Here is a 72,089-nt window from a genome sequence, read left to right as displayed (position 1 = left end):
TACACAAACAAAATGGTTTGGTTGAAAGAAAAAAAAAATAGAACTCTTGTTGATATGTCAATGCTATGCTTATAAATGCAAAGCTACCTTTTGATCATTGGGGTAAAGCGTTACTCACAGCTTGTTATATTCATAACAGAATACCATCTAGGAAATTGGTTTCTTCTCCATATGAATTATGGAAGAGTAGAAAACCAAATTTGGAACACCTCAAAGTGTGGGGGTGTTTAGCATTCTATCGAGTTCCTGATCCAAAAAGAACGAAATTGGGACCAAGGGCCTTAAGGAGTATATTTGTAGGATATACATAAAGGTCAAAAGCATATCGTTTATTGGACTTAGAGTCTAAAGTTATAGTTGAATCTAAAGATGTTGAATTTATTGAAGATAAATTCATTCAAGATTCCATAATACTATCAAATGATTTCAAACATAATTTTATTGACAAGTGTATTTATTTAAAATTCACTAAGTAATATGGGGTGCTTATATGTCTTTATGTTGATGATGTGCTAATATTTGGCACCAATATGAAAGGTATAGCAGAAACTAAGAAATGTCTTACTTCAAAGTTTAAGAAGAAACATCGTAATTAAGTAGATACTATCTTGGGAATCAAAGTTAAGAGACATAGTGGGGGGTTTTGCTCTAAGTCAATCACATTACATTGGAAAAGTGCTTGAAAAGTTTAAGCATCTTAAGATTAAAGAAGCAAATACTCCTTTTGATTCCAGTATGAAATTAACAATAAATTCAGAAAGAGCAGTTGCTCAACTTGACTATGCAAGTGCTATTGGAAGTCTTATGTATGCCATGCATTGTACTAAACCAGATATAGCATTTGCAGTAAGCAAACTTTCAAGGTATACTTCTAATCCAAGTATAGATCATTGGAAAGCAATTGAATGAGTACTTGGATATCTAAAGTGGACTTCTAGACTTGGACTGTTTCATTCGAAATTGCTAGCTGTTCTAGAAGGTTATATTGATGCTAGTTGGATCACAAGTGCAGGTGATAACAAGTCCACTAGTGGATGGATTTTTACTTTAGGTGGAAGTGTTGTTTCATGGGCTTCAAAGAAGCAAACTTGTATTTCACATTCTACTATAGAGCCAGAATTCATAGCATTGGCAGCAGATGACAAAGAAGTAGAATGGCTATGAAATATGTTGTTAAATATAGAATTGTGGCCACAACCAATATCAGCCATTTCTTTGCATTGCGACAGTCAAGCTACGTTGGCTAGAGCTTATAGCAATATTTATAATGGTAAGTCTAGACATATTAGTATGAGATGTGAATATGTCAAACAACTAATTAAAGATGGAATTATTACCATTACATATGTAAGGACAAGCAACAATTTAGCAGATCCATTTACCAAAGGCTTGACAAGAGAAATGGTAATGGCAACCACTTTAGCTATGGGGCTTAAACCTTTTGAAGAATGTCACTAGTAATAGAAACCCAACCTTACTTTAACAAAACTACTAATAAGGTTTAATGGATAATAACAAGTTACTAATGATTTAATAAACACTAAAATTTTATGTCGCGCAGAATGTTCAATGCAGAGTGTTACAAGTGAAGAGGAGGTTGAGTTAAATACTCTTAATGAAGTTTTAATGGTGTCTGGATAACAAGGACACATACGTTAACTTCACCTATATGAGCATAGAGAGTGGTGTCGCTCCTAACAAGATTTTGGGTTTAATTCTTGTAAATGTTCATGAAACCAGGACGTAGCACATGGCCATAAAATGTGCTTCAAGATATCAGAACCTTTCATTTAAACTAGACAAAGTCATATATGTGGTGGTTCTGACACAAAGAAGTTATGGTTTAAGCAACAACCACCATTATCTTCGTCAAAACTTTGGAAAGCTTACATTAATTGAAGGTTTAGTTCGAAAGACACCTTCTTGTATTCATGAACTTGTCAAAACTGACTATTGCTTAATTTTTAGTATTACAACCTAGTGGGGGATTATTATACTTTGAGAGTTCAAAGTAAATAGGTTGTAATAGTTAATAAGGGAAGTCCCACATCGAATGTGGAGAGATAATTTTGTAGGTATATTAATAAGATACTCATTTGGACTATTGTCTTAGTACAAGATAAAGAGAGAGGATCCCATGTGCTCCAAGTGCTAGAGCATTGGAGTGCACAAGCGCGTGTGTGCATGGCGTAGGTAGTGACACAATGTGGCGCTTTAGAGGCGCACTTGGCACTTGGACACGTGGCACGTGCGATGCGATTGATCTACTAATGACAACATGTGCCAAGATACACTAAATAATAATTATCATTTTCAGTTTTTCAATTTTATTTTGAATCGAACAGGTATGTTCATTTAGATTGAACATACATGTTTTTTCAAGTTGTATCTCCTCTATTTCTATAAAATGCCTAAGATCCATTGCATTTTGGTATCTCTTCTTTTTCTTCCCTTTTTCTTTGCTTCAGTCAGTTACAGTTTATTGTATTAGTTCTATAGAAAACCTCCAGAATTGCTATTTGTAGATTTTGGCTTTGTTGTATCCTGGAGCCAATTTGGTAGGAACCTTTTAGCAAACTCTAACGAGTGGGTGCAAATTTCGCCTTAAAGAAAACGATTCATCGTGCCTTAAAGCCGTTATTTTCCATTCTTTATTTTTTCTTAACACAACACTATCTCTCATTTCTCTCTCTCTCTTCCTCTCGCCGCTACAAACGCCGCAGTAGATCGCGCACCGTGTGCGACGTAATCGAGTCACCACCTCACCAGACTCCCTAGTCCTCTATAGGCTGGATCGACTCAGTCGATTCTGAGCTCGCTTCTAGGGTTTTCAACCTCTTCTCTCCAAATGGTGTATTGATGTCATCGATTTCAGCTATCAATCGTCTTTCCTTGATGAAGTACGTGTTTACGATCAAGTGATTGCCTGAGTGGGTTAGGTTTTTGCTTTAGAATGAGTGAGACTCCCATCGTCACCACGCTGGAGCTACAGATCTAGATCTCTTCATCAGCATCATCGATATATATATAGATATACATGTTTGTTTGATGTCTCTCTTTCTCTCTCTCTCTAGATCTAAGTCTTGTAGTAGTAGTTGTTGTTGTTGTTATTATTGATATTGATGATGATGAAACTTTGCAATAGAGTAGTTCGTTCCTTTTTTCTTTTTCTTCTTCTTCTTATGGATATAGTGAAAAATATCAGATAAAAAAAAAAAGATCTGATTTTAATTTGATTTAATTTTCTTCTACTTTCTTCTTATGGAGAGAGTGCGAAAGATTAGATCTTTTTCAATAGATCAGATCTGTTGCAACAGACAACAAATGCTATTTTAACAGATAAAAAAATTAGAACATAAAAAACATTTGAATAGATAGTAAAAATTCAGGAGTTCAGGTGGTAAATTTCAATAGATAACCAAATTTTAAAAAGATAAGTGGAAAAAATTTGAATAGATTAAAAAAAATTAAACAAATAAATATAAATTTGAACAAACAACCAACAAAAAGTCAATGGATAAAAAAAATGTTAATAGATAAATTAAGGGTTAAAGTTGAAAATAAATGTCTTCAAAGACTTCTCATCAAACTATTTTAGAAAGGGTAAACCTTTCACCAACAAAAAATAAAAAAGAAAATCACTGGACCTAATGCCTTAGACAATTGCTAGAGTAAATTATTCACCAATTTTTTTTAATAAATTTGCAAAAATTATATTAAAATTTTAAATTTTTTAATTTTTTTTTTCCACTTTTTATTGACCGCTTTTAAGGCTGGCATGTTATATGAAATTTTATTTTTTATATAATGTATTTTATTACATTGATAATAAAAATGAGTGACGAGATTCATTCAATTAATATGTATATAAAAATTATTATCATAATATGTTATTTAAAAAATTATTTATAATTGGTGATAATACAAATGATAATCTCATCATTCATTAATATAGAACTCATATGAGACTTAGGACCATAACACTTAGTTTGTTTCAACAGAAAAATTTTTAACCCTAAAATATTTTTTACAATTTCTTTTTGTTTTTTATATATTATTGAAACTAATATAGTAATAGTTGTTTGATTCGGTAGAAAGCACTTCAAATAATTTGAAGGTGAAACTTTAATTTCACTTTCCCTTCCTTAGAGCTAGCAATCACAACACCATTATCTCTTCTCTTCTAATCCTCTTCCCAATTAACCATCTTTGGACTCAACTTGCCCACTCACAAGTGTTGAGATTAATTTTTTACCCAGACAAGTTAATTTAACTTGTGGCACTAGTTATGACATGTTTTTTATTAGGAATATGCAGGTATTGAATTATACTAAAAAAATTTCCTTACCACAAACATAAAATTATTGGAAATTACATTTTACCACTCTTGTTAGGCCCAAAAACACATATGGTCGATGTGGAGGTGGGAAGATTATTGAAAGGGAAAATTAAGGATTTATTTTCTTTTCTCATTTCTTTTTTGAAAAAAAAAAAAGAACAAAAAAAAAAAAGAAAGATGAAGAAGAAGGATATTTTGGACATTTGGACATGACACCATCCCAAAGTTTTGAATTTTTTTTCTTAATTTAATATTTAATTAAGAATATTTTTAAATTATATAGACTTTCATCACCTATGGATTTTAAAATATATATATATATATATATATTAATGGTAAAATAAGCCTTAATTATTCACTCTTAAAGTTAGAATCCTACGTTTGTCTCTAATGGGGCACTGATTTGGAAGTCTTATTTGAAAATTTCAAAACTCATCTAATCCCAAAACAAAATACTTGTACCAATTAGTCCTACATATTTTTAATTGTTACCCAAAAATCTTATTATTATTATTATTTTAATTTAAAGACGTTGTCACATCCTACTAGCGTTGGACCATTGCTGGACTTCCGTCTAATAATCACCGAAATGTTCAACAATGCTGGAAAGTCACCCAAAAGTTTTCGAAAGTCGTCGAAATGTCCAAAACGTCGTTGGACATTTAAAACATCGTCGGAGACTCACCAAAATGTCTAGAACACCACCAGAAAAAAAAAAGAAATTAAGAAATTAAAACGAAAACATAGCAAAATTTAAGCACATTCTCTCCAACATCACAAAATACGAAAAATAACTCTTTATCATACATAGCACATAATTTTCAGTTCACAAAATTATGAAAATTTAGAGTTGGAATTTATTGCTTATCAAATTGCATAAATTTGCAGTTTCAAAACTGCAAAAATTAATAGTTTGCTCGTTTGCAATTTATCAAAACACAAATTCACATGCAAATCTCAGATTAGTAGTTTCTAAGGGTTTATAATTTTTCAATTTATCAATATTTGCTATTTTGTTTTTATTTTTTTATTGTTTTAATAACGAGAAAAAAAAGGCTAGAGTCATAGAAGAAAGTAGAAAGGTATCTTCAAAATTATAAAATTTTACAATTTTACCACCTGTAACTAAAATTCAAAAAAAAATTAAAAATTTTGAAAATTTTCTTCATTAAAACAAGGAAAGAGAAGTGTGTAGCAGAGCAAAAAAAAAAATTCGGAAAGGTCAAAGGAAAGAGACAGACATAGAGAGAAGCAACCATTTTTTGGGTTAGATCTGGCCAAATTTGATGTAGATCTACTTAGATCTACTCAAAATCTAAATATTTTGGTGAGTCTTGTCTTGTGTTGGCCAAGTCTTAGTAGATCTATGTCGGGAACATCGTTGGAAATTCATCTCATTCACCGTCGGTGAGGACGAAGCAAAAAGTCGATGGTCGGTAGTTGCCGGTGAACCCCAAGTGATGGTGGTCATTGGTTACCGGTTGCCAGTGAGCGTATATCAGAAAGAGAATGATAAAAAAGGAAGACTCCTTAAGACTTTTGGATCTATGTAAAAAGTTGTGGGACTAAGTAGAACACACGTTCTCCTCACAGTAGTTACAAGTAATTGCCCATCTTTGATTGCAAGGGGGTTTACGGTCACATATTTGATCTTAAGGAGTTTCATATTTTTGGGCCTGATAAGAGAGAAGGGATACAATGATAATTTCTCTTAAAATTGTTCTCACAAGGCCTAATTGATCGTGCACATTATAGCATAGGATTGAGATTATTAATCCACATTTCAGTGTATAGTTGTGACTCTTGTTACTCGAATTAGATCCAAATAGACTTTCTCTTTGACAAAATTAACCTATATTTTTTAATCTTACAACTAAAAATGCAAAACAAATGTAGAAAATATGAAATTATTTATTCTACTAATCCAATTAGATAACCAATTCTACAATAATTTTATAGATTGCTAATTCTCTCACTCTTAATCCTATTAACCAAAGAAGCTAGAATTAAAAGTGAACATTGGGTTGGTATTTCTTAAGAGCATCTCCAATGTTGTATCTTTTTCTCTCTTTTTTTTTCAACAAATTTGAGTAAAAAATTGAGTAAAAACTCCATCTGATATCACGCGCTCCAACGGACTGTCATCAAATCACTGGTTGAACGGGAGGACGTCCAATCGGTTAACCAGCCAATGTAATTTTCACTCAAATCTGAAATATGTTATAGGCAATTTTTCACAGAAGTGGTCATCTGAGGAACATCCGGCCTATTGTCCGGTGGTGTTATACTACCTGCAACTCCAACAGCTCTGAATAATTAATTGGTAAAAACCACAGCCATCTTTAATTTAAGGAAAACTGTAGCATATCTTGGATTTGATATTGGTTTGATGAAACAATTGGAGCAATAAAAAGTTACTTTTTTCATCAAATTTAAATTTAATGAAGGAAAAAGTGTCGTATTGAAGATGGTCTAAGAGATGTATTTTAAGTGAACAAGTGCAAGTTGAAGGAGAAATTATTAACTAGTTCACTGCATCACATCATCATGATTCATGTTAATGTAGTGTGCCAAACAAAAATTTAAAGAAAGTGATAGCTATTGGCAAAATTTTTAAAATCTCTCCATATATTATGACTTTTTTCTTCATTAGGTTGATGTGGTATGTATGCCAAACAAAAATTGAAAGAAAGTGACAGTTATTGACAAATTTCTCCATCAGTCCCGTTACAGAGCCCGATTTATTCATGCCCGAATTTGGCTCGAAACCCAAAGCGACGTCATTTTGGGTTTCAATTTTTTTTTTTCTTTCTCGCTGGAAGAAGAGAAGAAGAAGAAGAAGAGGAAGCAAAACCAGAAGAAGAAGAAGAATTTGAATTTTTTTTTTTTTGTCTTTTCTTCTTCATCCCCCTGCCTTCTTCCTTCCCTTCTCTCCTGCCTTCTTCTTTCCCTTCCCTTCTTCCTTCCGTTTTGAACTTTCAATTGAGAGAGTTATTGAATCAAAATCAAAAACAAAAAATCAAAAAAAAAATCAACAAACCCAGTAAAACCAGAGAGAGAGAGATCAAACCAAAATCCAAAGTCAAATATTAAACCAAAATTAAACTCAAATCCAAATCATCAACACATCCAGATCCACTAGAAAAAAAAATACAGAAAACAGAGAAAGTGGCGATCGGCGACGATCACCACCATCAGTTCCACGGCTTCCCTCCACTGATCGAAGGTTCCTCTATCTCTCTGTCTCTCTCTCTCTTTCTCTCTCTCTCTCTTTTCTCTCCTCTCCTTTCTCTCTCTCGCCTCGCCTCGCCTCGCCCCTGTAACAGAAGAAGGAAGAAAAAGAAAAAACAAGCAAGAAAAGGAAGAAAAAAAAAATTTAAACCCAAAATAACGTCGTTTCAAGCCAAATTCAAACCCCTGATTTCAGGCCCTCAAATAATTTTCTTTCTCCATATCTTATGACTTTTTTCTTCCATGTATCATATGTCGGGCACATTTTTTTTTTTTTTTTTGGGAGGGGACTATAATAACTTCTGAAGTTGTTGACCTTGGGCCTAGTTGTCATGGACCCACCAATACAGTCCATATAGACTGGCTAAGGCAGTACTACATAGGAGAAGTTACGAATCAATACCGACCTGACTTATTTATTATTACAAAAAAAAAAAAAAAAAATTAAATATAATTTAAATATTTACACTTTTCATATCATATTTTAAAATCAAATAACACGTAAATAATTAAAAATAAAATCAAAACTCACAAACAAAAATCAAAATATCTCAATCATTCATTTTAATTTTTTTTTTTTCAATATCATCACTAATACCAAATGATCATTTCACTAATACAAAATGTATATCTAAAAAGTTTCAAAAGTTTTTCATTATCAAAAGCCAAATACATAAATAAAATAAAAAAATAAGGAATTACATTGATCTCCTTTAAAATTTAGAAAAAAATATAACAAGTCCCATAATTTTGATATAATTACACCAATCTCTCTTTTAATAAAGTTAAATAGTCCAAAACTAATGTAGATGGTATAAAAACGCAAAGATACACAAGGTAAAATATATATTTCAATATTTATTTTTTTATTCATCCAACTATCGAATTTATGAAAAAAATGAGGCCAAATTTTATATGAATTAAGAAGGGAATCCAATGTGATTATGATAAAATTAGGAGTGCAACTCAGACAAGCTCAACTCAAGCAACGCGTGCCCAACCTAAGTTGTTTTAGGACTTGAGCAATAATATTTTGTAATCTAGACAGGCTTGGACAAATTTTGAAGCCTGAATTGTAATTTGGGTTGGGCCTGAATAGAGGTTGTGTGTAAACCGAGCAACCCAAATCCTAGTTGCATTTTATATATTATAAAAATTATATAGTATATGTATAAGCGTGGGCTTTGTGGAGTATAAATGGAATTTTGCTTCAGAGGTTATAAATGGAATTTTGCTTTGTGGAGTAGGCAACCAAGTAGGGCTGCCCCCTTTGCTTTCACTTTGTCTTCTTTTGGACAAAGAGACCACCCCCTCTTCCTCATTGCTGTCATTTCCCTTTCTCTCTCTCTCTCATGTATCCTTTTGTAAATTTGTAATTTTTTTCTTCTTTTTTTTCCCAGAGAGAGTGTTGAGTTGGGTTCCATACTATATCCCTCAGTTTCTCTCTCTAAAACTCTTGATAAAGTTGTCTTCTATGCTTGTTTTGTTGGATTTGTAGGTAGAAACTATAAAAAAAAATCATTTTTATAGAAGTAATGGTTTACTTGCAGAAAGTTTGGACAAATTTTTGTGTAGGCATGATTTAATTTTTTAATGGATTGTTTAGAAATTTCCTTCTTTTATGATTTAATTCTATTTGGATGTTGTGAAGATGAATTAATTATTATTTTTTTATTTAGTACATGATTGTTATTGAATCACTCATGATCTGAATTTTTTTTTTTTTTTTTGTTATTTATCTATTCAATTGGGAAATTTGAGCAATTCAACTAACCCGAGTTCAGATTATGTAGTTTGCTCCAGGCTTGGGTAGCCAAGCTCAGGTTGATGGTCAGGCGTGGGCGGGCTTGAGCACTTTCAAACACAATTCGGGTCAAGCCTAGGCAACCCTCCAACCCTAACTAATATGCCCGAGTTACACCCCTAGATATTATTGGAACAATCTTCTATGTAAAATAAATAATGTGAAACCAAATCAAACAAATAAAATAAATTACTTACAAAATTTATTTTACCGAAATAAATAAGTAATAAAAACGATCAAATTGAGTGTATAACACTCTATCCTTAAAACAAATTCGCCCGCTTCGGTACTTACGAATAAATGGCATTTATCTCCGAAGATACAATGATCTTCACAGATTGTAGTAGCACTCCAAACAATCTGTACGGCAAACCAAACATGTGTTCTATACTCTCAGAATTTTTTCCTAAAAACTAGTATGAAGAACAATGCACACATAGAGCAAAACCGGGAAGAGAAAAAACAAATTTCTGGATGTTGGAAATGCTGGAAATGGTCTGCTTTTATAGGCAGATTGGTGACCATTCAGATCTATCCGAACATGTATGAAATTCAAATGAACTGATCTGTTTTGAAATGAATAGATGCAGAAACTGTTTTGAACAGATAACTGCTGGCAGTTTAAATCTATTAAAAACAGTTTAATATGTTGGGAATTTTGGACTGGAAGAGGTACAAAGTTGGATATAAAATTTGAATTCAAATTTGGCATAAATTTTGAATTAATTTCGTTCAGAAAAAATAAATTTTTTTCACAATAATTTTTAGAAAAATTCAAATAAGTTTTGTTCAAAAAAATAATATTAGAATTGACCCAACCCACAACTCACATCCGACACAGCGGCAGTGCGCGCATGTTGGTGGTGGTTTGAGCCAAAGGTCACTTCGACCATAACTTTTCCCTTCTACAAACTTGGGTGTCCCTTAAAATTTAACCGAAGTGTTGCCACCTAAAATTTTTATACACACAAGTTCTCTTCAAATTTCAATGTGGGACGAACATTTCAAGGAAACCCACTATTGACTCTTTAATTGTTCATTGCATGAACCCGAAAACGACGTCAACTTCCAATTCACTCATAAATAATTTTGACGAACTGTCTTTACCATCCAATTCACTCATAAATAGTTTTGACGAACTGTTTTCACCGTGTGACTTGCCATGCGACAAGAAACACGTCACCTCTTTGAACCCACCCCAAAAGACGTGTGATCCCCACTCAAATTTGAGCTCAAAGTTCGCCTAAAATAAGTCTATAAAAACTATAATTCCAACAGATAAAACTAGTGAGACTTACTGCCTTTTCTTCTCTTCAAATGCCAGGGGAGGTTAGTACAATTTACCCTAAAAAAAATTCCACCCAAAAATGAAAAAATCATATAAAAATAATGAGTTTTATTTTTTCATTTTTTCAACATAGTAGGCTTTGAAAAAATTTCAGTAGATGTATTAAATTATCACATTTGGTTTGCTGGGTCTCGTGAATTCTAACTTTCTAAGCTGAAACATGAGCAGCCAGACCAGGAAATTAAGAGTTGAACACACAAATTTGACTAAATATCTGGAGATTTTTCACTTTATTAGGTATTAGGCTACATAGCTAATATCTATGAGTCACACAAGCCCTGTAAATTTCTTATGAGTAACAATACACTGTAATCGTCTTCCTTCTAGCTTGAGTTACTCTCATCAAGCACTGGCAAACACTCGAGCAATATCTCAGCCGCATGGTCCAGTTCCTGCCCAGAAACAACCAATGGCGGCACAAGCCTAACGACATTTCCTTTCCCTGCAGTCAATATAAGAAGACCTGAATCACGACATGCATCCACGAGCGGTGAGGCAGACACATTGAGCTCTATTCCGATAATAAGGCCCATTCCTCGTACCTCTCTCACATGCAAGTTTCCTCCCAGCTTCTGCATTAAAATTTCCTTGAAATACTTGCCTTTCTTGGAGACACTAGCTAGGAATCCTGGGTTTGAGATTTTATCAAGAACAGCTATGCCAGCGTTGCAAATGAGGGGCCCACCGGCAAAAGTACTTCCATGATCTCCGAAATTTATGGCAGCGGCAACCTTCTCGCTTACTAATGCTGCTCCAATGGGTAGACCTCCGGCAAGAGGTTTAGCAAGAGTCATTATATCTGGGAATACACCGTAGGATTCATGTGCCCACAGATAACCAGTTCGGCCCAATCCACATTGAACCTAAGAAAATAAGACAGATTAAAAGCACATCAATACAAAATACGGATAATATGAATAAGAGAATTTATTAAACGAAAATAATAAAACCAATGCTTTTCAATGACTATCTGTTAATTAAAGATGTCATTTATTTCATTCAGATCTCATGATATTCCCTAGGAATTAGTCAATCAATGGACTAAAATTATCATCATAGCCACAAGAAATAGTAGAATAACATAGCAGATCCAGTATTCTTCCTCTTTTATTCTCTCTCACATTGGGATACTAATGTTACTAAACCAAACCATACTAACCCTTAAGTCCCATCAAATGTGGCCGGCAACATAAATACAAATAATCTGCTATGACTTTGATACATCTGCATAAATATTCAACAGGTTCTGAGATATGAACCAGACATGCCTGCTACCATATTCAACAACAGAAGGGTGAACACAATGCTATATCAAACTGAGGAAGTCCATTATTTCCCATGTCATACAGAGTTTAAACTGAGCAAAACACTCTATGCTATATCAAAACCTCAAGTTTTCTGTGTCCTCAGCTTTGACTGCCCAGCTTGGGCTTTTAATAAATCGCTTCCTCGAAAGAAAAAAAAAGGTGGTTACCAATTAACTACTGAAATACAGTTCAACAAATTTTCCTTCCTATAATCCTGTACAAGGGCAATACAGCAAATCTCATTACTTGTCCTCGAAGAAACCTACCTGCCTTGAGTTTATCAAAAAATTATAATATTAGTGAATTAGGCGATCAAGTCCATTATTTTTGTAATCTGTAAGTCATTGTGTGTTGATCACATGATAAAACAACTTGAACACACAAACTGATATGTATATAACAAACTTATCTCCAAAAGAAAACTCCATACCTCGTCAAAAACCAGGAGAGAGCCAGCATCATCACAAGCTTTACGAAGGGCTTGTAAGAACTCCTTGGTGGCACTGTATATGCCACCCTCACCTTGGATAGGTTCCACAAATACTGCAGCAATCTTGCCACACCGAATCAGTTCTTCTGCGGCTTGAATATTGCCATACTCTAAGAAAGTGACTCCAGGCATGACAGGTTCAAAAGGAGTTCTGTAATGCTCTTTGCTAGTCAAAGCAAGAGCACCCATGGTTCTCCCATGGAAGCTATTGCTAAATGAGATGAACTCTGTTGGTGGATATTTCATGTCAGGATGCGAAAACTTTTGGAACTTTCTTGCAAATTTAATAGCAGCTTCATTTGCTTCGGTTCCGCTGTTCGAGAAAAAGACGCGATCGGCAAAAGAACAAGCAATTAGACGTTTTGCGAGCTCCACCTACAGAAATAAACCATTTGCTTCTCTATGATGGATATACCAAAAGTAGGAGCACTAACCAGGAAACCAAGAAAGCTATGTTTATAGAGAAGACAATGTTTATAGGGAGTACGAAATTTCTCTGAATATAAAATCGCTTGAGCTAAATTTGAATAACCTTTCTTGATTAAAATTAAGCATCTCCAATCCTTCCCCTTTTCTTTCATCAAATTTAATTTGATGAAAAAGTGCTCATAAATCATCTCCCCTTTCATCAAATGTTCATCAAATCAAGGGAGTCATTTTAAAAATAAAAATAAAAATCAAATTGAAAACTCATCATATCCTTATCAAATTTGAATTTGATGAAAATTTAAAAAGATGGAGCATTGGAGATGATAGTTTTTTCATCAAATTTGATGAAAAGGGAAATTTGGGATAGGAGGGGAATTTCAAATAGATTTTGATGAAGATTTGATGGAAGGATCGAAGATGCTCTAATTGCTTGAAAGATATAAAGTTTCAACTGAAAAGAAAGAAAACTCAATGGATTGAAGAAATAATTTGTGTTTTCGTTTTCTGTTTTCACTTTCAGGAAACACAGACTTGTTCGGCGAAATGTTTTCTGAAAATAGTTTTTGGGAAATTTTTCCGAAAACAAGCCACTTTTTAGAAAGAAAAAAAAAAACAAAAACAAAACAAAACAAAAAGGTAAGTTTTTGAATAGTTAAAAATTGTTTTTGCACAAAAATGAATATGACATGAAAATGTATTTTTTTCAAAATTTCAAAAATATATATATATATATATATGAAAACAGAATCAAATCACAATCAGTTCTTCCTCTTCAACAACAGAGCATTGTAAACCTTAAACTTCATTCAACATCTCCAATCCAAACATATATCCAACACTCATCAACACAATCAAACGACATTAAAAATTAAAAATAAAAACATTTAAGAGAAAATTTTCACCTGAGGAATGGAATAGAAGACATTGCTGACATGAGTGAGCAAATTGGCTTGCTCTGTAACAGCTCTAACCCAATCAGGATCTCCATGCCCTAGCGCATTCACAGCAATCCCTGACGTCATATCCAAATACTCTTTCCCTTCTGGATCATACACTTTACAACCCTTCCCCATCGATATCACTACCGGAGCTCTCACGTATGTCCCCACCAAAACCCTAGCCTCCGCCTCCATCACCGCCTTGCTCTCCGCCGCCGCCGCTGCCGTAGAATCTGGTGCTCGAAAGTCCACAGTAGCACAAGCGATCACTCTTCCGCCATTTTGGAGCTTGATCGAACGGCGAAGATTAGTCACAGCATGAGAAATCGAAGGCTTGAGGAAGAGATGAATTGAGCTCATGGTTATGAAATTGATACTTGAATTGGATTATGTGAGGATTGGTGGCTTAAATAGATGAAAAATTGGGGAAGAAAGATTGGACTTTTAGGAAGTGAAAATTTGAGAGGTAAAAATGGAAAGTTTGAGAAGATTATTGCAAATGTGAAGAGAATGATGGTATTGAAGAAGTTTGACGTAAGTTGTTACGTATATTCTTGAATGAGAGTGGTCTCCATGAAACTTCTCTCTTTCGTCTTTGGAGCCTTTGGAGCTTGCTTTTTTTTTTGGAACAAAAATGCTAGAGGTCTCAAAAATTCTATCTAAAGTTTTACTAAATATCTTACATGGGTGTGGGACCCATATGGACCCACATTATGTGAATCCTTTTACCAAATATCTCACATGGGTGTGGGACCCATATGGACCCACATTATGTGAGTCTCGCACCCATGTGAGACATTTGATAAAATTTTTAGTAGAATATTTGGGATCTCTAGCATTACTCTTTTTTGAATTTTGTTGTTTTTGGTTTTTTTTTTAGTAAATTTATTGTTATTTATTGTTGGATTAATTACACTAAGACCCTGAACTATTAGTTTATATCAATTTACTCCCTCCATTTATGAACTTATATATTTTAACTCTATTAATTATAAAAATACATCAATTTTACTCCATCATCTCCAACAAAAGTGTATTTGTGTAATGTAACAATATGTCCTGGGAGACTGCTCAAGCAGTCAATCGATCGCTTGAGCGGAGATGCGGAGCTCTCAGTATCTTGCCTGTTTGTAGGCGAAACTGCTCGAGCGGTAGCGTGGTCGCTCGAATGTACAAATGAGATTTCTAGTATTTTCACTGTATCTCTGTAAAACTTCTAGGGCCATGTGTTTACCACTCGAGTGATGGAAAGTTCACTTGAGTGATAGAAAGTTCGCTCGAGCAATCTCTTTGTATTTTTACACTTTGGTCAAGCGATTGAACGTTTGCTCGAGCAGTATGTTCGAGCCAGTATGCTTAAAAGTCGATCCAAACATCTTTTCTCTTACTTTTTCTATATCTTATCTCCCTCTCTCACCCATTTTTGAAATCCTAGTGTCTAAACACTTGATTTCTACTATATTCACCTTAGATCTTCAAAGGAGGTTGAAGAACAAGTCTAGATCTAAAGTTCTACCGATTGTTTTATCATCTTTTGAAGTTTGGAATTGGGTATTCACCACGTGCCTTCAATCTTGATGTAGGAGTACTTTTAACTTCTTATATCTTGATTTGTGATGTCTATGTGGTGTTTTCATTATAGTTATATAGATATTTAAAAGTATGAGACTTGATGTGTTATCTAGTGGATTTTGGCTAAAAAATGAAGGTCATTCCTTGTAAGTTTCTTGAAGGATTTGTGTTTGGTGTTAATGATTATGTTATATGTGATGAGAATTGACCTTTAAATGCTTTAAAAGGAAAAAATCTCAATTTTCTTAAAACCCTAGTCTTCAAAATTGTTCAACAAGGGGATTTTGGTTTATTTGGCCTTCTAATCATGAAATTAGAGGTATTGACTTGATTATTATGTTGAAACATGAAATGTTGGGAACCTCTTACTAAATCTTGAGACGATGATGGGTATGACTTGAAGAATTACCTTAATTAGAAATGTTTAAATTGTTGGATTGTTGTGAATTAAAATCACCCTAAAGGGAATTGAGATTTTTGAACTCATACACCATATGTATTCATTAATTATTATGACTTGGAATTGTCAATATTTGGAACATATTGGAAGGGGTTAAATAGCGTACAAGTCTAGATTGCGAGTTGGGTCTTGGTTTGAGTTGTGTTATGTATTTTGGTACCTACGTTGGGAGTCAATGTGTCCAATTGCCCTATTTAGTGCATATCATCGAACTAATGTGGGAAAAGTTTTAGGGTGTCCACGAGCATGCCGTTTTTAGAGTTGGTGAATGTTAAAAACATGATTTTGGGTGTCCACGAGCCTGCCGTTTCTGAAGTCGATAAATGTAGAGGAATGAAGTATTGAGTGCCCAACGTCCCGCCATTTCTTGAGTCAGCAAATATAGGGTTGTATTTTCTATATACTTATATTTATGTATTTCGATACTTACAGTTTATGGCTCTCGTATCTGGGCATCATAGCATATTTATACCGATGATTGTGAAAAGGAATAAGTTCTTCATGAACAATGTTTAATCTGATCTCCAAAGTTTTACAAAGGAACGGGTATGGTTTTTCTCATCCATTGCATAGCATGATCAAATATGCATCTCAATTAATTATATAATTTGTTAATAGTATTTCCTACTGGGCATTTATGTTAGGGAAAATATGTGATTCCCCACAAGTAAATCAATCAATGGGAATAAAAACTTAATGCGGAAAAATTAAATAAAAGGCAACACAAGAATTTTACGTGGTTCCCTCAATGTGAGGTACGTTGAAGTGCATCCGATCAGACAATAGTGGTGAATACATTGGGCCATTTGATGAGTATTGTCGCAACCAAGGTATTCGGCATCAAAAAACAGTTAAGAAGACTCCTCAACAAAATGGAGTTACCGAGGATGAACCGCACCATTGTGGAAAGAACACGGTGTTTGCTTTCACAAGCTAAATTGCCAAGATCCTTTTGGGGTAAGGCATTGAAGACAGCGGTTGATGTGATCAATTTGTCTCCTTCCTATCCTTTGAATAGTGATGTCCCAAAAAGAGTTTGGACCGATAAAGATGTATCTTATGAGCACTTGAGAGTGTTTGGTTGCCGAGCTTTTGTTCACATTCCAAAGGATGAGAGGTCCAAGCTTGATAGTAAGTCAAGACAATGTATTTTTCTTGGCTATGGGCGTGATGAATTTGGGTATAGATTGTGGGGTCCGGTCGACAAGAAAATCATTCGAAGCCGTGATGTTGTGTTTCTTGAAAACCAAACAATTGAAGACTTTGGCAAAGGTGATCAACCGGAGCCAAAAACTAGTGATCTCATTGATATGGATCCATCTCCTTCATCTTCGGTGGATGATGAAAATGGAGGAGATATGCAGCCACCCATTGAAGATGTAGAGTTGGATGCTGTTCCTCAATTTCTGGCTCAACTTCATTAGGATTAGCATCATCCTCTACATCTTCAATGGGTGGCTGCATATCTCCTCCATTTTCATCATCCACCAAAGATGAAGAAGATGGATCCATATCAATGAGATCACTAGTTTTTGGCTCCGGTTGATCACCTTTGCCAAAGTCTTCAATTGTTTGGTCTTCAAGAAACACAACATCACGGCTTCGAATGATTTTCTTGTCGACCGGATCCCACAATCTATACCCAAATTCATCACGCTCATAGCCAAGAAAAATACATTATCTTGACTTACTATCAAGCTTGGACCTCTCATCCTTTGGAATGTGAACAAAAACTCGGCAACCAAACACTCTCAAGTGCTCATAAGATACATCTTTACCGGTCCAAACTCTTTCTGGAACATCACCATTCAAAGGATAGGAAGGAGACAAATTGATCACGTCAACCGCTGTCTTCAATGCCTCACCCCAAAAGGATCTTGGCAATTTAGCTTGTGAAAGCAAACACCGTGCTCTTTCCACAATGGTGCGGTTCATCCTCTCAGCAACTCCATTTTGTTGAGGAGTCTTCTTAACTGTCTTTTGATGCCGAATACCTTGGCTGCGACAATACTCATCAAATGGCCCAATGTATTCACCACCATTGTCTGATCGGATGCACTTCAATTTCTATCATGTTTCTCTTTCAACCATGACCTGAAAATGCTTAAATACTTTTAGAACTTGATCTTTAGTTTTTAGTAGAAAAGCCCAAACTTTCCTTGAATAATCATCAATGAAAGTAACAAAATAAAGTGCACCACTATGTGTTCTAACTTTTAAAGGACCACAAACATCTGAATGAATCAACTCCAAAACATTTTCTTTTCTAAAAGCAACATTTTTATGAAAAGAAACTCTATGTTGTTTACCCGCCAAACAATGAACACAAGTTTTGAGATGTGTACCTTTCAAACCGGGTAGAAGGTCTTTCTTGAACAAAACTTGCAGCCCCTTTTCACTCATATGGCCAAGCCGCTTGTGACACAATTCAGTAGAAATATCATCTTGAAGTGCATTGACAACATCTTTACAAATTTTTCCTTGCATCGAATAAAGTGTATGAGTCTTCTTACACTTAGCCACCACCAAGGAACCCTTTGTGAGCTTCTATATTCCATCACCAAATTTGTTGTTGTAGCCTTCATCATCTAGCTTCCCGATAGAGATCAAATTGAGGCGAATGTCGGGAACATGCCTCACATCTTTAAGCAACAACTTGCAGCCCAAATTTGTTTCCAAGCAAACATCACCCATGCCAATAATCTTGGACAAACCTTCATTACTCATTCGAACAAAACCATAATCTCCTTCGGTGTAGGTAGTGAAGAAATCAACTCGATAAGTCACATGAAAAGAAGCACCGGAATCAATCACCCAATTGCTCTCTTGGCCCATAAAATTGATACAATCATATTCACAAACGACCATGAGATCACCATTGGTAGTAACTGCCGTTGTATCTTCTTGCTTCTTGTCCACACTTTTGTCACGTCTTTTCTCCTTATTCTTGAGCTTTCGGCATTCCCGCTTCATGTGCCCTTTCTCATGGCAATAATGGCACTCAATGTTTTTCTTTGAAGAAAAACCATCTTTCGATTTGTCACGGCTTTGATCACGACCATGAGGAGTCTTACTCCTCCCCCTTGTTTTGCTTCGGCCTCTCACAACGAATGCTTCAGAATGAGAGGAACCTGCTGATTTTCTTCTAGTTTCTTCATTCAACAGGCTACTAAGGACTTGGCCCATTGTGACAACTCCATCGGGCGCCGAATTACTGACGGTCACAACCAAAGTCTCCCAACTTTCGGGTAAAGAACTAAGTAGCATCAAAGCCTGCAACTCATCATCAAAAATAATTTTCATAGAAGCAAGTTGGTTAACAATACTCTTTATTTCATTCAAATGTTCTGGAATGGGGCTGCCCTCTTTATATTTTAAATTAACCAACTTACGAAACAGAAAGACTTTATTTGTGGCTGATTTTCTATCATAAAGACTCTCTAATTTTTTACATAAATCATGTGCCGAAATTTCAGTAACAACATGATGAAACACACTGTCATCAATCCATTGACGGATAACACCAACGGCTTTTTGATTAAGCCTATTCCATTCATCATCTTTCATACCCTCGAGTTTGCCACTATCACCCTCAATGGGTCCATACAAATCTTTACAAAATAATAGGTCCTCCATTTTAGTTTTCCAAGTTACCCAATTACTTCTATTGAAGCTAGACATACGACCCACATTCCTCTCCATTGATTTACACAAATAAATAAACTCAAATAGACCATAAGCTCTGATATCAGTTGTTAGGGAAAATATGTGATTCCCCACAAGTAAATCAATCAATGGGAATAAAAACTTAATGCGGAAAAATTAAATCAAAGGCAACACAAGAATTTTACGTGGTTCCCTCAATGTGAGGTACGTCCACGGAATCGAAATCTGATTCCACTATCAACCAAATAAGTTCCAAACGATTACAAACGAGACACTAATGGTCTCACAAAATCACCCTTAGGTGAATTCCAAATAATCACAAATAAACAAGAGGAAAAACCTCACCAAATAGATGAATCAAAATCTTCAGAACCAAAGTTGAAGAAGACCCAAAATAACGAACCAAACTATCTTCAAAACAGAGCAGCCGAACAAGCACACTGATGGTGCTTCCAAGAACCAAAAACCAAAGCACCGAAAATTTGATTCCACCAAATTAATGTTTAATTGCTCTATAGCAACGACACACTGTTCCACCGAACCAGTTGCAGCTACTGCACCTTTTTTTATTTTTTTTTGGAACACCCACAAAACAATATATATATATATATATATATATATATTGTTAAATCTTGGATTTGTTTCATCAGAATCTAGTTGTTACCAAATTGGATTGAGTTTCCACAAATTAGATATAGTATATAAAAATATATTATAACTCATACCAAACCAAATTAAACTCTTCTTTTAACAAACCAATTGGGTCTCCAATTTCAATAAAGAGGTATACCCAACAATTTTCCCCCTACCGACTTAGGTGGAGAAATCAACCATACCCGCCAAAGTTCGACACTTTAAATATTTGTCCCTCGACAAAGTTTTTGTCAACATATCTGAAATATTATCATCTGTGTGAACCTTTTCGAGTTGCAACAATTTCGAATCTAACACATCACGAATCCAGTGGTATCTTACATCAATGTGTTTCGATCTCGAATGAAAGTAGAATTTTTACTCAAATGAATAGCACTTTGACTATCACAATAAAGCACATACTTTTCTTGTTTCAAACCCAACTCTTGCAAAAATTTCTTCAACCATAACTCTTCTTTGCAAGCTTCCGTAACAACAATAAATTCAGCTTCGGTAGTTGAGAGAGCAACACATTTTTGTAATTTAGATTGCCATGCCACAGCTCCCCCTGCAAAAGTAATCAAATATCCCGAAGTAGATTTCCTAGAATCAATATCACCGGCCATGTCAGAATCAGTGAACCCATCAAGCATCGGCTTACCATCCCCAAAACACAAACACACCTTCGAAGTCCCTTGAAGATACCTTAGAATCCATTTTACCGCTGCCCAATGTTCTTTACCCGGATTAGAGAGAAACCGACTCACCACACCAACGGCGTGAGCAATATATGGCCTTGTACAAACCATGGCGTACATCAAAGAATCAACTGCTGAAGCATAAGGAACTTTCAACATCTCTTCTTTGTCTTTCTCACTTGTAGGACATTGATTCGAACTAAGTTTGAAGTGACCCGCAAGTGGACAACCAACCGGCTTCGCTTTATCCATATTGAACCTCTCAGGAACTTTCTCAATGTAGCTTTCTTGAGACAATCAAATTAGCCCCTCTTTGCGATCACGAACAATTTTCATACCAAGAATTTGCTTTGCCGGTCCCAAATTTTTCGTAGCAAAAGACTTGCTCAACTCCAATTTCAATCTGTTTATCATGGTAGAATCTTGACCCACAATTAACATGTCATCAACATAAAGCAAAAGAATAATAAATTTGCCATCCGGGAAATTTTTCACAAACACACAATGGTCCGACGTGGTTTTAGAAAAACCATTATTCATCATGAAAGAGTCAAATTTTTTGTACCATTGCCTCGGGGCTTGCTTGAGACCATACAAACTTTTTTTCAATTTGCAAACAAATTTCTCTTTCCCTTTCTCTACAAAACCTTCCGGTTGCTCTATGTAAATTTCTTCTTCAAGATCACCATGAAGAAATGCGGTCTTCACATCAAGTTGCTCAACTTCAAGGTTCATACTTGCAGCCATGCCAAGTACAACCCGAATAGAAGACATCTTTACAACCGGCGAGAAAATTTCATCAAAATCAATATCTTTCTTTTGCCCAAAGCCTTTCACAACAAGACGTGCTTTGTACCTCAGATTCTTGCCATCATTCTTCAATTTGAAGACCCACTTATTTTTCAAAATTTTCCTCTCCTTAGGCAACTTCACTAAATCATAGGTGTGATTTTCAAGTAAGGAGTTCATCTCCTCTTCCATGGCCTTTTTCCAATCACCTTTCTTTGCATGCTCAATTGCTTCTTGGTAGCTCTCAGGCTCCCTTTGATCGGAAATCAACACAAACTCATTGGGAGGATACTTTCTTCAAGGTTGTCGGTCCATTGTAGATTTTCTCAACTCAAGTTGTGATGGCGGTTCTTGAGTTGGATGCTGTTCCTCAATTTCTGGCTCAATTTCATTAGGATTAGCATCATCCTCTACAATTTACTCACCCCAAAACTAACAACCTTTCAAGGAATGATGTTGACGCGTTACCGAAGTGACTAACATAGAGAAGTAATTGTGGATGAGAGTACCGAAGCTTCTTTTGTGCTAAGTGGTGAAGCCATGGGCTACTTTTGTGCGGAGTTATAACTCTATCTTTTGTGTACTCAAGGAAAATCCTTGAAAGATGTAAGCCCTTAAGACATTTTGTTTATATTCTCTCTTATGCTTTGAATTATATGTTTGGGATGTTGGTTTGAGGCTATTTTAGCCACAAAAAGACAAAATAGGCTAAAAAGCCAATAAGGCAAAATGTCATATTCAAACTATAATCATTTCATTTTTTCTCTCACAAAAGTCAAAAAAGCCGAAAAGCTCATCCCAAACAAAGCTTTTTAGCCCCAAGCTAAAATACCCAAAAAACCAAAAAGTCAAGAAGCCTACCCATATCCCAAACGAAGGCTGATTCATTCGATATTGTGTTTTAAACAATGATGTAACCATATTAATAGTTCAAGAGAGAAGAGCAGACTTTGATATACATAACAGATTATTTGAAGTTTTACATTGTCCTTATTTGTTATGATATTCCTAAATTAGCATCATGAATTGCGATGATCAGGGCGTTACATATAATTTTTATAGTTGAGAGAATAAAATATTCATTAATAGTTGAAGGATTTTTGTGTAATTAGCTTTTATTATTATTTTGTTAAAATTTTATAAACATTTTGTTAAGAATTTGTTATTCCAAATTTTCATAAGATGTTTGCGCTCTTCTTAAGTTGGATGATCGGTCGAACAACTATTCAGATGACCTGTGTCACTTTTGTCAATTGAGGTTATCACTTTTGCCAATCGTGATTGTCAATTTTGTCAATTGACATCCTCCCGAATGGTCGATCGAACGACCAGCATGTACAAATTCGAGCAAGGCTAAATTCGGTGAATGTAAAATTGCTAAAAAAGAAAAAGCACATGTATGTTTTCTAAATTTTTGGGTTAATAGGCCTAAACTTTAATCTTTTGAAGCCGAAAAATATTCATGTGTTCAAAATGACACATACTTTCTATCTTTTTAAATATTAATTATTTTTATTCATGTCATCTATTTGTCTAATGTCATCTATCTAACTACTTCAACATCACCATCTCGTCATTGGTCACCGCCGACCATTGTCAATCAATCGTAGGTGACTTTTTCACCCCTGTCCTCGTCACACCCAAAAAAAAAAAAAATTATCATTAAATCTAATTACATATGTTCCCATACAAAGGAATTTTTTACTAATAAACTCTTGAAAAAAAGCGTGTGAAAATGGGAACTCATTTTCAATTAGAGTTTTCTAGATAGTACTAAAAGGGGATTGTGTTTTCTAGATAGTACTGATTCGGCTTGTTTGGTTGTGTTTTTTTAAAAATATTTTTCAAAAAATTTTATTTTTTTGTTTTTATATTTTTTTGTTTTTACTGAATTTTTTTAATATTTTAAGCAATTTTTTTACTTTTTAGACATACCTAACATAGATATACCTAAAAAGTAAAAAATTTGTAAAAAAAAACCTTTTAAAAATTCACTAAATACCAAAAATACAAAAAAAAAAATACGAGAATTCAGTACATTTTTTATATTTTTATGTATTTATTAAAATTTTAAAATATTTTTTCACAATTTTTTTACTTTTTAGATACATTTAAGTAAGGTGCATCTAAAAAAATATAAAAAAATGTTTAAAATTTTAAAAATTTAAAAATATTCACTAAAAACAAAAAAATAAGAAAACCAAAAAACTGAGTTTTCAAAAAACTTAATTCAAAAAACTCAAACCAAACACACTGAATGGCATTAATTCCAAGATATAATTTTTTTTTTTTTTTGGAAGTTAAAACTTTTATTTTTAATGAGTCAGGCAATATACTTATAATTTTAAGCCTCGTTTGGGAAGCGACCCGTTTAGTCAAACAGTTACTAAAAAAATCAAAAAACCAACAACCCATACAAAAAGTCAAAGATTCTCTTTTCTCTCTACTTTTTACATATCTTTTCGTAAAAAGTCAAAAAGTCATCCCAAACATACTAGTTTTTTTAGTTCGTATTTTAGCCAATTAACTAAAAAATTACTAAATTAGTTTATTCTCAAACGAGGCCTTAGTACACTTTTCATATATCAACATGTAACATTTTTTAAAAAAAAAAATTATTCCCATAGGTGAAAAGCCTATTCGTTTGACAAAACTGATTTTTTTTTTTTTTTAACTCTTTAATTTCTAAGATTGTTAAGACATACTTAAAAATTAAAAAAATTGACACAAAATTAAAAAAAAAAAAAAAACTAAATCAACTTAAAATTAGAACCTAAAGGAAGCCTTAAAGAGCATTTTCAATAGGGAGAATTCTATTAGAAACCCACATATTATATGTGTCTTTGGTGATGCCATTTTTTTTCCTTTAGTTATAATTAAATTTCTTTTTTAATTATGATATTATTTTGAGATCTTAGTTATAACTTTTTTGTATTTGGTTATAACTTTTTAATTTTGTTTAATTATAACGCAGAAAGTATGAAATAATGTCATTTTCTTCTATACTTACTAGCGTAATTACTCGTGCTATGCACGGGTATAAATAAATAATCAAAAACTAATTTTTAAATTAAATAATAATCTAAAAAATTTATCTACAATATTTAGTAAAAATAATTTAGAATCAATTAAATTTTATTCATTTTTATCACAGTTACATATAAGAGAATTTTTTTATTCTTATGTCATTAATTGTGTGCTCTAAGTCCATAATAACCAATACATCTCATAATTTAATTGATAAAAATTAAAAAAATAAATCACAAAAATTATATTTATGATAAAATATAAATACATTTCGACTTATGAGTTTCATAAATTTAATTTATCAAAGGATAGTGGTAAATTACATTTGTCAATATATTAATTTTTTCATGTTTGTTAAAGTCTAAAAATTTGTCTAGTATCAAAATTATAATTTATCTTATGTTATAAGATTTACGTAAAAATGAATTAGAATTCACTTTTGATATTAAATTTAGACTTAACATTAGATTTATGCCAACTTGTCATTCACTTAATCATTAAAAATTATCTTTGTCTATTCCCAACGTATATGAATCATTTGACCTATATATTTATTAAATTAGTAAATAGATATTTGTAAGTATTTTTTATAATAATTAAAAATTTTGAACTTTGTTTAAAAAAAACTATATATTTATGTTTAAAACAATTAAATGAATAATTATATATATTTATGGATGAAAAAACTATCTAAGATAGAGCCACCCTAAATTGTAGGCCATATTTTAGTCCTAATAAATTTAAATATATCATAGCTTATCAATTCGTGATTGGTATGAGTAAATTTGGGGAGTTTTAATATTGGGTTAAACACTAAAAAATAGCTAAGAAAATTTAGTTCAAGTCAATTTTTTTGCTAATAATTCTTGATTTAAGCCTAATCTTTGGAGAATCGTCTAGTTCATGTCCAATCCATAAGTTAGTATACCCACCTATTTATTTAATTTTTAATTAGTCAAAATATATATATTTTTAAATTATAACAAAAATAAGAATTATGTACATATTTGTTTAGTATATTTATTAACAATTTTAAAATTAATTAAGAAATTATGTAGTTATTCTTAAAAGAATAAATTACATTAGTAATCCTTATATTTTAACTATTGTGTTATTTTTGTCCTTGCAATTTTAATTTGCTCGATTTTGATCTTGAATTTATAATTTTTTCTTAATTTGGTCCAATTGTTATAATTGCTAGTGTTTTTTTAATTAAAAATACACAAATAAGTAGCATCTGTTATAATTTTATAAATAAAATTATAAATTTATTCAACTCAGTATGTTAATGTCAACCAACTCAATAACTATTTTATTTTAAAAACCTTAACCGACATTATCAATTGGACCAAATTGATACAAAATCTTAAATTAATGGTCAAAATCAAGCTAATAAAAATTATAAAGATCAAATTGATACAAGAGACAAAATGCGGGGACTATCGATATAATTTACCCTTCTTAAAAGATATATTTATGTTTGAAAAACTATTTAAAACCAGATCAGGCTAAAATTTGAATAAAAAATTGATGACTTATTAAAATTATTTAATAATTATAAATTTAAATTTGATCAATTTTTCATTTAATTTTTTTCGTAATAGAATTAGGATGTTTAATAATTATAATTTATAGTTCCAATTTTTCTTAGTATTTTTTTAAAAAATATTTTAAAATTATAATTAGAATTAGGTTATAATTTATTTTGGAACTTTCCATTTCAATCTCAAATTAGTTATAACTTGAATTATATATAATTTATTTTTCTCATCTACAAAAACTAACAATGAACATAAATTATTTTTTAAACATTGTAAAAAATAAATAAAGAAATATATTATCAATAATAATAATAATAACAAAATATATTTTTATTTGTCATGTGACATCTCACCACTACATTGATAATAGACATTAATAATAAAACTCATTACAATAATAAATTAATAATATATCAGATGATAAATGACATGTGATCACAATAATTTTTTATAGTTATACAAAAGTACCCAAAATGATATATAAAAAAAATAATATATGATCCATATTAAATTTTTATATAGTAAAACCCACACTTAATTTCAACCACACATTAGCTTTCTAAATCAATTTATCACCCAAACTATCTATTATTCTTTTAAGTAATATTCACATTTTCAAAACTCACTCAAACAATACTCTGACCGAGCTCATCATCATCGTTGTTGCTGCCATGGTCACTATTTCCACTAACCACTATGCAACTCCGATATAGTTTTTTATCTTTGCAAATTTAAAAAGACATAAAAAGGTACCGTTAGAGTTTTAAAGAATTAAAAATAAAAAATGAAAAAAATGTGTGGTTTTAGTTTTTCTTATTCCATATATGGGTGATATTTTTTTTTTTTAAAATTCATAAATTATGGAACAATGTTCATTATTTAAAATTTTATTTATTGATAGGCAAGTCAATTAAATGTTTTTAATTTTTTACAAATAAAAAATTTTGAAAATTTTGTTTAAGAAATTAAAATAAAATTGCCAAATCGTAAAGAATAATATAAAACGTCATATTCTATTAAAAAAACTCATAACTGTTTTATCAATTTACATATATCAAAAATAATAATAACAACAATATAAAAAATACACAAACATCCACCAAAAAAATAAAAATAAAACTTCAAATTAACTCCCAAAACAAAGATAGTTAAACACATATATATATATATATATATATATATATATATTATCAATTTAGTTGGAAAAAAAAGTCATATAGAGAAAAAAAATAATAATCACACGAAAATAGAAATTTACAAAAAAAATAAAAAATAAAATAACAATACAAACAAACAAACTTGAAAGAAGTTTGGACTATTAACAAAGAGAGAGACTAATCTTTGCATCATTACATTTGAAGAGGAGTTGGCCGGACTGAAAAAAAGATCAAATATTGACTATTCTAAAGAGATAATTGTATTGAATTTTTAATTTGATTAAGTTATTGAAATTTTAAGATTTATATTATTTTCGAAAAGAATGAGGGTGACTTATTATATTATTTTGAATTTTGAAATTTAAAATCATAGATAATTAGTGCCTTTATTGTTTCTTTATTTGAATTGTTTTGATCAACATTATTTTTGAAAAGGGTGACCTATCTTATTGTTTTGAATTTTAAAACTCAAAATCATAGCTAATTAGAGTTTTTTTTTTATTTCTTTAAAAATTAACAAATTAACAAAATTAGTTTGGGAGATTGGAGCTCCCACAATTAATGTTTTTAAAAAATCCCTTTTCCTTATATATATATATATATAGATAAAGGGCATATAATACACATCCTTTAAAGAATATGTATCATAGTCTATCCCTTTTGGGGTAAATTACACCCTTGAGGTTTCTGTTTAATACAGATCCCCCTGCACATTTGAAAAATATACTTACCCCCTATTAGATTAAAATGACATATTTGCCCATTAACCTTTATACATGTAGAATAATAAAATAATAAAGATATTTTGTTTATTTCATTTCAAAATAAATAACAATTATCTTCTTTGGTTTAACTTACATAAATTTTTTTTATTTTTATTTTTCTTGTTTTTGTTATTTTTACTGATTTTTTTAATATTTTAAGTAATTTTTTTTATTTTTTAAATACACCTAATCTAGATATACTTATTAAGTATAATATTTTGTGATTTTTTTTTTAAATTCACCAAATATTAAAAAAAATACAAAAATTTAGTAATACTGTAATAGATGTGAATGGCAGTGTTCGGAAATATTGTAGTAAATGTGGGTGAATTGACGAGAAAGAAAAATGATTGTGGAAATAAAAATAAAAAATTCTATTCATATATCAAAATTTATACAAAAAATATCATAAAAATAAATGTAAATGACTTTGTTTGATAATACTATAATAAATATAGGTGAATAAACGAAAAAGAAAAATGATAGTGGAAATAAAAATAAAAAATTCTATTCATATATCAAAATTTATATAAAAAAATATCATAAAAATATTGTGATAGTGATGTTGTAAATATAAACCATGTTTATAGATGTTTTGTTTTATATTTGTATATCATCACTCAATATGTTTAGATAAAATTTAGTAAAATATAGCATGATGATAGGAAAAAGAAATAGTACGAAAAAGGACAAAATGATCATTTAAAATTTTTTAAGGCATGGCATCAATAATCTAAAGTATAATTTAAAATTAGATTACAAATTTCAAAGAAAAAAATATAATTTTTCAAACGTAAAAAAAGAATCTGTATTAAAAAAAAAAACTTCAAAAAATGTGATTGTATTTTATCCTTCTTTTTCATAGACACCATAAACTTAATTTTTCAGTTAAAATAGAGAATCGTTCACGAGAAAACAAGCTCCAATAACCTCCTTGTGTAACTGCCTAGGTGTCGTTTGGGAAGTAAGATGATTTTTTGATTTTTTTAACTATTTTAGTCTGCGCTAAAAAGTTTAGTTTGGAAAAAGTTTTTTGACTTTTTAGTTTTTTTATTTTTTTTGTGAGAGGAGAGTGTAATGATTATGAATTGGATGTGATATTTTGTTTGTTGTGACTAAAATAGCCTCTTTTATCTTCTATGGCTAAAATAACAAAAAAAACTTCCAACCCACCTTCCCAAACGGTGCTTTAAATTAATTTATCAATTGTTGTTGTGACTCTCCACATCTGTGGAGTCGCTATTCATCTCCTAAAAAAATAAAATTAGTTGGTTTCTCTCACCTTTTTCTCCTCTTTTGTATCATTGTCACATTAATTTTTAAAATATTAATTTGAATTGAAAAGAAATAATATAATAATATTTAAATAAAATTAAAGAAAAAAATAGATGTGTTATAGGAGGCATTTTATCTGTACAAAAAAGTGAATAATAATATAAAAACATATATAAATAAATATGTTTTCTTACATTCACGTTGAGTTACAAAATATAATAATTATAAGATAATTAATTTATTAAAGTAAGTTATTTTGAGTCGTGCTTGACAATATTTAATGTCATTAAATACATTCATGATAGAATTGATATTAAAATCATAAATAATGTATTTCTTAATGAATGTGATTGCTAAATGTTTAATCAACACTAATTTTAAAAAATTAATTCATTTTGTTATATTTTGTTCAGATTTTTTATTCTATTCTTCAGCCCTCAAGTATCATAGATATAGAGTAGCAAACATTTCATTTTTTCATAAACTTAAAAGGTAATTTTAAAACAAAAATTAAAATATTAGTATAGTAAATGAGTTTTTTTGAAATCGTGAGAAGGACGATTGCCCCCTTTAGCCCTCTAGGTCTATCCTTAATGGCTAATTTTATTTAATTTAAAATAGAAGCTATATTTTAATTGAAAACTCCAACAATGCTCATTATAATATGTTCAACGGAGTGTGAAATTTTAAAGATTATCGTAGATGAGGATGGAGAATAGAGATAGGTTATTGAAGATGCTTCCTTTTAGCCATATTTCGGTATGATAAATTCTACTATACCATAAGCATTTTCACTATCAGCAGTTGAATCTTAATAAAATATATATATATATATATATAATAAAAAAATGAAAGTAAGCAAGTAATTGATCATAACCATATTAGATCTATCAGCCGTTGAATCTTTACAAAAAATGAAACTAAGTAATTGATCATAACGATATTAGATCGTAACCAATATCGCTTTGAGCATTACCAAAGACTACTTTGATTGTAACCAACAATACCACTTTATAACATGACCAAATGCAACACTTTATAACATGACCAAATGCAACAATGAAGAACCAAAACTAATTTGACATTTTTTTTATTTTGAAGAACTGGGTGTCCAAGTCAGTTTGCGCATATTTCAATTAATTTGACGATTTTACCAGCCCACCACCACAATAACCTTACAGTAAATGGCTAGGCAAACCTCCAGTGAGATCCTGAGATGACTCAAACTCAAAACCTCAAGTCTTTACTGTTTAAGACTTCGCTAACCTCAGTTAAATTTCATCTCTGAAGCTCCTAATGACCACAACTGACAGACCAATCTTGTCCTTTTCCAGGGCAGTCTGAGCTCCACAGAGTTGGTTTAACCATGAATTCCTTTCTGAGACCTCAAATCTCAAATCACATGGATTAAAAAAATGCCGCAAATATCAGGGTGAAAGCTCTTTAACAAAAAAAAAAAAAAAAACCTAACTTCGATGTATCAGAATGTTTCAAATTCTGCTGCAACTGCTTCAAATAATATGATAAATATACCTAACAGTGCTTTGAATCCATTGAAGTGCTTGATAAATAACCTAACATAGTTTTGAATCCACTGTCAGAAAAATTACTAGTCGAAGCCCTTTGCCTGCAGCAAAAATGAAACCTTAGGGCATATGGAGGAGCAATGTCACTCAAAAAGGAATAGAAAGAGAAGGGAAAAGCTATAGACACAACCAAGTCTGATTGGCTTCTTTCTTAAAACCAGTGGTGAAGAAGGCATTTGACTGACAGCAAAAGATAATTATCACAATGAATTTATTATTTCCCTTTGTAGAGATCAAAGAAAATAACTAGAGGAAATAAGAATAGACAGGACAGAAAAAATAAATAATTAATTAAAAAAAAGGTGAGGGTAGGGAAAAGATTAGAACTCCTAAGGGTGGAACTTGGTGCAATGGTAAGGTTGCTCCATTGTGATGTGGCCATTATGAACACAAAAACAGTCTATCCGCGTGTCGAGAGGCTTGTGCACTAGGTTTCCAAAAAGATCAGAATTCAAATTCTAGACTTTGTATCCATAATAAGAAATCTAGTGTCACCTGATGAGTAGAATTGGAGCCTAGAATATTAGGGAAAGGAATATTACTTTTAGGAATTTCTTCACAAAACCCCCAAACAATAACATAGAGAGGATTTGGGTTGCTTGGGATCCTCTAGGCTCTGGTCCTTGGAAACCTATAAAAACAAAACAAATCAGATTCTCACTTTTAGATATCAACTGTACATAGGCACAATATAGATTCTGATAAGGCGTACATAGGAAAATCTTATCAGCCTCAATAATCACAATGCAAAATCAAACATGGGTTACCATGAGGAGATTCAACATTGTCATCACTGCTAGGAGGCATTGGTATTGACTACAAGGCTGTAAATGAGTTCAATGAGTGCTTACATTTACATGAGCTTAATATGGAAGATCAGAAAATTCTGGTTCTCTAGGACCAATAGAGAGTAGATTTGGGGGATATCAGTACTTACTATAATCATCATAGACTAGTATCTGGACAGAGAATGAGGTAGCAGAATCGAACTCTTCACCTTTTTGAAGGGTAACACCGTAACAGTGTTGCAACCTGTTACACTGACCATTTTAATCCTGCATGACTTAAGACGACCAAAAAAAATTACTAGGAAAAGCTGATCACAAAAATATGACATTCACAATACTATAAGGTGCTCCCAAGCAAGATGAATTTACAACAAACTTTGTTCTGCCAATTTAGAGTTAATTACAAGATACAAATATCATAAAAAGAGGAAAAGGGGGGGATGTGAATTGTGCAAAAAACCATACAGGACATTTGATGAAACAACTTAACTGGGGAAGTTCAATACATCCACGACAAGTCTTGCCTGAAATTTACTGATTTTGCAACTCCTTGAACACCCCGTTCAGATATTTGTGGACAATCATCCACAGCCAACAATTCCAATTTATATGAGCCTACAAGCGGCTTTAGCCCATCATCAGTGACTCCCAAACACTTGTTAAGCCGCAATACACACAACTGAGGAAATTGGCTCACAAGCTGCAATCCCTCATCACTAATCTCTTGGCATCTCACGAGCTCTAGGGTTTGGAGATACTGAGCTGAACAAAGTGCTTCCATACCCACATCATTAAAAGAATACACATGATCAAGAGCAAGTTCACGAATTGGGCACATTTTTATTAAAATTAAGATTCCGTTTAAAGTAAATGACGAAAACGAAGGAAACTCTCCATCAGAAAAAGATAACCTGACTGATTCGAGTCGTGAGCAGTTTTGGGCCAATGCTTCTAAACTCTCATCCGTCAATCTCAATGGATTGTTTACCAAAAGAGGAAGTGAGAAATCTGACGGGACTCGAAGAGAAATAGATCGAAGGTTGCTTGAATTTCGAGCCAATCCTATAATGTCAGAGTCTCTCACCCCAACACACATGTCCAAGTGAATCTTTTCCAAGTTCTTGCACTTTCCCAACACACAAGCAAGGCCTCTCCCCGGACTGATGATGCAATTCACCAAGCTAAGCTCTTGCATACTTTCACATGGGACCCACTGCTTTTGCCAACGATCCACAGCTAACCGATCATAAACCTTCATGTAACGGTAATTAGCATCCACCTCGAACTGTAACTGTTTTAGTTTGCGCCAACTAGGTCCGAGCTTAATTAAGTCACCTTCCCCAATTGCCCTACAATTCTTAATTGAAAGATCTTCTAGTATTTCAAGCTTGCCTAGGTATTCTAACCACTCGACACTGCTAACATTTAGACATCGAATGAGGTGTAGAATTCGGAGGTTTTTGCAGCCCACGACGAGCGATAATATGCCACAACCACTGATTCTTGGGTTGAAATTCAACTTCAAGGCCGAAAGTTTGGAGCAAGAAGCGAGGTAGCTAAGACCCACATCAGTGATGAAAGTACAATAACTTAAAGTGAGATCAGTCAAATAAGGGCAGTTGTTTGAGAGAATGAGAAGTCCATGGTCGTCCAATTGTTTTCCTAATTTGGACATCCAACCTGAATAAATTATTTCTACTCTTGTCAAATTCGGAAACCTGTTGCAGAGAGAAGTCAAAGCTTCATTTGCAGGGTCTAGTCCACAACCAACCCGAAGAGATTTTCTCTGTTCATTATCCAAATTATAGAGTCGTTTACACGCCAAAGATGCCGAGTTTCTATCTATGGTTTTCTTAATCCTACCAAAAATCTCCCAAACTATCTGATCCGGCAAATCATCCATAACACTGAGTTTCCTTTTTGTTAGGTGAAAAAGATTGTTAACAACCTGACACTGTTGCAAAAATCAGCAATTGCTCACAATAAAACAGCATAAAAAAAAAATAAAAAAAATAAAAAATAAAAATAAAAATAAAAAACACAAAGTGAAAGCACCCAATTCTAAAAGATTTGAAAGATGCCTGAAAAACACTTATGTTTTACTATTGTGAAAAAAGAAATGGCTAATTAGGCTATCCCCACGATGAATATCTGAATTTCCCATAATTAAAACACAACAAAAATAGCAAATATCCAATTCTGAAGATTTGAAAGCAGAAATCACTAACATGTTTCAATGTTTCAAAAAGTTGAAAACAAAAATGGATGAGGTTCTCCTCCAAGACAGGCAAGAAGATCAATTTTTTTATGACTTTAATAAGAAGTGAGGTCATCTTCCATGCTTCTAATATGCCAAACTATCTTATAAACAAAAAGAACTAAACTAGAAGAAGTTTTCATGAAACCGATTGACATCAAACCGATCCACAGTATGAATAATAACTCATTGAGAATCCAGAACTGAAAGCAAGAATGTTAAGTTTGCACCTTATTTATTCACTTTTTTCCCCATTCAAAGTCCATAAATAAAACTCATGAGAAAGAAAAACCACATGAAACACTAGAAGGAGATAATTCATATGAAAACAAGAGATCCCAAACATTATGTTTGGTGACCTAGGAAAGAGAAGAAAAGAAATGATTATGCAAGTTAGGAGAGACAATAAAAGAAGAGAAAAGATTGTGGATTAACTTCCTCTTGTTTGGATAAATAGGATTTCTCTCCAATTCTTATCATTTATCTCCTCTTTGCTTATCCAAATGAGTGGTATGGATCAACAAAAACGCATTTCTTTTCTTGTCTTCCCAAATCACCCAATCCAAACGGGCTGAAAAACACATGCCACAGAAGAGAAAACAAAGACCCATTTCCCAATTATCCAAACTACGGAATTTGTTCGTTAGAAAATAAAGAAGAAGAAGAAGAAGAAGAAGATACAATAACAACAACCCATATAAAGATATCCCTCGATAACCTCAGATTGATCAGTTTTTCAATTGCTAAACTAAACCCACCGACAGAATCTGATAAAGACCCAGAGATGGTTAATTCAATTCAAAGAAAATCTGATTTTGAAATATCATAAGAGCTTCAGCAAATACATGATTCAAATCCTGAAGCTCTTCCCTAGAACAGGAAAAGAAAAATTCATCTCAAAACAAAGAATAAAAAGCCAAGATCTTAACTTTTAAATTGAGAAGAACACTCATGAGTACATATGATACCAGAATTGAAAGAAGAGGCACGAACATGTACCTTTTTGATGTGGGTAAGATCCTAAAGAGTGATGATGATGATGATCCCAAAGATAACTTGTTATGAAACAGAAGGAAGAGAAAAGAAAACAGAAAATATCATCAAAGGATGGGATTAAAATGAGACATTTTTAGGAGCAAGTTTGTAGGCATTTATATGTATTTTGAGAAAAGGTAAAAAAATACTGTGGTTTTTCATTTTATTTGGATAAAGTAAATAAGAGGAAAGAAAGAATAATGTTATATTTTATTTTATTAAAATAATTTTTTATATTAATAAATTTATAAAGGTAATTTTGGCATTTGAGGAAATTTTTATTAAACACAATTCTTTTCTCATCACTTTTGATGAGAAATAAAATATAAATTTAGCGAGAATCTCATAATTTTTCACTTAGACCTTGTTTGGCATGTGAATGTTTTAGTTAAAAAGTTAAAAAATTATTAAAAAAATTAAAAAGTCTATAACCTATACCAAAAAATTAAAGATTTTCTTTTCTCTTTACTTTTTGCGCATCTTTTCGTAAAAAATAAAAAAATTATTTCAAACATACTAATTTTTTTAATTTCATGTTTTAGTTAAAAAGTCAAAAAATTACTATAATAACACTTTCCTAAAGCCTTACTTAAATCATCTAAATAATTGAAGAGATTTTTTATTCACGCTATTTTATTTTATTTTTATTTTTGTTTTTCTCACTAAACGGAGTGTAAGAGAAATAGCAATGCTTTGGATTCAAAGCCAGTGATAGACAAAATGTTGGATGTCATCGAAGTGGTAACTTTGTTTGTAAGATGTGGCCTTGTGAATACTTTGGGTCACATTATTTAGTTTGAGGAATTATTTTTAATGCTATTAATAAAAGGAAGGATGGTGGATAGTTTAGGTGAGATGGAGATGGATCCAGGGCCATTTCTCAAAATAAGTTAAACTATTAATTTATTTTCCAAACAAGTCTAGTTTGACCGAAATTCCTAAAATGAGCTGAAACGTTATTTCAAAATAAACTTTCACCATATTTTTGGCCCAAGCGTGGAAAATGAATAAAATCATAAAAGCGTGGTTACAAATCATACTTTTAATTAAAAAACACGCTTTTAAATAAATATGTTTGGTAAAGAAAGCGTGGTTAAAAATTACGCTTTTAAAGAAAACTATTTTGTAAAAAAAACGTGGTTAAAAATCACACTTTTAAAGAAAATTTTGTTATAAAAGAAAGCCTAATTAGTAACTACACTTTTAAACTGAAACATTATATGGAATCTGTGTAATTAATCATACATGGCGACCATGCTAATGACGGCTCTTCTCTGTTTTAACCGGTGGAAGAGAACCAATAAAATGTGGAAGGTTGAGTGATTGAGGAACACTGTTTCATTACCTTACTAATATGGAGAGAGAATCTCCAGTGCTTTTCGAAGATCAAATAAAGATTGCGTGTCGGTTTCTTTATGTTAAGAAAGAACTGCAATGACTTGAATTATTTACCCTTAATGGTATTCCAAGGTGGGATCATGGTCTTTGGTGCTTCCACTATTATAGGAATTACTTGGATTAGACCGGAAAGAAGAGAGAGAGAGAGAACCAGCCAGGTTAGGGAGAGAACGCCAGCTTCCATGGCTGTTCTTCTTGATGTAGTCGATTAAGATCTCGTCTTCATGTGCAAGTGAGTGTTCACCTGAAGAAGGTTGAGGAGGACATAGCGCGTGGTTACCAAGTAGTTTAAAAGCGTGATTACGAATTACGCTTTCTTTAAAATTAAATTTTTTTTAGAAGCGTGATTTCTAACTACGCTTTCTTTACGAAACAGATTTATTTAAAAGCGTGATTTTTAACCAAGCGTGATTTGTAATCACGCTTTTATGATTTTATTCACTTTCCGCGCCTGAGCCAGAAATATGGTGAAAACGTATTTTGGAATAATGCTTAAGCTTATTTTAGAAATTTCGGCCATATTAGACTTAATTTGGAAAATAATTTAGTAGTTTGGCTTATTTTGGGAAATGGCCCTAGATCTGAACTCCATGACAATGGCCGATCTTCTTTAATTAGATTCTGCCAAACAAACCCTTGCGAGAGCAAGTTGTGCTTAAAAAGACCATACCTTTTGATGATAATGGAGATTAAAGTTAATTTTGGCAGATATGGTCTTGGGATTAAATTATGAGAAAAATTCAAATCAGTGCATATTTAATATAAAAAAAATTACAAATAAACTGTAAAGTTTATATATATATATATATTAATAATTAAAGTTATAAGACTTTTATGTATCAGTAATAATTTTGTGGTAGTACCATTGGGATCCAATATTTGACAAAGAAAATTGAGATCCAGATTGGAGATGGTATCCGCTATATGGATGCCAAGAGGGGATAAGATAACAATTATTAAGAGAGATTCAAACTAATTAGTTAGATTATAAAATTAAAAAAAATTAATTAACCACTCTTAATCCCAAGTCAATCCAACCCAAACACAAAATAAAAGAAAATGTTTGAGACCTTCAAAAAAAAATTCACAATTCTACATAAAATTGCTTGTCACATTGTAATTTGGTCTTATGATAGTCACCAAATTCACATCTTTCATCAAAAACAATTAAAAAGAGAGAAAATTGCTGAAAAATTCATTCTAGAAATTGTCTAAGACATTAGATTCAGTGGATATTTTTTATTGGTGAAAAATTCACCATTTGTGAAATAATTTAGTAAAAAGTCCTTTTGTTTGTTTTAAATGACCATTTATTTTTAATTTTATCCCTTAATTTATCTGTTGACTTTTTTTTACTAGCTGTTCAAATTTATTTCCTATTTGTTCAAATTATTCTCTATGTGTTTAAATTTATATCTATCTGTTCAAATTTTTTTGACTATCTATTCAATTTTTTCCTTTTATCTGTTCAAATATCTATCTGAATTTTATTATCGATTTAATTTTTTTTATCTATTGAAATACCAAGCCAAACAAAATTCTATCTGTTGAAATACATAATCAAACCAACGCCTATCTGTTCAAATTTTGAATAGATCTATCCTATTATCTATTCAAATTCCATTATATGTTCAAATTTTGAAGTCCAACAATAACATATCTGTTTCAATGTTATTTCAGATCTGTTTTATCATCAACAACAAAATTCATCATCAACAATAAAATCAAGAGATCAACAAAAAAAATAAATAAATAAATAATGAGAAACAGAGTTCATCAACAACTACTAATGCTCATCCTTGAACATCACAAACACGAACTCACTAGATCTACCAGTTTCACGATCATTAATGATCTAAAAAACCAAATCAAATCACAAATCGATCAAATTTCATCAGATCTACAACATAGAAATAATTCACATACATCTACAAAGAAAATAAAAACTGAAAATGATGAAATATGTGAAATGATGAAATCGGTGGTCACTACCAGACTTTCACATCTCAAGCCCTCTTTCATTTCATCCAAAGATCACACACAAACCTTGAGAGAGAGAGAGAGAGAGAGAGTTAATACGAAATCAATTGTTGAATCTAAATGACTAAACTTAAGATTGTGAAATCAATTGAACAATGCATCGATAGAGTATGCAAATCTAGGGAGAGAAATCGACAGATTTAGGAGTTGAAGAGAGGGAAAGAAAGTTTAGGGTTTGAGAGATCATACTTGTAGAGATGCGGCGGTAGATTGGGAGATGCAACGGCGGTGGTTTGAGCAGAGAGGTCTGTGTATATGTATCTTGATCCTAGAGCTAAACTATCTGTGTATGTGTGTGTGTGTGTGTATGTTGCTTGAATTTTGAAGGTCCGATCTGGTCATGATGGCGGTAGATATATAGCCCGCGAAGCACAAGTGCATTAGAAGAGGAAGTCGATGTCGAAATAAACAGATGAAAAGAATGAGAGAGAAAAGAGAGAGAGAGAGAGAGAGAGAGAGAGAGAGAGAGGTAGTCAGTCAATGAAATAGTTGTGGTGGTGGTCAGTTAGCGAAACAACGATGGTAATGGTCAGTTGGCGGCGGTGGCGGTGGCGAGGAAAAGAGAGAGAGAGAGAGAGAGAGAGAGAGAGAGAGAGAGAGAGAGAGAGGTATGAGGGTTTAGGAGATCAAACCTAGTTACAAAATATATATACACAAGGTATTTTGGGCATTTCATCTGACTATGTCATTATGGACATACTATTTCCGTGCGTGAACTATTAGACAAAAAGAATTCAAATTTAAATTTTTAGCCTAAGCGTCCTTATAAAAATTAAATATAAAATTTATTAAATTTTAAAGTCTTTTTATTTATTTATTAAATTCGTAAATAGCTTTGAACAACTTGTTATATGTCTTATTAAAAACTCTCAAACATAAGACGTTTTTGCACATGTTCATCTCTTTAATTTTTGCTATAAATCTCTCCAAACAAATTAATCATTTTTTTTTACAACGTCAGTAATTTGTACAAAATTTTGCTAACAATTTCCTTTTAATTTCTTTGGAATTTCTATTCAGGCATTCGGGCAAAAAATCCAATTTTTGTGTTTTTGTTTTTGTTTTTGTTTTTTTGTTTTTTTTGCCCAAAAGTCCAGGCACCAATTTATCATGTTCATAAGGATAAGTTATTACAAAATAACCAAAATACCCCTCCACCACCTACCCTTCTCACTCACTTCTATTTCTCAAGCCCTTTTATTTCTCAAACCTCTCTCTCTCTCTCTCTCTCCTTCCTTCCATCTCTAGGGTTTCCAAAATGTTCATACTCGCCAAGCTCCGTTGTAAGGTGGGGGCAATCTGGTCGCCGACATCGAAAATTCAATCTTTGCTGATTTATTGAGGGAAATGAAGGCGGTGGTGCAATAGGTCTACGATTCTTCCTTTCTTTGCACTCTATTGTCCCCACACACCACCACTGACCACTAGTATCAGCTCTTTCTCTCTCTCCCTCATAATACTTACATATATAGTCGAGGCTTGTACAATTGTCACCCTCACTACTGTCATCTTCCCACCCCCATCATTCTCATTCGGATAACGCAACTCCAACCCTGACTTCATATGGATCCTAGTCTTGGGTTTCTTATGTAGGATGAGTTTAGGTGGGATCTATTGGAGGAGCCACTGTACTATCTCTCTATTGTACCGAAGTCCCAATTCACATGTCAAGTGAAATATACTGGTTGCACAGGTCGTCGGTATCCTCAGCCGTCGGTTACATCCCTCTACCTTTAGGTAACGGTCCACAGATCTTCACAATTTGTGGAGTGGCTATCGTGTGCGGTCATGATCTTTGGATTGGACCTTTATTCGGTTTGATGGATCTCTAGAGTTCTTGTGGTGTGATTCTATATGTTCAACAAGTAGAGAGACAGGGTTCAAAGAGAGAGAGAGGCACAAGCGTTTAGGGTAAAAAAATTTGAACAAATAATACAATTTGAAAAGATAATAAAATATGTTCAAAACAAATAAAAAATAAATAAATGAATAAAAAAATTGAACAAATAATAAAGTTTAGACAGCCAAAAATAAAATTTGAACAGATCAGGAAAAAAAATTAAACAGATAGGGTAACAAAATTGAACAGATAGTGAAAATTTTTGATATAGGAAAAAATTTAAATAGATAATCAACAAAAGTCAACAAATAAATTAAGAGATCAAATTAAAAACAAAATGATGTTCAAAACAAATAAAAGACTTCTCACCAAATTATTTTACAAATGGTGAATATCTCACTAACAAAAAATATTCACTAGACCTAATACCTTTGATAATTACTAAAGTTGATTTTTCAACAATTTTCTCTTTCCCTTCAATGCTAGCCCAATTATTCAAAACATATCTCAAAAATATTCGCAATGCTTCTCCAAAAACAATTTCTTTCAACAAGGGATAATTTGTACCCATATAGACTTAATTCTCCCATCAAATAAGGCTCGAACAGATAGTATTCCCCATTAAAATGTACTTCGTTTATCAAATTTGACACAAGTTTTCCTGAAACTAAAAGAGAGTAATTGAATTCTCCCTATAACTAAAAGGTAAAATCTAACTAGGGTTCGTGGTAGTGGTGTAGCTAGATCAGAAAAAAAGAGAAATTCTAGTGGTAAGATATCTAATGAAACCATCAGAGTTAAGAGTTAGCTATACAACAAATGATGGTTAATATATTCATCAGCTATACTAAGACAGCACTAACCTAAATTAATAAATCAAAGCTTCGCAAGACTACATATGTGATTTTTCAAGAATTATGCACCCTCAGATACTAATTAGAGCATCAGTTGTTTCGGGGCCCTTCAGTGCTACTACTCGAAGAGTACTCTACTTGCGTTCGCAATGTACTGCTATCATTGATTTCGTTTGATTCTGGTAGCTGTTCCTCTGTATTCCCTGTTTCGAGGTGCTCCATCAAATCTCTAAGCTGTGAGAAAGATTCATCAGTGGTTTAAAATTGTATGTTCACAATGAAAATAGTGGGAGGATGAAGCTTGTGTGATTCGACCAAATACCTGTTCCTCCAGTTGTCGTATTTTATTATCCTTCAGCCTTAAAGCCTTCTTCTCCCTGAAATAATATAACATTAGAGGGAAAAAACGAGTGATTTTTCAATGTACTGAAGCAACTAGAATAAATAGTTATTAACATCAATTTGTCAAATAAGATTAGCAAGTCATCTTTGGTTTCATGAAGTGATTACTTTTTGGAATTTACACATAATAAAGATGGTGATAACGCTCGATACATCTATAATCACAATAATACAATGAATAATAAACCAGAGGAAGCCATTTTTTTCTGTTCCTGCCTAAGATAAACAAGGGGAGGTTCCATATCTTCAATAGAAGAAAAAAAAAGAGGGGTAAATAAAAATATAGTTAGCCAAAATGGAAGGGAATATGGTGGAACAGCTAACCTTTTGTTTACATATGTCTTACCAATCAAGAATGAGAAGTTTATTTTGTGGGGGAGAACCATCAGGTTATTAAATTGAGTTTCTTGCTAATGTATGTACAGCTCAAGTCCTGACAAACGAATTCATGGATAAATAATAGTATTTACCGCTACGAGGCACCAACACTTCAAAACTAGTGTTGTAGGGCAGTCGGACACGGGGACACAACAGGAACACATATGGGACACGCCACATGGAATGTCCCTTTATTTAATTAATTTTTTTTCAGGGGACACGCTGAGGACACGTTGACTAATTTTTTACTTATTTTTCTTTAGTACTTTTGATGGATGTTATTAGATGTTGAATGTTTATTAATTTTTTCTTAGATTTAAATACTTCATAGATCATCTATTAAAAAAATATATAAATGGTAAGTGCTAATTTGAATTTTTTTTTTAAATATCAAATTAGCGTTAGTTATTGTTAATTTTGATTGTTTGTGGATGTAATATTGATCTACATAGAAAATAAAAATATATGAACAAATTTATTTTATTATCGTGTCCCCACCATGTCCTTGTCTGTGTCTGTGTCCGTGTCTCCATTTTTTTGAAATCACCTTGTCCTGTGTCTATGTCCATATCCATATCCATGCTTCTTAGGTTTACCAATAAAATGAGATGGTGAATTTTCTAGAGATGTTTAACACTGAATTATCAAGGGAATGTAGTTGACACTACTATGAAAATATTAGGAATGAGGTGGAGGCACATAGGAGTTTAGGAAAAGAGGGGATTGTCTTTAAGATAGATTTTGAGAAAGTTTATGATCACGTGGATTGGTAACTTCTGGATTTTGCAATGGAAAGGAAAGGTTATGGTGAGAGATGGAGATCATGGATTATAGGGTGTTTGGCGACTTGTAACATGTCAATGATAGTCAATGGTCAGTCAGGGGAGCGCTTTAAGGATTCACAGGGACTCACGCAGGGGAATTCTTTATCTCCGTTCTTTTTATTTTGGTGGCAGATGTGTTACGTAGGATGGTGGACAGGGCTGCAGAGGCAAGCTTGTTCGGAGGTTCACATGTGGGTAGAAGTATGCACATTTACAGTTTGCGGATGACACTATCTTCTTTTCCTCGGGGGATGAAAGTCAAATGGTTAATCTTTTTTTGGTTTTAAAATTGTTTGGGATAATTTTGGGTCTCAAGATTAATCTGAAAAAGAGTATTATAGTTGGTATTAATGTAGAAAGTGATAATCTCCAAAGAGTGGTTGCGCTTCTAGGATGCGGTGTTGAGACCAAGGTTGTCAAGATCATGATCCAGATCGTAGGATCGTACGATCCTATGATCTAATATACACCATTCGATCCGACTCGTGCTTTGGATCGACCCCAGATCAGAATCGTGAAAGGATCGTTGGGATCATATCTGGATTGCGACTCCATGCGATCCAGATTTGAAGGATCTTTTGGCAACTTAAAAGCAAAGATTGCAGAGAAGCAAAGAAGTTGAGTTGCGATTAGGGCAATACAAATTGGGGTCGTTGGTATCTTTGGTATCTTCTTCATTTCTTCTTCTTCTTTGTTACTACTCTTCTTCTTCGCTGCTCTTCTTTTTCTATTTCTTTGCTGCTCTTCCTCCTTTCTCTTTGCTGTTGTTCTTCAATCTTCTCTATGATTCGAATCTTGTCTTCTTTTTCTTTCTTCGCTACTCTTCTTCCTTTCTCTTCTCTGCTCTGCTTCCTTTCTCTTCGTTGCTCTCATTTTTTTTACTTCGTTGCCCTGCTTTCTTTCTCTTCTTTCTTTCTGTTTCAGAATATACTATATATACAAAATCACCTTTTCTTTTTTCTTTTTTTGCTCTTATTTTTTTTTTGTTTCTATAAATTATATTATAAATATATATATATATATATATTATATATTTTTAGTCTTTTATTTGTTCTTTATTTATTTAGTTTGTCTTGTTTTCATTAAGAAATAATGACAATGGTGTGCATGAGTTGGTATTTGCTTTTATTATGTTTTTGATTTTTTTTTTTGAAGAAAAATATTTAAATGCTGCCTTGAATTGCTATATTTATTTTTTGGGGGGCTCATTCTATATATATTTTGATAGTATTACTTAGTCATATAAGAATTATTGTATTTTTTTATCATTTTAGGAGGATCTTACGATCCTCGATCCGATCCTACGATCCGATCCGATAGACCAACCCCCAAAACAATCCTATGTAGGATCCCGATCTTAAAAACCTTGGTTGAGACACTCCCGATTTAATATTTGGGACTTTCATTGGAAGGTAATCCTAGAAATGAGTCATTTTGGGCTCTAGTTGTGGAAAAGATAGGGAAGTGGTTGGAAGGGTGGAGTAGGGCTTTACTTCTTGAGGGGGTAGGTTCACTTTAGTTAAGATAGTTCTAAGTGGTATTCCAGTTCACTTTTTGTCACTGTATAAGATTCCAGTTAAGGCGGCAATTTCTTTAGAAAAATTGATGAGGGACTTTCTTTGGAAGGGAAAGGATGAGAGCAAAAATGATCATTTAGTGAATTGGGAAACAGTTTCCTTTCCTAAGGAAAAGGGAGGTTTGGCCATAGGTAATATAATGGCCAGGAACACAGCTCTACTTGGCAAGTGGTTATGGAGATTTCCAAATGAGTGTGATTCACTATGGCATAAGGTTATTAGAAGCAAGTATGGGATTCATGTAAACGGTAGAGATTCGCAGGTGGTCACTAGGGGTAATGGTCGAGCTCCTTGGAAATCAATCTCTCGTATTCATCCAATCTAGTTCCATTTCATTTCTATGAGGGTGGATAATGGGAAAATTGCCAAATTCTGAGAGGATGTTTGGGTGGGTTCTTCTTCCTTCGCTGTGTTATTCCCACATTTGTGTAGAGTGTCTTAGTCTCATAATTGTTCTATTGCTTCCATGGCATGCTCGTCTTTGGCTCTAATTTCTTGAAATTTTAATTTTCCTAGAAATCTTAATGATAGGGAGGTTGGGGAATTGATGGATCTTTTGTAAAGGCTTGAACATATATCTTTGGTTCCAACTTAGGAGGACAAGTGGGTTTGGGCTGTTCATTCTTTGGACTCCTTTTTTTGTAAATCTTTTTTCGACAAACTCATTGATCAGTCACATATACCTTTGTTCCCTTTTAACAAGAAGATACGAAGGACTTGTGTCTTAAGGTAAAGATGTTCATGTGGATTTTGGTTCATGCAGGCACTTTAACAAATGATACAATTGCAAACAAGGAGGCCTTCCTGTTCTCTAAGTCCTCAATGGTGCATAATGTGTAGGAGGAACGATGAATCTTTAGATAATTTATTTTTGTTTTATCCAGTGGCAATGAGCTTGTGGCAAAGGTTGTTTTGTTTGGGGAATTTTATGTGGGTGGCTCCAAAAGAGAGTGCACAAATGACTTTAATTGATTTTCGAGTATTGAGCAGGTTGAAGGGGGCCAAGGTGCTTTGGCTTTGTGCTCTCTTTGCGATTTTCAAGGTCATTTGGTTGGAGAGAAATGGGCACGTCTTTGAAGAAGTATCTCGGGATGTTCATTTTTTATGGGATAAAGTTACCATTTTGGGTGTCAGGGAATCCTTTTTTCAAAGGAATTCCTCTATTTTTTATTGCACCAAATTGGGTGTCAATTTGTAATATGTTTTTTTTTTTAAGGTTTTGCCTCCTTTCGCTGTTTTGTCATTTTTCACTTGTACTCATTTTTAGAGGATGCCTTATCCTCCCTTCTTTTGGCTTTGTGCCTTAATAAAATCTTTGTTTGTTGCTGATCAAAAAATTACATTGCTTATTCATTGTTGTCAAACCACAAATGTAGGCCACAATGTATTCTGAAACACTATTTCTTCCCGTTTACTATTATGAAATATTAGAAGGTAGTAGATGAGCAAAAATTCTATCAACCTGTACAAGCTTTAGAACAGGGGACAAATGGAGAAAGGTGATACCTTGCTTCAATTTCCACCATCTTTGCTTTCCATATCGTCTGATTTTTCAAAAGATTCTCATTGATCTACATGCAAATAGTGAAAAAATTATAATATTTCTTGTCATTAACAGAAACAACTAGCTACCTCAATAATAACAAAGTAATCCACCTATGAAGCATCGATATAGATACAAGATAAGTACAACATGATATGGATACATTAATACAACAAATTTTTAAAAAGATACAAATACATTAAGGATATGGCGGTGTGTGTGTGTGTGTGTGTGTGTACATATATCATGTATATATAAGTATATACAAATTAAAAAAGCAATTTTGTCATAACATATTTGCCACAAACAATATCTTTAATTATTTACCAAATATTCTCAATTTCAATCTGATAACGTATTCACATGAAAAAGATTTAAGGCTATGTTATGTGATCATGAACTTGGACCAAATTTGAAATGCATTAATCTCACAAACTTTCCAAATTTTCTTCTCTAGGGAGTATGCAAAGTAATAGAAATTATTCAAGCATTCATTCTAACAATTATACTTTGATGATACACTACAAATATCACATCTTAATTTCAAGATAGATCAAATACTGTTAGTATCTGATGCTCACTCAAAATTAGAGAAAATTAATTTCTAATTGTAGATTATACATTTATAAAGTATCTAGCATGTCTCTGTGAGTATCCGAGGTGTATCAATATCCAATATTGGTATGATATGGATATTATGCCCTTGTAAGTATCCATGCTTCATAGAATTCCATAAAGCACCCGGGAAGAGGGTACGTCCCTACTTGTCAAGTAATCTAATAACTAAAAATGGGTACAAGATTCCAACTCAGACATGATCAGCAAAAGAAGATACCTCATCAAGAAATTTCTTTTCTTTCACACATTTATCCAGCTTGGATTGCATCTTCTGCAATTTCTGACTGCCACTGACAGCCTTCTCAACAGCTTCAGATATTTCTCTTTCAGTTTCTTCCTCAACTTCTCGTAGTAAAGACTCAAAATACTATGAGCAAAGCAGAGGCTATTAGATAGATAAGCAAACAAAAAGTACTACTCCTAAGTATGCAATTCTCCACCTATGAAGAAAAAAATATATAGACTAGCAAAAGCAAATATTAGAAAACTAATGTTAGGGACTGTTAAGATTTCTGAATGTTTTGGTATATTCAATTGTGTTAAATTTACAAAGGGTTCATCAACCTAAACCTATGACTGAAAAAGGAAATACAATCAATTAGAATATTTACACCACAATCTTTCCTAATTCCTAATATACAATATATTCTCACACTCTCACTCATACTCAAGGTGTTACAGCAGAAAACATTGAGAGTTTGCCAAGAAAAAACCGAGCAGTGGTGCGAGTCTTGAAAAAGTAATCAGCCAGTTGCAGAGTTGAAGTGACAAAAGGAAGCGAGATAGAGCCAGAATGCAGATACTGACGAACGAAGTGACAATCAATCTCAATATGCTTTGTCCATTCATGAAAGACAGTGTTATGGGCAATCTAAATAGCATTGCGGTTGTCACAATAGAGAAAGGTTGGAGAAGACTCAGGGATGCCCAAGTCAGATAAGCGACAACGAAGCCGGACAATTTCAGTAGTAGCATGAGCCATAGCACGGTACTCAGCTTCAACAACAGAACGGGCAACAATAGTTTGTTTCTTGCTTTTCCAAGAAATAAAGGAATCGCCAAAAAACATACAGAAACCAAAAGTAGACTCTCGATTAGTAACATCACTAGCCCAATCAACAACAGCATAGGCCACCAAGTCTAAGGAAGAAGTAAGAGATAACAGCAAACCCTTAAAGATAGTACCGCGAAGATAGCGAAGAATCTGAAGCAAAGCAGCCCAATGTGTAGAACAAGGAGCAGAAACAAACTAGTTAACCCCATAAACAGCATAGGCAAGATTAAGGCTAGTAACCGTCAGATAGTCTAAGCAACCCACAAGCTCTCGATATAAAATAGGACCCTCCAGAGAGACATCATCAGTAGTGTTGAGCTTTACATTAAGCTCAATAAGAGTATCAGAAATCTTATTGTCAGTAAGACCGGCACGGTGAATAACTTCATTGGTACACTTGGCCTAAAACAAGAAGTAGCCCTTAGGAGAAAAAGTGACCTCAATACCAAGAAAATATCATAATAGGTTTATTTCAAAGGTGCGGAAGAGATGCTACTTGACCTCAGAAATAGCAGAAAAGTTAGAACCAGTAATAATCATATCATCCACATATAGTAATAGAACAACAAAACCAGTAGAGGTTTAGAGAGCTGAGTCATGGGCACAAGAATGAAACTCAAGCTCAATAGCAGCTGTCTGAAAGCGATCATACCAAGCACAAGGAAATTACTTCAAACCATACAGAACATGCTGCATACGACAAACCTGTCTAGAAAAATGGTGAAGACCAGGGGGGGATGCATGTAAACCTCCTTAGTGAGATGGCCATTAAAAAAAACATTCTTAACGTCCATCTGATAAAGAGACCAATGAAAAACAGCAACGACAGAGATCAAAGTACGAACAATAGTCATTTTTGCAACCAGGGCAAAGTTCTCGTCATAATAATCAATACCATACCTTTGTGAGAAACTTTTGGCAATCAGGCGAGCTTTATAACGCTCGAGAGAATCATCAAAATGAGTCTTGACTTTATAAACCCGTTTGCAACCAACCAGATTCTTGCCAGCAAGCAAAGAAACCATCTCCTAAGTATTAGTCTTCTGTAAGGTAGACAACTCATCCCCCATAGCTCGAATCTAATTGAGATCCTAACAGGCCTCTTTGTAAGGCTAGGGTTTTGAAAAAGAGTGACTAGTAGACAAAAAGGTATAGTATGAAGAAGAAAAACATGTTCTAGCACAATCAAGTTTGACTACCTGTTTACGGATGCGAAGGAGATACTTACGGTTAGCAAGATCAAAGTCATCAAAAGCAAGAGGATTAGCAATAGGGGTAGAGACAACTGGTGGAGGGAGAGCCTTGTGATGAGAATAGACTAACAACAGAGAATAAGAAGCAGGCAGGGGAGGAGGAGAAGAAGAGAGAACAGAAGCATGGAAGTCTATGAAGCACGGGTATTAGTACGAGTACTGGTACTGGTACTGGTATGATACGAGTACGTCGATACGGTAAAATCCAAAAAAAATAGGTAAGGAAACAACTTGGGCTTGGTACACTTGTAAAAAAATATTTATTTTTAATTTAGAATAATGCAAAAATTAATTAAATGGTTTAATTTGTTAAGATCCAACCTATAATTAACATTTAATGCCAAAAGTAAAAGTATAAATCAAAATTAAATGTCAACATATTAAATAACTTACAAACCATAGTTTAATTTTAAAATCATGCTAAGTATAAAACTAAAAATAAAAAAGAAGTCTAGTGAAAGGAGTTTTATCTCTGTAGTAGAAGAAAATATTGTTTCAACTAAAGTACAGTACGACTTGGGTATATACTAGGTACGTCTGGGTATGCCAAAAATTAAGAAGAAAAAATTTGGGTACGTGTTTCGTGTACCCGGTATGTATGCAAAAGTACCATATGAGGTACCATATACCGGTAAGTACCCAATACCGGTACGGCAAATTTTCGAAATACTCATGCTTCATAGATTGGAATCAATATGGAGGAAGTCATCAGGAGGGATGGTAGGAGAAGAGGGAACAAGCTCATGGAGAACAGTAGAGATGTACTCATTAGGAGGGACCTCAGAAGAAAATAGATCAATGGATCAATGTGAACCAAATCTTCTTTGGAAACCAAACCAGTGCTAGGAGGAAGCTAAAAGTGAAGCAGACGTTCGAGAAAAGAAACATGATGGGAGACATAAAGACAAGAAACAGGGCCGTAACACTGATAGTCGTTCTGAGTAAGACTATAACCCAAAAAGACACATAGGACACACCATACACTAAATTTAATCTAATCTTTACGGGAAAAATGGACAAAACAATCAGACCCAAACACACGAAGGAGAGAGTAATTGAGAAGTTGAGAGAACAGAGCTTCATAAGGAGACCGACCAGAAAGAAAAGGAATATGCATGCGATTGAGAAGAAAAGCAGCAGTAAGAATTGCTTCCCCCCCAAACGGAGCTAGAACAGAGGCAGAGAGAAGAAGAGACCTAGATATCTCAAAGAGATGACGGTATTTATACTCAGCTCGACTATTTTGAGCAGGTGTATCGATACAGGAAGTTTGGTGAATAGTACCTAAATTGGCCAAATATTTGCAGAACTTAATTTTAAAATATTCCCCACCCAAGTCAGACCATAACACTTTAATTGTAGACCCAAATTGAGTAATAATCATAGACTGAAATGTACAGTATATCTGATAGAAATCGGATTTATGAGTCATAAGATAAACCCAAATGTAACGAGTGCAGTCATAAACAAATGACAAAGTATGCAGAACTCCCTTTGGTGAGAACAAAAGAAGGGCCAAAACTGGATTTGAGACTGCTGAGAAGACGAGGTAGGCAAACGTCCCTTCTTGAGACAGTAGTACTTCCAATGTCCCCTTTGATGGCAAAAGCCACACTCATCAAAAGATAGAGTCATTGTAATAACCAGAAAGCTGAAGGGTTCAAGTGTAATAAACCCTAAATCCAAAACCACAACGTAATAACCAGAAGAGTGTTGGGTCTAAATGTAATATCAAAAAAATAATATCAAATGGGTCAAATACCAGAGAAGTCAAGACCCAACCTCAGAGAGAGACGAAAAACCAAAACCAGCAAAACCCAAATAGAGACCACAGAGTGAGTCACGCAACCTGGTTCTTCGACTGAAATAGAGACCAACGATGAAGCTTCCTAGGGCTCCAAACAGCAACCAAGTATATGAGATCAACAAAGCTCAATATGACCAAGCAAAACCACCAGCGAAGGTGAAGCAAAAAGCCAGCAGCAACCAGCAAAAGAAAGAGAGGATGCGACCAGCGAAAAAGAGAGAGAAAGGGCTGCAACCATCGAAGGCTGTGATGACCTGTGAAATCACATAGAGAGGCTTTGCAATCTCAAAGAACCAAATAACAGAGTTTCCAGAGAACCAGCGTGAGACATTCCACATAACCAATAAAGACGACCCAGATGAAAGGAAGAAGATGGACCAGATGAGTCGACTTCAAATCAGCGAAAGAACCAAACGAAGCACACCCAAACTCAGATGGGTCGAATTCGAATCTTATGAACCAAATGATGAAAGGAATCAGAGAGCAAAACCAAAGAGAGATTCCTGTTGGCTGCTAGGGTTTCGAACCAAACTCTAATACCATGTAAAATTTCTGAATGTTTTGTATATTCAATTGTGTTAAATTTACAAAGGGTTCACCAGTTTATATAACTCTAAACCTCTTACTGAAAAAGGAAATACAATCAATTGGAATGTTTACACCACAATCTTTCCTAATTCCTAATATACAATATATACGCAATATATTCTCACACAATTGATGTCCTTAAGTTGGTGACATGAACTTAACAAGATTATAAGAATGAATGAATGAACTTACTATCTTTTGGTTCTCAAGTTGGGTAGTAAGAAGGTCATTGTACTCATTGACAATCTGCAGATAAGGATTAAAATGACCGTGTGGATTAGGTCATCTAATGGCACCAAAAAACTGAGAAAATCAAGTAAACGTGAAAGCGAACATTACATTTTCAACTTTACTGTTCAATAAAGCCTCACTAAATCCAGGATCTACAGTACAGTTGCAACTACCATCACCATCATCAGTATGTGCACAATAGTGATTCAACTCAACCAACTTCCCGTCAGTTTTAGATTGAATCAAACGGTGAACATAGTTGTCTCCAACATAATCCCACACACGTTGTGTTTCCAATTCAAGAGAGTAGCAGTGCTGTGTTTCTTTCCAATGTGTAATAGCATGCCCTTCTTTATACCTGAAGATGACAACAAGAAATTAGTCTTTCCATGCTGAGGAATAATAATCTCTTACTTGTCAAAAGAAAAATTAACTTATTACCTTCCACAACCAACAAAACCACAAATAACACAAATCCAGAGATTCTCAGAAGTTCGACAAACAAAACAGACTGATTTTTCAGGCTGCTGCTGGCAATATCGGCATACCTGCAATAACATATAAAGACCAAGTCAATTCCCAATTCCTTTTTCCACATAACCCACAGACAATGAAAAAAAATATTTCAAATACATAACAGAAGGATTCATTTGCACACCATGATTAATATATACAAAATATTTCCTACCATACAATTTTTAAAATAATTAGACAGTGTTAAATCTTGATGGGTTCGACTCTAAGGAAGCTTGGTTTACTAGCAAAACCTGGAAATATTAACACAAAACTTTCATTGACCAACCCAACTCATTCTCAGAGGAGAAGGACTATCTTTCCTAGACTAATTGACGCATATCTCAAACAACACATGATATGGACAGGTATGGCTATAGTCCAAGAATATTTTTCCTTTTTCCCTTTTTGAATAAGCAAAATACAACTATCATCACAATCCAACAAATGATAATTAAACCATTATTTATATGAACCGGAACACAAAGTTAAACATGTTACTCAAATGATTTAGAATCTCAATTGGAAAGATGACTTGCTTAGTCTTCAGTCATTAGGGATGGGATATTTGGAGAAGCAACATGACTTAAATTACTAGATGAACTTCAGTTTTCATATTTAACGTCTTACATTACTTAGCCAACAGAAAAAGAGTAAAAGATGTCTCAAAAAAGAACAAGCAAAGGCCAGAACTCAATATGTAAGAAGATGCACCACCTTCATACTGTCACTTTTTCATACTGTCACTTTCAACCTAATTATATTTTAAAGGTAATGCACTTCTGAGCAAGATAACTGTAGGAAAAGAAGATATGTGCCCTAAAATACATAGCATGTTGCTGGAAATTGTGTTCATGCATATAATATGATAGTGGTGTTGGTGGTAGATAGTGGCATGTATAGAATATGATAGTGGTGTTGGTGGTAGATAGTGGTATGTATAGAATATGATAGTGGTGTTGGTTGTAGATAGTGGCATGTATAGAATATGATAGTGGTGTTGGTGGTAGATAGTGGCATGTATATAATATGATAGTGGTAGATAGTGGTAATATATAATATGTAAGTGGCATATAATGGGTTATGATGATGTTTGTAATATCTCCTATATAAGGAGTGTCATTTGGTCTTGTAAGATAAGAAGTTTTGAATATAACAGAAATATATTCCTTCTTCCTCATATTTTCGGAGTTCTTCTTCTTCATATTTTCTAAGTTGGTATCAGAGCAACAAAAAACACAGCAGCCCTAAAACCGTCATAGCCATGTCGGAAGTCACGTCCGGAACCACTTCAACCCCTGCCGCTGCCATTCCGGTGAAAACGTCCAACTCTCACTCTGTCCAAATCACCACCATCCGCCTAAATGGTGATAATTTTCTCCGCTGGTCACAATCTGTCCGGATGTATATCCGTGGGCAAGGAAAGATCGGTTACATCACTGGTGACAAGAAGGCTCCTGCTGTTAATGATCCGCTGTTCGACAATTGGGACGCTGAAAACTCCATGGTTATGACATGGTTGGTCAATTCCATGGAGGAGGATATAAGCTCTAATTACATGTGCTATACTACTGCACAAGAATTGTGGGATAATGTTAGTCAGATGTATTCTGACCTAGGAAATCAATCTCAAGTTTTCGAATTAAATTTGAAGTTGGGAGAGATTCGTCAATGAAATGATTCCGTCACCAAATATTTCAATTCGTTGAAAAGGTTGTGGCAGGATCTTGACATCTTCAACACATACGAATGGAAATCGGTTGACGACTGCAACCACCACAAGAAAACTGTGGAAGACAGCCGTATTTACAAGTTTCTTGCCGGCCTCAACATTGAGTTCGATGAAGTGCGAGGAAGAATTATTGGCAGACCTCCTCTCCCATCCATTGGCGAAGTATTTGCCGAAGTCAGAAGGGAAGAGAGCCGAAGGAGCGTCATGCTTAAGAAAAAAGGTAATGGTGAATCAATTGAAATTTCTGCTTTAATTAGCGATGCTGCGGCCAACAAGGCTGCAAATTACCAGCGCAGGTTTGATGATAAGCCACGGGTCTGGTGTGATTTTTGCAACAAGCCTCGCCATACACGCGAAACGTGTTGGAAGATTCATGGCAAACCTGTCAACTGGAAAAGCAGCAAACAAGGAGAGAAGAATCGTGGCTTTCCTACCGCTAATGAAGCCGATTCAGGTCCCTTCAACAAAGAGCAGATTGATCAACTCTTAAAGCTGATAAAATCCAACTCCTCAACCGGTACTCCTAGTGTTTTGTTGGCACAAACAGGTAGAAATCCTAAAGCCTTCTCTTGCCTAAACTTCTCTCCGTGGATCATAGATTCCGGTGCCTCCGATCACATGATTAGTTTTTCCCATTTATTTAGTACCTATTTCCCTTGTTCTGGTCATGACAAAATCAGAATAGCCGATGGTAGTTTTTCACCTATTGCAGGAAAAGGATTTATTAAACTAACTGAGAAAATTAATCTCAATGCTGTTCTTCACGTCCCCAACTTAGCCTGTAACCTTTTGTCTGTCAGTAAACTATCTAAGGATTCTAATTGTCGTGTTACATTTTTTGAATCCCATTGTGAATTTCAGGACCAGAACTCGGGGATGATGATTGAGCGTGCTAGGATGCTTGAAGGTCTTTACTACTTTGATGAAGTACCTGTTAGTAATAAAAAAGCTCAGAGCTTTAATAGTACCAGTTCAATCTCTGTTCGAGAAAAAATAATGCTATGGCACTATAGGCTAGGACATCCTAGTTTTCTTTATCTGAAACATTTATTTCCAGAATTATTTAAAGGGATTGATTGTTCTTCTTTTCATTGTGAAAGTTGCATTTTTGCAAAATTTCATCGCTCTACTTATTTGCCAAAACCTTACCAGGCTTCAAAACCTTTTTATTTGATTCATAGTGATGTTTGGGGCCCTTCTAAAATCACTACTCTTTCTGGTAAAAGATGGTTTGTTACATTTATTGATGACCATACCCGCTTATGTTGGATTTATTTGATGAATAAAAAATCTGACGTGAAAAATTTATTCACAAATTTTTACAATATGATTGAAAACCAATTTCAAACCAAAATTGGTATTTTACATTCTGATAATGGAACAGAATATTTCAATGAGCAGTTGGGTGAGTTTTTGGAAAAAAAGGGGATTTTTCATCAATCTACATGTCGAGATACCCCTCAACAAAATGGCATTGCAGAACGAAAAAATAAACATCTACTTGAAGTAGCACGTGCTATAATGTTTTACATGCATGTTCCTAAATATTTATGGGGTGAAGCAATTTTAACAGCCTCTTATTTGATAAACAGGATGCCTACAAAGGTGTTAACATACAAAACACCTTTTGATTGTCTCAAAACTTTTTTTCCTAGCACGAGGTTGTTTTCTGATTTACCCGCCAAAGTTTTTGGATGTACTGCCTATGTTCATGTTCCCAGTCAATTTCGTTCAAAACTTGACCCCCGTGCTATAAAATGTGTTTTTTTGGGTTATTCCTCAAACAAAAAGGGGTATAAGTGCTTCGATCCTCAAAACAAGAAATTTCATGTGAGTATGGATGTGTCATTTGTGGAAACAAAATCCTATTTCCCCAACACTTCTCTTCAGGGGGAGACAAGTGGAGTAGAAGACCGTTTTTGGGATATTTCTATTCCGCTCCCCAATGTCATTTATCCTACACAAAAACCACATCTGTCTGATAATGATCACTTAGGAGAACCAAGTTCTATGGTGCCTAGTCAAGAAGATTCTTGTTTAGGGGGAGAAGTACTACAAAATGATCTAAATCCTGAGCTTCAGGTTTATACTAGGAAGCGATTTCATCTGAGGAATAATGACCCGAATGTCCATCCTAATGACCCGAATGTCCACCCGAGTTCTGGCATCGAAATTTTAGGTAATCCTATTCCTTCTATTTCCGACCTTGATGTACCTATAGCAATTAGGAAAGGTGTCCGAAATTGCATTAAACATCCTATTGCAAATTACCTCTCCTATCAAAGATTGTCTAAAAACCATAGAGCTTTCACATCTAGGATTTCACACTTGTTTGTTCCAAGGAATATACAGGAAGCATTGGATGATCCGAATTGGAAATTAGCAGTCATGGAGGAGATGAATGCTTTAAGGAGAAGTGGTACTTGGGAGATAGTTGATCTACCCAAAGACAAGAAAACAGTTGGGTGTAAATGGGTGTTTACGATAAAATGTAACGCAGATGGAAGCGTTGAGAGATACAAGGCGAGACTGGTAGCTAAAGGCTTCACTCAAACTTATGGGATCGACTATCAGGAGACGTTTGCTCCTGTTGCTAAAATAAATTCCATCAGAGTACTGTTATCTCTTGCAGTAAATTCAGATTGGCCTCTACATCAACTTGACATTAAAAATGCATTTCTTAATGGTGATCTTGAAGAGGAGGTGTTCATGAGCCTACCGCCGGGATTTGAGCAGAGACTTGGAAGTGACAGAGTATGCAGATTGAACAAGTCATTATACGGACTCAAACAATCACCAAGAGCGTGGTTTGAACGCTTTGGGAAGGCAGTTATCAATTGTGGCTTCTCGCAGAGTCAAGCAGATCACACAATATTTTATAAACATTCAAAAAACAGTAAAATTGCAATTTTGATTGTTTATGTTGATGACATCATTTTAACTGGTAATGATGAAGCAGAGTTAGCAGCCCTCAAAGAGAAACTCACAAAAGAATTTCACATTAAGGATCTGGGAGCCCTCAAGTATTTCCTCGGAATGGAATTTGCAAGATCCAAGGAAGGTATATTCGTTAATCAGAGAAAATATGTTCTTGATCTCCTTGGAGAAACAGGTATGCTTGGTTGTAAGATGGCGGAGACTCCGATCGAGCCTAACTTGAAGTTACAAGCTGCTAAGGCTGAAGAAGTCAAAGAGAGAGAACAATATCAGCGACTTGTAGGGAAATTGATTTACTTGTCTCATACGCGGCCTGATATTGCCTTTGCAGTCAGCATGGTAAGTCAGTTCATGCACTCACCAGGGGCAGAGCACTTTGAGGCCGTTTATAAGATCTTAAGATATTTGAAAGGAACTCCAGGGAGAGGCTTACTATTCAAGAAACATGGACATCTTCAAGTTGAAGTATACACAGATGCAGACTGGGCAGGAAGTGTTACAGACAGGAGATCAACATCCGGATACTGCTCCTTTGTAGGTGGAAACCTAGTTACATGGCGGAGTAAAAAACAGAATGTGGTAGCTAGAAGTAGTGCAGAAGCAGAGTTCAGAGCTGTTGCCCATGGAATCTGTGAAGTAATGTGGATTAAAAGAATTCTTGAAGAATTAAAGCTTTCTCACCCGACACCTATGAAGGTCTATTGTGACAACAAAGCAGCTATATCTATAGCTCATAATCCAGTTCTACATGATCGCACAAAACATATAGAAGTGGATAAACATTTCATCAAGGAGAAAATCAATGCTGGCATAATCTGTATGACCTACCTTCCAGCAGGTGAACAATTAGCTGATGTGCTAACAAAGGGACTACACAAGAAGCAATTTGATAAGCTGACTAGCAAGCTGGCTATGGAAGATATCTTCAAACCAGCTTGAGGGGGAGTGCTGGAAATTGTGTTCATGCATATAATATGATAGTGGTGTTGGTGGTAGATAGTGGCATGTATAGAATATGATAGTGGTGTTGGTGGTAGATAGTGGTATGTATAGAATATGATAGTGGTGTTGGTTGTAGATAGTGGCATGTATAGAATATGATAGTGGTGTTGGTGGTAGATAGTGGTATGTATAGAATATGATAGTGGTGGATAGTGGTAATATATAATATGTAAGTGGCATATAATGGGTTATGATGATGTTTGTAATATCTCCTATATAAGGAGTGTCATTTGGTCTTGTAAGATAAGAAGTTTTGAATATAACAGAAATATATTCCTTCTTCCTCATATTTTCGGAGTTCTTGTTCTTCATATTTTCTAAGTCATGTACATGTATGCATCAATGATGATAAGGTGGCAAGTTGGCAACTAGCAATTCATCATACACTAATTCTACAGAACAACCATATAGATTACTTACCGGACAAGAAGAATCTGTCCATTTAGAAATACAAGAGCAGTGGAAAGAATGATTGCATATAGTTGTGAGAATTCCACTCATGTCTTGGTCCAGCCTCTCTGCAGCAAAGAAGAAAAATAAGAACAATCCAAACACACTATAAATTTAAAGATCAGCTTCCCATTTCAGAACTTCATGTGGCTTGAAACAGTCATAAATAAATCTATGTAGTTAAAGAAGGGAAAACAAATAAGCAGGATTTTAGATACCTTTATTAAAAGTTTGAGGTTAGGCTAAACAAGTGCACTATATAATTCCTTATTTCATATGCATGAATTACTAAATGTAAACCTATCAAAACTGTCCTGCTTACATGTAATGAGTTGAAAAAAAATATAAAATATGATTTTAGCCTTGAAAGAAGCCCAATGAGCATTCATTAAATTTGCAGATCATGTTACCAAGCTGTAAAATTTTCAAAAGAATGAAAGTTCCATCGTAGAACTGCAAGAAATGAATATTGATTTGTAAAATTGAGGATTAGAAACAGACCAAGACAGACTGGACATGTGGGCCGCTCTGTACAGCTTGCAAGGGAAGTCTGTGCATGTTCTATTGAACCGGTGTACTGCACATCAACTGTGAAAAGTACATGACAAGCCTCCACCTGTATTCAAGAGAAAACAAAATCTATACATGGATAATAAAGGAAGATGACAAACTTTTGGAGACAACAGCTTATTGTTAATGGAAAAAAAAAGACCACCAAGAGAAATCAAACCTCAAGAGAGGAAAAACGTTTCCCATGGAAATGCTTGTAGAAAGCATCGGTTGAGTTCTGATCATCAAACCTTATCAAGACACTATACTTATCCTCTACTCCATCATTCCTAGACCCCCATCAAAGAAATAAAACAATCACAACCAAATTCAAACAAATAAGCAAATAGCACCTAGTTTCATAGTAAAGACTTTTTTAAGTGTTTTAAATTGAACCTGACAATTCGCATTTCCAACATATGTTGAATGAATGAGCCACAAAACTGACAGAAATCTGCATATGTCATGTGATTTGGCACTCCTAGCACACAAACTAGAGTTTTCCTTCCAACCTTAATAACGTTAGAAAGAGAAACAGGCAATTAGTAAATTCTTCAACCTCGTGAACGTATATTCCAAGATTAGATTGGATTTGAGAACAAATAAGAAGCGGAAAATCCTAATGTAGTTAGTTTATAAACATTATTTTAAACATGAAGGTATCATATTTTCAATAATTGTTCACACTTCCGCTCAAGTCATAACCAAAATAAACACTTTCAATTTGAACGCAATAAAGCTTAAAACGAGAACAGTAGGGTAGTGCTTACAAAGAGAGGGGGGGGGGGGGGGGGGAATCCTAGTTAGTCATCCATCATGCATCAAATTTAGTCATCTATCATGCATCAAATTTAATTTTAAACTTTCACATGAATGATGACAAATAAAGGCAATTATCTTCACTTATTCACAGTGAAAATGTAGATATTCCACTATCCATTGTCTTCAAAAACAAAAATCTAACTGACAAAGTAAGAGCAACAAATTCTTTTCCAAAAAGATTTAATTCCCAACCAAATAGGAACAAATCCTACCGGTAAATACCAAACCAAACCAAACGAAGCCTTAAGTCCCATCAAATGGGGTCGGCTACATGAATCCTTCTTCTCCATGCGGCCCTATCAAAGGCCATTTCATTAGTCAAATTAAGTAGATTCATATCTCTATTTATAACGCTAGTCAACGTTAATCTAGGCCTACCCCGTCCCCTAACACTTCCATCTGCCGTTACAGCATCGCATCTCTTCGCTACTGCCTCTGTTGGTCTCCGTTGAATATGACCAAACCATCTCAAGCGATTCTCTCTCAACTTATCTTCTATCGGTGCTACTCCTACCCATTCCCGAATACACTCATTCCTAATCCTGTCCTGTCTAGTCTTACCACACATCCACCTTAGCATCCTCATCTCAGCCACACTCATCTTATCTACATGTTGTTTCTTAGTTGCCCAACACTCCGTCCCATACAACATAGCTGGTCTAATAGCCGTTCTATAAAACTTACCTTTTAGTCTAGTGGGTATTCGTTTATCGCACAATACCCCAGACGCACTTCTCCACTTACACCATCCCGCCTTAATCCTATGGGCCACATCAGCATCAATCTCTCCCGCTGTTGTAATAATCGACCCTAAATAACGAAAATGTTCACTCTTAGGCAGTTCTTGGTTCTCAATCTTCACTTCTCCTCTGCTTTCATTGTTACTGTTGCTAAATTTACACTCCATGTACTTTGTCTTAGTTCTGCTTATCCGAAATCCTTTAGATTCAAGAGCTTTTCTCCAGATCTCCAACTTTGTGTTAACTCCTTCTCTAGTCTCATCCACTAACACAATATCGTCTGCAAAAAGCATACACCATGGCACGTCATCCTGAATATTTATCGTCAACTCGTCCATAACTAAAGCAAAAAGATAAGGACTTAAGGTAGATCCTTGATGTAACCCTACAGTGATAGGAAATTCATTTGTTTCTCCAGTTGGCGATCTAATAGTGGTCACCACCCCTTCATACATGTCCCTAATCACGTCAATGTAGCCTTTTGTCACCCCTTTCTTCTCTAACGCCCACCATATTATATCTCGGGGCACTCTGTCATATGCTTTCTCAAGGTCGATAAACACCATATGAATGTCTCTTTTCTTTTCTTTATACTTTTCTATTACTCTCCTCAAAAGATAGATCGCTTCCATTGTTGACCTACCAGGCATAAACCCAAATTGATTCTCTGACACCTCTGTTATGTCTCGCAATCGACGTTCCATCACCCTCTCCCACACTTTCATTATATGACACATTAGCTGAGGAATATGATACAACTTCGAACTTTGAGGTTTCAAATTCCCATGTGAATTCCTAAGAAAGCTGAGGAATATGAAGCCAAATAAATTTTACACAAAAGAATCTTCATTAATCTTCAGCGAGTGAAAAAACTAATTTCTCCCAAGTAATACCAAAGCTTTCAATCACTTTTTTTCAGCAACCAGCATACCCAAGGAGGCCACATTTAAATACCCAAACTGTACCCAAAAAAAGGACCAAAGAAATCAGATCTTAAAGCATTTAATTTTGACCCGATAGGAACAAACCAGTAGCGAAATGTCCAAAACCAAGTGAGGCATCCACAGTTCTACATATGACATAAAATAAAAACATAGAAGGAAAAAAAAACGAACAAATAAAGATTAACCATGCAGGCAGGGGTCGAAAAAGTCTAGGGGGCAAGGTATGTACATAAAAAAAAATTGAGTTAGTTTGGTACATGAAGAGAAGTATGTCATGAAGAGAAAAATAAATAAATCTAACAAGTTTTTTTTTTTTCTTTTTAAGTTTTGAACTATTAATTAGATCCCAAATTAGACCACTGCTTTAAGCATTTTATTGATTGATATAATCAAGTAAATAAAAAGCAAAAAATGCTTAAGGCCTCTAAAACATGTCAATTAAATTTATTCCTAATAACGTGGACACGTCCATTGATTTATTTAGGAATCAATCAACTAAGATTCAACCCCTACATTACAATTATTTGGTACATGCTTTAGGAGTCTCTAGTATTACTCATAAAAAAATATACATAAATTTTTAATTTTTTTAAAAAAAAATGGCAATACGATGAAATTGAATAGGACTATGCAAAATACCGCCCAACCTACACCGATCCATCCACTAACTGCAGGTTGATTTGATCCACGATTTGAAATTTATAATCCAAGTTTGAAACTGTCCCACCCCACCCCACCCCACCATAGTTACCAGTGAAATATCAAAGTAAAAATTAATGTGAGAGAGATATGAGATATCGAATTTGGAGTAAATTAGTGTTAAATATATGAAAAAAATATTATGCAAATTAATTTTATATATTATGCAAATGCTTAATAATCGTTTAATCTTATTCTTCAATCAACTAATAGGTTAAAACCACTCAACCTGCGGTTTGGTTACGCATGGTTTGGTTTAATTTTATCCTCAAATTGGACCGAACCTACCCCTAAAATTGAATACTTGACATATTGGGAGATCATTGCATCATATATTGTGAAGTAATGATAAATTTTTACAGGCAGGAACAAACCCCAAACTAAAGCAACACGACAGTTAAGTAGCCAAATGAATCAAACTTAACAAGTACGCAAAACAATTTACAACTCTACACAAATCACAAACTAAAAATTGACCGATTCAGATTGGAACAACAACGAAGTAGAGACCAAACATACAGGTAGTTCAGAAGACGAAGATGCGAAGTCATCGCGGTAGAGGTGCATGACACCTCTGGTCTCTTCGATTCTAGGGTTTCCAGAAGAAAAATGGAAGGCCCGAGTGATACTGGAGGAGACGGAGGAGTCGCTGAGGTCGCCGGAAATCATGGCGGTCGGAAGCCGGAGTATGTCTTCCGGCGAGGCTCCGGCGACGGCACTGGCACTTGTTGACGTGGCCTCTGACATGAGTATTTTGAGAGAGAAGTTGTATGGTTTCGCGCTAGATGAATGAATCGGGGTTTTATGCAGTTGTAAATAGGGTCAACTATCATTTGCAAGTGTTTTTTAAAAAAAAACACTTTCTAAAAAATTTTAAACTCTGTTTGGTTGTGAACATATCTTGATTTAAGTATGATGTTTAGTAAGGGTTCTCAAATGATATTTTCAAAATTCTGCACAAAACATTTGCGATTTTCTGTTTTGACAGACGTGTTTTTCCTTTTTTTAAAAAAAAATTTTGCTTGGCGGGATGTCCGGTCGGTCATCTAGCCGGTTGGCCGGAATAGTGAATTTTTTTTTTTTTTGGCAATTGATTTATATAATCGAAAAAAATATTTTCTGAAATTTTTAAAAATTTTTATGTGCTTTAAAATAATTTTGAGTTGTATATTTAGTTATGAGCTATAAATTTTTGTATCACATATCAAATGTCACATCAATAATTTCCCACTCAAATCAAAACTCTTTTCAAAATTATTTTCAAAACTCTTTACCAAACAAATTTTCTACACTCAAATCATAATTCCACAACACACAAATTCAAAATACAACTCATACTCTCAAATCACATTTACAAAATTCTACCAAACACTACCTTAATTTTTATATTTCACGTTTTTTTTTATTGAATTTTTTTAATATTTTAATTAATTTTTTAATTTTTAAACATACTTAATATAAATATACTTAAAAAATAAAAAAATTATGAAAAAAACCTTTTAAAAATTCACTAAACACCAAAAATACAAAAAAAAATGAGAATTCAATACATTATTTGTATCTTTATGTATTTATTAATTTTTTAAAATATTTTTCACAATTTTTTTACTCTTTAGATACATCTAAGGGGTTGTTTGGGGTGTCCTAAATAAGTGCACTTTTTAACTTTTTGGACTAAAAAGTTGAGGAAAAAACATAGTTATTTGGGATAACTTTTTTACTTTTTACGAAAAAATGTATATTAAAAAATTATATAAATTAGCGTATAGGAGAAGATTTGATAGAATAAACTGTACGATAGGATGAATTGAAGGACAACATCGATAGAGTACAGGGTGGGAAGATGATTTCCTACTTTTTGGGTATTGAATTGGAGGTGTTGTTCGGCTCGTGAGGGTTCACCACGGGTCCCGTTTTGCTAATCAAAACCGTTCGATGTGTAGAACTTGTCGAGTACTATATTATTATAAAAAATCACGTTGATCGGATATCGATAGGTATCTGATCAGATTAGTTTGTTTCCAATCGTTAATTATAACTATCCATTTTATAAATTTTAACTGATTTGATCATATAGTTACTGATATCTGATCAATGTAATTTTTTATAACATATAATACTCGACGAGTTTTATACATTGAACGGTTCAGATTATTAAAAAGGGACCCGTGATGGGCCCCCACTGGCCGAACAGCACCGTGTTATTTGTATACGTAAATAAGTGCAATTTTTCCCAAAAGTCAGCTCCGCCTGCTCTGCAGTCAGAGTTGTTTGAAAATGAAGATTGTGTAAAATTAATTTTTTAATATTTTTTTGAGTGAATAGTGATAACTTTTTAATTTTTTGAATAACTTTTTGGCTTTTTGATTTTTTTTTTTGGGTACCCAAACCAAGCCTAAGTAAGGTGCATCTAAAAAAGTAAAAAAAAAATATTTAAAATTTAAAAAATATTCATTAAAAAAAAAAAAACACGAAAACAAAAAAACTTAGGTCTCGTTTGGGAACAGGCTTTTTTAGTAACTTTTTGACTAAAATATGATATAAAAAAAATTAATATGTTTGGGATGACTTTTTAATTTTTTACGAAAAGATGTGCAAAAAGTAGAGAGAAAATGGAATCTTTGACTTTTTAGTATAGGTTGTTAGTTTTTTGGGTTTTTTTAGTGACTTTTGGCTTTTAGGCTAAAAAAGCCAAAAAGTGATGTTGCCAAACGAGGCCTTAGTTTTCAAAAAATTTAATCCAAAAAACTCAAACACACACTGTATAGTACAGAAAAATAGTTTTCTTGTACTATACATAAAAGTGAAACGGCGTGGCTTCCTGACTTGCTTGTTAACCTGTATACTTTATGTGTATTGAATGTCAATCAGGTTATACATAGTCGGAGCATAAAATGGGCAAAAAGACAGAATTTGGAAAAAGTACAAATTCCTGCACGTGCGTTGACTTTTTCGTACGTGTGTTGACTTTTTTTTGGGAAAACGTGCCCAATGTTTTAAACCTATTTGGGAGACATCAGAAGTATAAATAGGCAAGAAAAATGCTGGATTAAGGTTCAGAAGTTGTTTTGGAAAAGAGAGAGAGGCTAGGGTTTGGGAAAAAAAAAGAACTTGAAGCTTTAAGCATGTCTCACATGGTGGCTTCATCTCCATCTACCTCCTTCCACTCCTCCATGAGTGGCTAGTCTCCTTTTCTAGGGTTTTGATGAAACCTTAACTATGTAATTAGTTTTTCTTTTTGATTTTCAATTATGTAAAGATTTGAACAATTGTATGGTGTTTTAGAAGTTTCATATATATTTTTTCCATTACTCCTTCAAATATTCGACTTTCTGTGATTGTTGAATGTTTTCCATACAAGTATTTTCTATTCTTTCACATTCAAGGTATGAGACAAATCATACTACGAGAGCCGAGTCATGTCGCTACCTTAATTTAGAGTGAACGATTCGTACTACTTGAGATGGTTCGTGCTCGTACATTGAACGTGATGATTTTCTTGATAAATACTTTGAACTTGTAATTGCAAAGCATTATTCCATTTGAACCATATCATAATTGTTTTCAATTTGAAACCCTATTTACGTAACTAATGGTGGACTCATTGCCTTAGGTTTTTCCCCAAATCAATAAATCCAATTTTATTTATAATTGTTAATTTAATTACTTAGTTTAATTTATTTGTTATTAAATTAGGTTATGAACAATCAATCTTTTCATCAAAATGAATTTAGGAATTTAACAATTAAATTAGTTTAATTTCACAATTGTCTCTGTGGATCGATACCTGGACTTGCCATTATTCTGATAGAATTTGGTATAGTTTTGTGTTTAATTTTGGTGTGTTCAACGACCCATCAAATTTTGGCACTGTTGCTGGGGACTTCTGGCAAAATTAATTAATTTAAAGTTATATTCTTATTTTAATTTTTAGTTTAGGATTTTATGCTTTCGTGTTGCTAAGTGTGTAGAGCGTTTGAAAGTGGAAACTATCACCGAAGTGCAAGCGGAGCGCAACCGAGCTTAATAAAAAAAAAAAACCGCAACACTAAAGTGCTTAAAAAAAAGCAAACACTTGCAAGCAAAGCACCAAAGTGCTAAAAAGAAGAAAAAAAAATGCTCAATTAGAGGTTGGAGACAACGTCTACATATCAAGCACCCGCAAGACGAGTAAAACGTTTTCGTTAAACCGCTGTGAGTATTTCTCCCTTTGGTATTTTGCTTTCGTAAGTTAGTGCACAGAGTCGGAATTTTTTTTGTGTGTGTGTGAGTAGTGTATGCACGGGCGCCGTTCTTGTCGCCCTGAATTGTGGAGTTTGGACCTTGAACAAGAAAGGACTCTTAGGAGATTTAGGGCCTCTGCCCGTGTTCCTAGACTTGAATATTCATATTCATACATTGAGCCATTAGAGATGGAAAACCAAAATGTCTTGAATGTGCCCAACCGGACCCTTAAAGATTATTTCACACCCACTGCATATACATCACCATCATGCATCCAATTACCCAACACCATTGCTGCTCATTATGAGATTAAGTCTAGCACCATACAAATGCTCCCATCATTCCATGGACTAGCTCATGATGATCCTTACAAACATTTGAATGAATTTCTGGAAATTTGCTCGATAGTGAGGATCCAGAATTTCACAAATGAGACCTTAATGTTGCGATTGTTTCCATTTTCATTAAAGAATAAAGCCAAACACTAGTTGAATTCCTTACCTGCTAATTCAATCACAACTTGGGAACAATTACAACAACGGTTCTTGGAGAAGTACTTTCCCATAGGTAAAACCAACCAACTTAGGCGAGCCATCACTAATTTTGCTCAAATGGATGGCAAGCAATTCCATGAGACGTGGGAAAGACTTCGAGACCTTCTACAACAGTGTCCCCACCACCAAGTGCTTGATTGGCAACTTATTCAAACATTTTATTATGGCTTAACTGAGCTGCACTGCCAACTGGTGGATTCATCCTGTAGTGGGACATTCATGTCCAAAAATGATGCCAAGGCATGTCAATTGTTTGAGAACCTAAGTGATAATTCCCTTCACCATGCCTCCGCAGCCCGGCAAGTCTGGCAACCAGTAGTTAAAGCCCCGAAAAGAGGGGGCATTTATGAGGTCGGACAAAACCTAGAGCTAGCCCAACAAGTAAAGGCACTGTCCCACAAAATGGACCAATTATTAGCTGCGGGACATACCCCTGCCCAGCAAGATCAGCCTCAATTTCATGAGGCATGTGTTATTTGTGCGAGCCCTGCTCATGACTTGAGTGAGTGCCCTTCGGCATCATAATTTCCAAAGTTAGTCCAAAAGTATGTGAATGTGGCTCAAGGATTCTCCAATCCGGGTAATGACCCATATTCAAATACCTACAACCCCAGATGGAGAAATCACCCCAAATTTTCATGGAGACCTCCTTCACAAGGCACTTCTTACAATCCTCCACCACCAAGGCAGAATTTTAATAATTTTGCCAACCAATCATCCTACCGACCACCGCAACCTTATCGACCCCCACAACCATACTGGTAACCACAACCCTCGCCTGTTTCTTAGGGCAACTCTACCTTTGAGACTCAAGTGTTGGAAGTTCTCTCAGAACTTAAGGAGTTAGCACCGGTAGTTCACTCCCATACGTACTCTATTGCCAGGCTAGAGACTCAATTGGGTCAAATGGATAACAACATGAATCGGAGAGAGGAGGGAAAATTACCAAGTCAAACTGTGGCCAACCCTAAAGGACAATACGGGGCAAAGAGTTCGGGTGGGAATGGAAAGCACCATGAGCAGGTGCAAGCGGTGATTACTTTGAGAAATGGGAGGGAGTTAGAGCCTTAGTCAGTTGTGTCTAATGCAACTAGAGCTAGAAGGGTGACCACAGTGGTACACCCAATGAGAGCAAGGGTGAGGGGAAAACACTTAAGAGAGATGACTTAGTTCCTAGCACTTCACATGAGCCCAAGGCACCATATGTGCCTAAGGCACCCTTTCTCCAATGCCTTGATACATCGTCATCTTTTAATAAGAAGGCGGCATCTATGGAAGCAATAATGGAGGCCTTTAAACAGGTAAAAATCAACCTCCCCCTGTTAGAGGCAATTAAGCAAATACCCTCCTATGCCAAATTTCTGAAGGACCTTTGTACGCAAAAGCATAAATCTAGGGCACACGTGTCCCAAAAGGTCATTCTCACGGAGCAAGTAAGCTTCATCTTGTTGAATGACACACCTCCTAAGCTTAAGGACCCGAGTGCCCCAACCATTGCATGCATTATAGGGGACCATTTCATTGATAGGGCCTTATTAGATTTAGGGGCTAGTGTCAATTTATTGTCGTACTCTGTGTACGAGGAATTTGGGCTTAGCAAGTTGAAGCCCACTACTGTTACTCTCCAGTTGGTTGACCGGTCCCTTAAAGTGCCACGTGGCATGATTGAGGATGTGCTAGTAAAGGTTGATAGGTTTTACTTTCCTGTTGACTTTTTGGTGCTAATCCCGGTAATCTTAGGTCGACCTTTCTTGGCTATGGCCAATGCATGCATAAATTGTCGTACCAGGGTTATGAAAGTTTCATTTGGTAACATGCAAGTGAAACTTAATGTTTTCCAAGCATTCCAACAACCCCATGAGAGAGAGGAGTGCTTATTTGTAGATGTTGTGGATGGGATTGTGGAGGAGGCTTTGCCCTCAATTCTTGCAGAGGATCCTCTAGAGGCTTGTCTAGCTCATTTTGGGTTTGAAAATTCTGATATTGACGGGTCGGTTAAGGAGGTGAATGCCTTGCTTAATGATTCTCCTACACCGGATTTTCCTCCGTAGAAAACCTGGTTTGAATCATTTCCTCCTCTGTCGAGAGAGCCCGCTATACCATCTTTGGTCACACCACCTATACTTGAGTTGAAGTCACTTTCAACCACACTCAAGTATGCATTTTTAGGGCCCCAGGATACTTTACTAGTCATCATTGCATCTGACTTGACTGTAGAGTAGGAGAGTCAGTTAATGAGTGTTCTCGTGGCACATCAAAGTACTATAGGGTGGTCAGTGGCTGATTTGAAAGGGATAGATCCCTCTATGTGTATGCATTATATACACCTAGAGAAGGACACCACACATTCTCGTAAAATGCAACGGAGACTTAATCCTAATATAAAAAAGGTGGTGAAAAATGAGGTATTGAAATTGTTGGATGCGAGTATTATATACCCCATCTTGGATAGCAAGTGGGTGAGTCCCACACAAGTGGTGCCCAAGAAATCGGGCATCACTGTTGTTGCGAATGAGAGATGAGAGTTAGTCCCCACACGAACCACTACTGGGTGGTGAGTGTGCATTGATTATAGGAGACTGAATTCCAAGACTAGGAAGGATCATTTTCCTTACCTTTCATTGACCAAATCCTAGAGCGATTAGCGGGGCAGGGTTTCTACTGTTTTCTTGATGGCTATTCGGGATATAATCAAGTCCCAGTGTACCCCGTTGACCAGGAAAAGACCACATTCACATGCCCTTTTGGCACTTTTGCTTATAGGCGCATGCCCTTTGGGCTATATAATGCATCGACGACTTTTCAACGGTGTATGATGGCCATTTTCTTCGATATGGTAGAGAAATTCTTAGAGGTTTTTATGGATGATTTTTCGGTGTTTGGACCATCTTTTGAGGAATGCCTTAGGAACTTGACTAGAGTATTGGAACGATGTACTGAGGCAAACCTAATCTTGAGTTGGAAAAAGAGCCATTTTATGGTTCGTGAGGGTATAGTGTTGGGACACATTGTGTCCCCTCGAGATATAGAGGTAGACAAGGCTAAGGTTGACCTCATTGCAGGCCTTCCTCCACCCAATTCCGTGCGTCAAATTAGGTCTTTCCTAGGGCATGCAGGTTTTACTGTAGGTTCATCAAAGACTTTAGTAAAATTTCTCGTCCTTTGTGTAGTTTACTGGCTAAGGACGCGCCTTTTATCTTTGATGAGGCATGCTTAAAGGCATTTGAAACACTGAGAATGGCCCTGACCACTGCTCCAATCATGAAATCGCTAGATTGGTCGCTTCCCTTTGAAATCATGTGTGATGCCTCTAATTATGCTGTGGGGGCTGTGTTGGGCCAAAGGGTCAATAAGGCACCATTTGCTATATACTATGCTAGTCTCACTCTCTCGGATGCCCAATTGAACTATACTACCACCGAGAAAGAGTTGCTAGCTATGGTCTTTGCCTTAGATAAATTCCGGTCCTATCTCCTAGGTTCCAAGGTCATAGTCTTCACTGATCATGCCGTTTTGTGGTATTTACTATCAAAGAAAGAGACCAAACCTAGGTTAATTAGATGGATTCTGTTGCTTCAGGAATTTAACCTAGAGATCTGAGATAAGAAAGGATCTGAGAATGTGGTGGCGGATCACCTCTCCCGAATCCTCGTTGAGTATACTAGTGACCCTTTTTATTTTGCATGATTCGTTTCCGGACGAACAACTCCTTGAGCTGTCACGAGCGAGCCCCCCTGTGGTTTGCACATATTGTGAATTACTTGGCCATTGGGCAAATTTCGCAAAATTGGTCTAAGCAAGACAAAGACCGATTCTTTTCGCAGGTCAAGTATTATTTTTGAGAGGATCCGGAGTTGTTTAAATATTGCTCCGACCAAGTGATCCAGCGGTGTGTGCCAGAGAGTGAGGTGCATAGCATTCTTTCATTTTGTCATTCTTCTACACGTGGCGGTCATTTTAGTGGGCATAAAATGGCCGCCAAGATTTTACAGAGCGGGTTTTATTAGCCCACAATTTTTAAAGATGCCTATCAATTTTGTAGAACTTGTTTGCGTTGTCAGTAAATAGGTTCGATATCTCGGCGTGACATGATGCCAATGTCCCCTATTCTCGTGGTAGAGTTATTTGATGTTTGGGGGATTGATTTTATGGGACCTTTCTCGTCGTCATTCGGGTTTGAGTATATTCTCTTGGCAGTAGATTATGTATCTAAGTGGGTAGAGGCGATGGCTACTTGAACAAATGATCATAGAGTTGTAATCAAATTTTTGCATGAGAACATCTTTAGTCGTTTTGGGTTTCCTAGAGCCATAATAAGTGATCAGGGTGTGCATTTTTGTAATTGGTTATTTGAGTCAGTAGTTAAGAAATATTCTATCACTCATAAAGTTGGCACTCCATACCACCCTTAAACTAGTGGCCAAGTAGAAGTCTCAAATAGGGAGGTAAAGCATATAATAGAGAAAACAATGAGGCCAGATAGGAAAGATTGGTCACAATGGTTGATTGATGCATTATGGGCCTACCGCACTGCTTATAAGACACCCATTGGGATGTCACCATACAGGGTGGTGTTTGGCAAAGCTTACCATTTCCCTGTTGAACTTGAGCACCGAGCATTGTGGGCTATAAAGAAGTTTAACTTTGATATGACCGCGGCTGGGCTCAACCGGAAATTGCAACTCAATGAGTTGGAGGAAATCCGGGATGATGCATATGAGAGTTCGAGAATTTTTAAAGCTCGAACTAAAGAATTCCATGACAAGCACATAATAGAAAATCCTTTGAACTCAGCCAAAAAGTGTGGCTTTTTAACTCAAAATTGCGACTTTTTCCGGGTAAGCTTAGATCAAGATGGGATGGTCCATTTGTGGTTGTTGAGGCATTTATTCATGGCGCCGTTGAGGTGCAAGATCCAAAGACTAGCCACACTTTCAAAGTGAATGGCCAAAGATTGAAGCCATATATAGAGGAGATTGGGAATGCAGAAATGATTGAGTTCATTGCTTTGATGGACCCTTTTTACTATGATTGATAGATTAATTTATTGTTCTCTTTTCTTTCCCTTCTATTCTATTCAGTTTTTCTTTGTTTTTGTTGTGCTTTATTTGCATCTAGGAGACTTTAAATCCTCTAAACGTGTAATTCCTTTGGTGTTAGCCGTGCTCGAACGGCATCTGACGGTCTGGTATAGCCACCTAACTGTGTTTGTAGTGAGTTCCTAGGAGACCAACTGAGACGGTGGAAACTAGAGTTCGAATGGCAAAGCCTAGAACACAAAGGTTTAGAATTTTCGAGACTAGAGTCTGGTTTAAATACCCAAGGGTGTGGAGATTGCTTCAAAACTACCCCGGCTTGAACTCTGTATGACAGCCCCATAGG

The 72,089-nt window shown here is 34.5% G+C and overlaps 3 protein-coding genes, 1 long non-coding RNA gene and 1 pseudogene across 7 annotated transcripts; 1 reads left to right on the top strand and 4 right to left on the bottom strand.

The window, feature by feature from the left end:
- Window positions 1-735: 735 nt before the first annotated feature.
- LOC145824025 (secreted RxLR effector protein 161 pseudogene) lies at window positions 736-1,458 on the top strand (annotated as a pseudogene).
- Window positions 1,459-10,923: 9,465 nt separating this feature from the next.
- Window positions 10,924-14,520, bottom strand: LOC114263098 (acetylornithine aminotransferase, mitochondrial). The gene is made up of 3 exons (XM_082866143.1): window positions 13,851-14,520; window positions 12,460-12,894; window positions 10,924-11,585 (listed from the first exon to the last, which is right to left on the bottom strand). Exons 1-3 carry the CDS (start codon window positions 14,244-14,246, stop codon window positions 11,046-11,048), a joined length of 1,371 nt encoding a protein of 456 aa, XP_082722269.1. The 5' UTR covers window positions 14,247-14,520; the 3' UTR covers window positions 10,924-11,045.
- Window positions 14,521-31,236: 16,716 nt separating this feature from the next.
- Window positions 31,237-31,950, bottom strand: LOC145789473 (uncharacterized). Its single transcript, XR_014327456.1, has 2 exons — window positions 31,822-31,950; window positions 31,237-31,685 (listed from the first exon to the last, which is right to left on the bottom strand). It is a non-coding gene; the product is annotated as an uncharacterized LOC145789473 (long non-coding RNA).
- A 201-nt stretch (window positions 31,951-32,151) lies between these two features.
- On the bottom strand, window positions 32,152-36,124 carry LOC114263096 (RNI-like superfamily protein). Of its 2 annotated transcripts, none has more exons than XM_028203596.2 (2): window positions 35,099-36,124; window positions 32,152-33,796 (listed from the first exon to the last, which is right to left on the bottom strand). In XM_028203596.2, the coding sequence occupies exon 2, from the start codon at window positions 33,743-33,745 to the stop codon at window positions 32,342-32,344; it is 1,404 nt and encodes a 467-aa protein (XP_028059397.2). In that variant the 5' UTR covers window positions 33,746-33,796; window positions 35,099-36,124; the 3' UTR covers window positions 32,152-32,341. The 2 variants fall into 2 exon arrangements, with proteins under 2 accessions (XP_028059397.2, XP_082722268.1); XM_082866142.1 differs by having other exon boundaries at window positions 32,152-34,670; window positions 35,099-35,219.
- A 4,882-nt stretch (window positions 36,125-41,006) lies between these two features.
- Window positions 41,007-62,907, bottom strand: LOC114263095 (BRAP2 RING ZnF UBP domain-containing protein 2). 3 transcript variants are annotated; one of them, XM_028203594.2, is made up of 12 exons: window positions 62,449-62,907; window positions 59,121-59,236; window positions 58,906-59,014; window positions 58,677-58,791; window positions 58,146-58,243; window positions 51,983-52,089; window positions 51,650-51,899; window positions 51,503-51,556; window positions 46,826-46,975; window positions 45,954-46,018; window positions 41,589-41,643; window positions 41,007-41,500 (listed from the first exon to the last, which is right to left on the bottom strand). In XM_028203594.2, exons 1-12 carry the CDS (start codon window positions 62,674-62,676, stop codon window positions 41,357-41,359), a joined length of 1,491 nt encoding a protein of 496 aa, XP_028059395.2. In that variant the 5' UTR covers window positions 62,677-62,907; the 3' UTR covers window positions 41,007-41,356. The 3 variants fall into 3 exon arrangements, with proteins under 3 accessions (XP_028059395.2, XP_028059396.2, XP_082722267.1); XM_028203595.2 differs by lacking the exon at window positions 45,954-46,018 and having other exon boundaries at window positions 62,449-62,761; XM_082866141.1 differs by lacking the exons at window positions 58,906-59,014; window positions 59,121-59,236 and having other exon boundaries at window positions 62,449-62,747.
- Between the last annotated feature and the right edge of the window lie 9,182 nt (window positions 62,908-72,089).

Source organism: Camellia sinensis, chromosome 4 (assembly GCF_055761805.1).
Source record: "Camellia sinensis isolate YWXY chromosome 4, ASM5576180v1, whole genome shotgun sequence".
Lineage (NCBI taxonomy): Eukaryota > Viridiplantae > Streptophyta > Magnoliopsida > Ericales > Theaceae > Camellia > Camellia sinensis.
Note: the sequence above shows the minus strand (reverse complement) of the source record. Positions and strands in the feature narration are given on the sequence as shown.

Excerpts from the sequence above, each read along its gene's own strand:
- LOC114263095 (XM_028203594.2), bottom strand. The coding sequence starts at position 62,676 with ATGTCAGAGGCCACGTCAACAAGTGCCAGTGCCGTCGCCGGAGCCTCG. Across the intron at positions 59,015-59,120 it reads TTGGAAATGCGAATTGTCAG|GAATGATGGAGTAGAGGATA; the intron begins GTTCAATTTAAA and ends ATGGGGGTCTAG. Across the intron at positions 51,900-51,982 it reads GGTTTTGTTGGTTGTGGAAG|GTATAAAGAAGGGCATGCTA; the intron begins GTAATAAGTTAA and ends TGTCATCTTCAG.
- LOC114263096 (XM_028203596.2), bottom strand. The coding sequence starts at position 33,745 with ATGGATGATTTGCCGGATCAGATAGTTTGGGAGATTTTTGGTAGGATT.
- LOC114263098 (XM_082866143.1), bottom strand. The coding sequence starts at position 14,246 with ATGAGCTCAATTCATCTCTTCCTCAAGCCTTCGATTTCTCATGCTGTG. Across the intron at positions 12,895-13,850 it reads TCTTCTATTCCATTCCTCAG|GTGGAGCTCGCAAAACGTCT; the intron begins GTGAAAATTTTC and ends TTATTTCTGTAG. Across the intron at positions 11,586-12,459 it reads CTCTCCTGGTTTTTGACGAG|GTTCAATGTGGATTGGGCCG; the intron begins GTATGGAGTTTT and ends TTATTTTCTTAG.